Source organism: Spinacia oleracea, chromosome 2, assembly GCF_020520425.1.
Source record: "Spinacia oleracea cultivar Varoflay chromosome 2, BTI_SOV_V1, whole genome shotgun sequence".
In the NCBI taxonomy this organism is placed as follows: Eukaryota; Viridiplantae; Streptophyta; class Magnoliopsida; order Caryophyllales; family Amaranthaceae; genus Spinacia; species Spinacia oleracea.
In genome coordinates, this window is record NC_079488.1 from 45,544,746 (window position 1) to 45,616,834 (window position 72,089).

The window sequence follows — 72,089 nt, forward strand, 5'->3', positions numbered from 1 at the left end:
GATATAATCCTGGGTGGGATTGGGATTTCCAGGAGAAAGACTGTTGCAGACAAGCGATGTCTGTAGCAATGGTTCTATTGATAAATCTGGGAAGTCTTTGACATTGGTTTAGAGTGACCGGGTTACCTCCGAGCTTATCTGAAGGTTGTAAAAGTTCGTTGAAATCGCCGACAAGAACCCAAGGGGTGTGGATATTTTCGTAAAACGTAGACATTGACTCCCAGAAAGGGTCTTTGTCTGGGTTTTGAGCGGGAAAGTATGCCCCTGATACTAGAATCTGTTCGTTAGTTGGTTTATATAAAACGTTAAGGTGAGCACACTGATCCACAAGCGTGTAGTTTTGAACCAGGATTGAGTCGTTATTCCAGCAGACCCAAAGTCCACCACTATGCCCCATAGGGTTGATGATTATATGTTTTTGGAAACGAAAACCTCTGATAACATTTCTACTAGTGGAATTAGTCGTCATAGTTTCAAGAATGAATAAAATGTCTGGTTTAAAGGTGGTGATGTAGTGGTTGATATCACCAATTGCTTGGAGTTTTTTACCTCCTTGAATATTCCATGTGAGAATTTTCATAATTATTAATTAGCATAAATAAAAGGCCTTTAGCCCATACGTTTCAAAGCGGAGCAAAGTCCGGTTCCAGTTAGCCCAAGCAATGGAGGCTAAGATCAAACGAATAAAAGCAACAACTTTGTAATGAAAAGGAAAACTTATTACATAACCAAAGTTAAGAGGAACATTATTAACATTCCAGGAGAAGGAGCAAAAGATGTTCGAAGTCCAGGAGTGGAAACGCCATACTTGTGCATTGAAGGTATGAGTAAAATACCAACTGAGAATGCAAAAAACAAAAGTAAGAGTTAGCCAGAAGTTTCTAAACAACATTTGCACAGTTGACCAAGACCCCAAGTAAGGGAGCCAAATTGACATGAGGAGGTGATGGTTATTTAGAACAAAAAGGTCCTCAGGTAGGAAATATGTAATGTTTCTTACAACATCATAGGAGATGAACCAATGGCTATCTTTGGACTCAACCAAAAGGCACCAAGCAAAGAGCTTCCTGAAACTTAGGTTCCTCCATTTGAAAGGGAACCAAGAGGTGGTCCAAAGACTAACCTTGATTCTGATCAAGGCAAAAGAAATGTTCCACAGTTTAAAGTCCAAGATAACATGAAGCCAAGGCAAACAACGAATTAAGGAGAGCCAACACAGAACAAAATCCATTAAAGTCAAATTATCATTAATATTACAATTAAGCACAATACAAGATTGCTGAAGCTGATTAACTACAGTAGAAGTATGCCTAGCTAAGAAGCTACCTACAGGTTTGCAAAAGCAGAAAAAAAAGAACCTGTAGGAGACAATAGACCAGCAGCACAAGCTAAGCATATTACTACTAAACCCTAAAGGCATAACTACCAGTAAGAACTGGTCAAAAAGATGTGTTGAGATAATTGACATCAAAAAAGAAGTAGAAGGAGACACACAAGTCAACCAGCAGAAGGAGAAGGAGAGAGATCACCATCACCTCTCTTCCTTCTCTTAGAGTTCTCAGTTTCCATGGGAGGAGCACAGTCAGAAAATATTGGGTCATTCTCATCAAAACCATCACCATCACAAATCTCCAAGTCCATATCAAGCTCATCATCCCCCTGAACATCCTTGACACCAAGTGGAGCAAGCTCCAGTGGGTCAAAATCCGGCAGAATATCCTCATAGGGTTGAACTGCAGGAGGATTGAGAGTAATGGTGTCTCCAGTAGACACTTGAAAATCCTGCAGACCCTGAAAGCTGTTGGCAAGGGGAATGACAGGCAAACCAGCACCCAACCCTTGAGAAGGGGAGTGTAAAGGTCTAGTCTGGACAGGAGGAGGATGATGATAAGGCTTGGCATGGGACTTCCTTGTATTACTCCTGGGCTTGGCTCTTCTTCTTGGCACCACAGCCAGCCAGTCAGAAGGAGTGGCTTGTCCTCCACTATCCCCAGGCATCCCCATGGACAGTTTTGCCTCATCCAGCTGAGCCACAACCAGCTCAAGACAGGGAGGAGGCCTCTTAGGACAAGCATTCAGAAAGTGGTTTGGATCACCACAGAGAGGGCAAACCTCCCAAACACCTTCATAAGACAGAAAGTACTCCTGGATATCATAACCAAAGTTAAGAGTGATAGACCTAGGCACAGGCTTGGTTATATTAAGGTTGAGACAGACTCTAGCAAACTGACCCTTTTCAGTGTTTTCAGAAGTGAATTTATCAAGTTTGATGGGTTGACCTACACAACTGGCAATCTGGTTTAGGTAGTGCCAAGTCCAGTACTCAGTAGGGAGAAAGGGGATTTTCACCCATTGATCCACATGGGTAATGGAGCTAAACTGAGCTTTGAAGGAGGCTCTCCAAGGCAAAAGAACAAAATTAAGACCCTGCACAAACCAAGGTCTACCCTCCCAAACCTCATCCTTGTCAAGGGGGTTAGAAAATTTGATGAGAAACCAACCATTCCCAATGAACCTAAGAGAAACCTCACCCCTTAAAAAAGACCAGTCTTTCTTCATCCTAGCTATAACAGCAGCCTGAGGCACAAATTCCCCCCATACTTTCCCAAACAGACAGGATGCTTCCATAAGCTTGACTTGCTCATTGTCAAGTTTAGGGGCATCTAAGGTGATGGTGGCACTATTCGAACCAGGAACCTGTGGTGCATTACTGTGTGAACTGTCCTTAGGTGGGGGATTGGAATCATGATTAAGACTGATACCTCCCAAGAGAAAGGAGCTATGGGTGGGGTGGCTGAAGAAGCTGGAAGAACCTGGATCACTAGGTAAGCTGGTAGGTTGAGATTCATTGGAAACTGGAGAAGGGTTCTTCTTAAGAAGTGAGGCATAGCTAGACACTACAGGGTTGTTAGACATTAAAACCCAAAGACGAGGACTGAAACTGGGAATTTTCACTAAAATTTGGAAGTTTAATCTTGCAAACACACAAAGAGAAAATACTGAGCTAAACTGATGAAGACTGGAAAACGTGGAGAAGATGCTACTACTGAGGAAAAAAGACCAGTATTTATAGGCTTGATATAAAGACTTAAGAAAACTAATGGTTGCAAGAAAAAACCACATCAGATTGAAAACAACCACAGAAGGATCTAGAAAGCCAGAAATAAATTGCAGCAACTGAGTAATCATCACACAGCTAAAATCGAAACACAAACCAACAAAAAGCAAGCATTGAAAAAACGCGAACCCAAGTAATAAATGACAGAATTGGAGTGAAAAGGCAAAGAAGAGTATAGAGAAGGACTTCCCTGCGACATTTTTTGAAAAAAGAAGAAATCTTAGTGCTCCTGCAAATGGATAAGCTCCTCCATTGGCCCAAACAGGACGGTAAAAATGCATTAGTGGAGTAAAACCTTTAATTAACCCCATTAAATCATCATTATTGTTGAAAAACCCAAGATCTAGTGACTCAGCATCGATCTCCACCTTTGGATCAATCTTGCCTTGCTGAAGAAGGCAATCTGAAGGTCGGAAAAGAGGAAGAACACCTCGATACAAACGAGGCACCAAACTGCTGCCAAGGAAGCCATAATTACCCCTATTAAAGCTTAGTCTAGAGATTTTTTGGGGAATCTCATTCCGGTAAGAGGACAAGGAGGAAGACGAAGAGTTTTGCAAGGCAAAACTTAGATCTGTGAACAATTTGAGCTTGAGAAGGGGGCTAGACCAACCTAGGGTTTTCACTCTCTCTCTAGAAAACTTAGGCCTCTCATGTTTCTTTTTTTTTCTCTCTCTTTTCATTTTTTAAAAAAATGCTGCTAAGTAGAATATGCAATGCATATACTCAGTATTACTCCGTATTAATTTTGTCAATGCGTATTAATATACAATACATATACTCAGTATTATTTTTTTTAATGTTTTTTTTTGAGGGAACAGTATTATTAATTTTGTCATTGCATATTTACACTTTAATTAGTTGCGCTATATAAATATACTTCTATGTCTTTTTTTTAGGGAAATATAATCTTATACGTAGTAGGTAGGCATCATCTTATGATTTCATTTATTGGCAAGATAATTAGAATTACTATTTTAATTTGTGAGTATGTCGTCATCTTTCATTCCAATGCAACGTAACACCAATAGTACAGGAAGTGATAAATCCAAGGAAATCAATATTTTTCAAAGTTGATTTCCTTGGAAGAAGTGAAATTCTTCCTTGGATTTATCATTTGCCCAATAGTACAGTGTTACTATTTGAGCATCCGTAGATATCAACCAATAGCAGAGCCATAAATTTTAAGTCGGCCTTTTGACATTTAATAAATTAAATACTTATCTACTCCTTATTAATTAACAAATATAAGGTTGTATGACTTTTTTTTATCAATGACTTAATTTGTTTATCAAAAAAAATTAACAAGTACAAGGTATAAAAGTTTTTTTTAATAGAAAAATAATTAGGAGGTCGGTTTCATTGAGTCATAGTAGTTTCACGGTTTCACCACTGATACAACTAACTTAGTTAATAAAGTATTAAAGGTGGTATCTCTATTCTATAAGGGAAGAGCTGAGGGCGTTTACCTAAAGACACTTTTGGTGTCCCCTATCTCAAAGACTAAACTACCCTCCCCACTTTCACAATTTTATTCAACTCAAAATTCGATTATTTAGTGATTTCCAGTCAGTAACAAATCAAAAAGCTTTAATTACTCCGTCGTTTCAAAGCAAAGAAGCAAATCAAAGCTTATATTAGGAAACCCACATATATTACGCATACATATTCTGGAGAAGTCAAACAAAATATATCACAGCTTTAAAAATTACCCAGCAATTCACGCACAAAACAACCTGTCAAATTTACAATCCCAGAAATCTCTCATTTTCTCCAAATAACACAATAAAGTCAGTCAAAACGCCTAAATCAAAGAACAATAAAGGCCTTAACAAAACGCCTAAAATCAAAGAGCAGTAAAGGTCTCCATAATTTCACAAATTAATTCACTTAGAAAACGCCTAAAATCAAAGAGCCTTTAAAAGCCTCCAAAATTTCACAACTTAATTCAACAAAACGCCTAAAATTAAAGAGCTATAAAACCCAATAATTTTCCCCAAACAATTAACGAACTAGACAAACTAATACAAAAAAACACACTATAAATCTTGGAATAATCGCCATCGCCATGCCGAGGGATACCATCTCCGCCATTTTCTTCATCTTCTTAATCCTCTTTTCACTCAACACTTCTATATCGTCACTTTCGATCTGGGGTTCCGATTTCATCGGCAACCTTATCCTCCATTGTTTTCGCAACTGTTAAAACTTGAATCTCCAGAATCTGTAGAAATTCGATTGAATTGATTTGTAGGTGGTTGGTGGTTGTGCCAATTTTGTTGTTGTTGTTAGTACCGACAAAGAGGAGAGACTCGAGGGGGTGAGTTAGCAAAATAGGTGAGAGATAGGAGGGGATTATAATCACCTTGCTTCAGATATGAGGAGAGACTAGAGAGCAACGAAAGGTGAGATAGGTATGATTCTTTGGATTCTCCGTCTTTTAGTGAAACTAGCAACCACAATTATACCCGTCAAAGATACAGTCTCCCAAATAAGAATTCATGGTAAACTTCTTAATATTATATTATGAGGGTAGTTTAGTCAAAATCTAATAAATTTGTTAAAGTTCTCTAAAAAACCTAAAAAGGGAAAATGCGGGGGATTAGGGGCTTTTATTTTGCGCAAAATACCGATGTCACATAAACATAAGGAGTATATGCAATTTGTTTAAAATATAGCCACAGAAAGAAACCTTCATGATATTCTTAAATTACTCCTTACTACGTATTATTTAGTGACTATCATTTTTAAATTTATTAATTAAGTATCTAAATTAATCCTTAAGTTATTGTTTCGACTTTCCATATTTAACAAAAGTGGTAATAACAATACAATATGATCTTGCACAATAATTGTTAGATGATTTAACTACCGAAATAAAATCATTATTTCAACGGGTTTTAATTTACTCTAACTATATAATCTTCTGAATTAATTAGCTCATTATAGTTAAACATTAAAATATACTTTTTTACATTTATGCAGCCTAACTGACGCAATCGGGGCATGGAAAAAGTATTCTCAACCTTCGGAAAGCAAAGTTTTTTTTGTGGGTGCTACATCCACCGATTGGAGATTTTAATCATGATTCTTATAATGTTAGTTATGTGTTGCACATGGATAGGCGGAGGAGTACATTGCGAGGAGAAAAAAGTGAAACACACTATTTTTTATGTTTTTAATTACTTTACTTTGGTACCAAGATTTTTTTTTTGTTATGTAAGGACATGAGTATTACACTTTTACTATTTAGATTGCAAGTTTGACGTTTTATATGCCATCACTGTTTTAAAATATGAAATTTGTGAATTATGTTTTAGTGCCTAATATTTGTTATGATTAGTTATAATTACAAAATTTTAAGTTTTTATAATATTTCGCACACATTACGTGCATATAAGACTAGTTTCATTCGAACCCAACGCATCACCAAAATAATTTTACTATTTGAGCATCTTATTTACGAACTATTATTAGATGCTCAATCTGGTAATGATGGCATAATATATGTTTAATTATGTCAATATCCTATTGGTTAGCTAATCGCTAAAGACGAAATACTTTGATTTTATGCAAATGTACATCTTGTCATCTTCTACCATGTGACACCATTTTTACTGTACGTTTAACTTGTCTTTAACCTTCATTACATTTTTTTTGGGGATATACACATTAATTACGTGTTGACGATGCAATTTGCTAGATTTCGTATGTGACCAAATCAAATATAATACAAGTATATTCTCTGTCTTTTCCAAACATATTGAAAATTATAGATTTTTTTGGAATAAGGTGCACCATCTCACATAACAAACTCACATGCTTATTCATGTGAAGAGCGTATGAGTATGAAAAAGAAAGGGGATATTATAGCCCTGTTTGGTTAGAAGTTGTTATCTGATAGTTGATTTGACTATCTGTTAGAGGTTAGCGGTTTGCATTAGCTGATTTGACTAGCTGGTTGCATTAGCTGTTTGTGTAAAAGTATTTGGTAAATTAGCTGATAGTTGTTAGCTGTTTAATATGTGAAATGACCATTAAGGACATTGACATTGACATACTTTGTTTCTTATTAATATTAGACAAATATTTTATTGTGTTAATTTTTTTCTCTTTATATTTTTCTAATAAACATTGACTAAATAAAATAAATTTATATTAAAAAGAAAATTATTCTTAATTTAAATTTTGTAATAATATATATTTTTAAAATAGAGAAATATTACTAATGATATTTCAAGCATGATTGCAATATACTTCAATTGCTTCAAAGTACTAATATAAAATTTAGGAAATTTTGTGAAACGGTACCTTAATGTTTGGATGTTTGTGAATTACTACCTTATAAAACATTTTTTATATTTTCCTACCTTATAAGTTTTATATGTTTAAGTAACACTACCTTGTAACAGAAAACGTTAAATCTCTCCGTTTGTGAACCATATCCCAACGACTTTATACCATTTCTCTTTCCTCTTTGTCAATCTCTGTTCTTTACTTCTCTTTCTCAATTTTTGTCATCTCATTTCTCAATTTCTACTCTTTCTCAATCTCTGTTATCTTTAAAGAGCTTCATATCTTTACTTTTTTTTTCAGAGAAAACATCTGCTTTTCTGAAGCCGGTGAAACTCGTGAAAGGTTCATTCTTATAAGCTCTGTTTTACAATATGTTATTGGCCCACATATCAATTTCTTTGATTCTGAAGGAGGAGAAGATGCATAAAAATCCAAAAACATATACGAAGTATAAAATTACTCACCTAAATTTAGGGGGTTTTTATTCGACGTCCTCAATCGCTAAAAACGCCCGCGTATTTATGGTGAAAGGACGTTTTTACCCTTTTAAAGAAAATTACCCCCTATCTCCAATCACCCTTCCCCTTCACGTTTTTTTAATTTTTTTTTTGAATCAAAATTAATGTATAAACAAATAAAAATTTTAGGAAAATTTGGTAATATTAATCCAACCTTTGGCCGGTTTTCTTTTATTAATCCCACCTACGACATATTTTTTAATAATCCCACCTTTACTACCCAACGACTTTTATTGGGCTTAAGTGACCGATAACTGGTGAAAAAATCATCGAGATGGTGATGAATTGATGATGATGACTGAATACATCTAGAGAGAGTACTTCCACGTAGGGATATATTACCGGCGATAATAGGTTTATGACGTGTTGGGCCCAATAAAAGACGTTGGGTGGTAAAGGTGGGATTATTAAAAAATATGTCGTAAGTGGGCTTAATAAAAGAAAATCGGCAAAAGGTTGGATTAATATTACCAAATTTTCCAAAATTTTAAACTACAATTTTTAAATAAATACTTCTAACAATTTTATTTTATTTCAATTATATTAATTATGAAATTCAGTAATTATTCAATTCTTTTTTTTTGGCAACACTTTTTAAAATATTCGAAATTAAAAACGAAATAATAAACTATTTTTTTATTCGTTTTTATCTAGCACGAAAAAAAATGAATTAAAAAAAATTAATTCATTTTTTAAAAAACACAAGGGCCGCCCGGAATTGGCGGCCCGGACCATGGTTTGTTCACCCGGAATTGGCGGCACGGACCATGGTTGGTCCACCCAGAATTCGCGGCCCGAACCATGGTTGGTCCACCCGGAATTGGCAGCACTGACCATGGTTGGTCCACCCGAAATTGGTGGCCCGAACCATGGTTGGTCCACCCGGAATTGGCGGCCCAGCCATGGTTCGGGCCGCCAATTCCTGGTGGACCAACCATGGTTCGAGTCGCCAATTCTGGGTGGACCAACCATGGTCCGAGCCGCCAATTCCGGGCGGCTCTTTTTTTTTTTTTTTAAAATGATCTTTTTTCTCGTCAGGTAAAAACGAATGTAATAATAAAAAAAAAAATTAGTTTATTATTTCGTTTTTTATTTCGGATATTTAAAAAAGTGTTGCCAAAAAAGAATTGAATAAATACAGAATTTTTTAATTAAAATAATTAATATAATTGAAAAAAAAAATTGTTAGAATTTCTTGTTTAAAAAATGTATTTGTTTATATATTAATTTCGATTAAAAAAAAGTTTAAAAATGTGAAGGGGAAGGGTGAAGGGGAGGGGATAATTTTCTTTAGAAGGGTAAAATTGTCCTTTCACCATAAATACGAGGGCGTTTTTAGCGATTGAGGACGTCGAATAGCGATACACTAAATTTAAGCATGTTGTATACATATTCCATGCATAAAAATCCAAAAACATATACGAAGTATAAAATTACTCACCTAAATTTAAGCATGTTGTATACATATTCCTAAAATCAGCAAAAATCACGAAAAGGGGGCATGCATGAGAATATCTACCAACGAAATATATGACATGAAAAAAAAATCCGTGAAAAATTCATAGAAAATGTATTGATCCCCGCTGTTACAAATTACACATACATCCAAGAAATTATAAAATCGAAAAAAATGTAACAAACCCAGAATTGAATTTTACGAATTTCACAACAGACAACAAATTTTCTTGATTATTGCAAGAAACCCAGGAAAAAAGAGGAGAGAGAAAGAGGGGGATTGATTAACCTCGCAGATTTCATTAATGAGGTAACCGATACTACATAAACGAGCAAATGTAACGGTTTAATGCAACGGTTAAAGCTAATGCAACGGGTCGTTGCAATGGTTTATGTTATTGCAACGACAAGTGCAACGGTTGTGACTATTGCAATGGTTAGGTGCAACGGTTAGATATATTGCAACGGTTTGGCGCAACGTCAAATTAGAGACCGTTGAATTAGGAGTTCAAATGCAACAACTCTTTTAGCTATTGCAATGGAGGCTAGTTTATTAATTAAAAAATTGCGAGAAAACCCTATCTTAGGCAAGCACCAAAATTGAAGCCTCCCTTTCGGCCTTTCCCACTCACATAACCCCATTGCTCCCACTCGCCACTCCCGTTGTGAAGCTCCAGCACCTCGCCGCTCGCTGCTAACTCGATATGGTCTTTCCTTTTCTCTCCCCTTTGCGATTTCAATTTCTCAGTTTTATTTTTGATTTCCCTAGTGTAATTTTCTTTTCTCTAAGCTGTAGATTAAATCGTTTTGTTTGAAGTTAAGTTGACGAACGTCGATTGCGGCTAACCCTATAAATTTTCAATGAATAAAATTGAATCTCAACCTTCGAATATTACGAGGTAATTTCTTACAATTCTGTTCATCAATTTCTTAATTGTTATAAAAATTGATTTATTGATTAATTTTCTTGGTTTTAGGGTTAACAATTCGATTTGAGTTAGTACATAGATTGTGTTTAAAGAATTTCAGATTTTGTTCAAACAAGTTTATGGGGTTTTAGGTTTTAAGTTTAATGGGTTTTTCAAAATTGGTGAATTCAAACAGCAATTTAATGAAATTTCGAATTTCGATTTGTATTATTGTTCTTTATATCTTTTTCATGACTTTGCCTGATAGTTTTAATCAATTCGATTGTCTTTTAAGGGTGAATTAAGTGTTATCCCAGACTAGGAACAAAACAAAGCTAAAAACTCAAGTGCCCTAACCAGAAAATCAAGTCAATCAATTCAGACCTTCAGAACTTGCAAGGTATTTCTCTTTTTTCGGTCACTCTTTAGTCGGTTTCAGCTTATAATTAACCTCTTTATGAGTGTGTTACTCTGTTGTAGTTATTGAACTAGGACTAAAAAATCACTTGATTTGGAATTTTGGCTATGGTTTATACCCTCCTCTATAAGGTGGTGATGCTATTGACCTATTGTAGACAAGCTACTATAATTTCTTCTCTTTCTTTGCTCGTTCTTTTGTTTCTTAGACTTCATAGATTGTGTAACTTATTCTTTGGCATGGCAATCATGTTTCCATGGGTTAACAAGAAGGGTGACAATATTTAATCAAGAAGGGCGAATTTAATTTCGCCTTTGTACAAATTACCGGAGTCTTTATTTTGTTAATTTGACTATTTCTAGTTCATCATTATTTGCTCGAATTCAATTTAGTTACTTATTTTTGTGTTTTTTTTGCTGGCATTTGGTGAATTGTTTTGACTATTTCTAGTTCATCATTGTTTGCTCGAATTCAATGTAGTTACTTATTTTTGTGTTTTTTTTTGTTGGTATTTGGTTGAATTGTTTTGCATTATTTGTATATTTATGATTTATATTCGTTTATTTTAATATTTAGGAATCATGAAATTAATACGTGTTGAAATGTGTTGATTTAAATTTCATATGTATACTCCAATTAGACAATGATAATTCAAATTTTATTTAGCAAATAACATTTTATTCTGTTAAATACTATAGTATGAAATTATATGTCCTGGAGAAATAGAAGCATTTAATTGTGCTAATATTCAGGCAATATTATCAATGTTTGGAGAGATGTACAACATTCAGCCAATATTGATACAGGTAGTAATTGTTAGACTCGGCTATTATATGATTCTCCTCTTTTTGATCCACATTCTGTTGCCAAGTGTCTGTATCCGATCCTTATACTGGTATTGAGGATCCAAAAATGGTACTTGAGAATGATCATATTGGTTATTAGTCCCAGCATTACATAATATCTAATTCCTCGAACACGAATTAGTACCTAGCAATTACTTAGTGAATGTGTTCCCAAACCCAATCTCTTGTTGGAAATTAGGTAACATTCTTCAGTATCCTTGGGAATGTCAGAATTTATAAATTGGAAAAACGTATCCATAAAGTTGAACCACCAAATATACATCCTTAAAACGTATCCATATAGTTGAACCGCCAAATATACATCGTGGTGGTAGTCTGGTAGACAAGTAATTTATTTGAATACAGAGTATTATCATTTGAGTTTATGATTCTCCTATTTTTTGTTAGTTGAAAGGATCTTTCCTATTTAGTCTGATACTACCCTTTTGCACTACAATTTCACTAATTACCTCTTCAGTCTTGCGTAATCTGGTTCGGGAAGTCGTAACAAACTAACAACCTTACCTAATTTGGATGGTTCCTTCTTCTTTTTTGCAGAGTGTCTCTACAGATTTCTACATATCTAACGAAAACTCAGGTATCCGAAATTTGGTACAAGCTGGATGTGGATGTAGTCATTTAGACTCATGCCCCTTATCGTTGAGAGCAATCTTGTGTACACAAGTAAACACAGAATTCTATCCCCCGACTTGACAAAAAGGCTGGCAGACAGAAACCTCGCAACCAACTCTCGGGTGATACGCCTTGAAAAAGGGTAATTCCTACATTCTCCTCTTCTTTAATTTCCCCTTTTTAGTACTCATGTCTTAACTCAAGTGCTTAAGGAAATCTACCTGGTTGTTATCATCTATATATAAGAAGGTGATTGTGCTACTGTCAAGGCAATTAGGCGTGCTGCATAGAGGTGGTGATTATATTGGCATTACATTTCTGCTGTACATTTGAATCCCAAGAATTTTGAATCCAATTTGCGAGCTCAGAGTTCACATTGCCATTTTCTCTTACGGGTCAGTTTTATCAATTTGGCATTACATTTTTTCTGTACATTTGAATTTGCACATTTCCATTGGTTTTGATGAATGATTTTATTTTAATTTTTTCAGGAGATTGATCGGTAACTATGGATGAATTTATGGTTTGCAAATCTATAACTGCACCATCTACTACTATGCCTGTAAGCTCAATCTTTGAGTTCGTTTTGGTTTTTGGTTTGATCTTTTTATTATTATCGAAAATGAGTTAGGTTTTGTTTTTTCCATTTGGAGTTCTGTAGAATTGGATAGGCTTTGTTCTGAATCGGAAAACTTTGTATTGTGATTAGTTTCCGACTTTTTAACTAGTTAGTGTTTCACATTTCTCAAAGTTGGCGTTCCTTAGTTTTGGTGTTAGTAACTTAAATATATGTTACTTCGTATTTGTTTAGAAATGTGTATTTGATTGTTGTTTTGGTGTAGTCATGGATTTTATGTGTGGAAAACAGGTTTAAAAAATCTTGCATTTAGTGGTATATCAGTTTATAGGGAAATGCTGCTGAAATTTGTTTGGAAATTTGAAAACATGTTTAGAATCTGCCTCATTATTGATAATTGTGTGCGTCCTTGATAATTGACTTAGAGTTTTTGCATCTCCATGTTGTTATGTAGGGGATGGTTTTGAGAAAAGAAGAAGAGGATTTTATGTTAAATATCAACTACTTTGAGAGATTAAGATTTAACATCATTTTCAGAATTGGAATACGTTGGTAATGTTGGAGCGTTGGTCATTGCGTTTTAATGAGATTGGAGAACAAGACTCCTCAAGGTATTGCACTTTTTATTCATCTTTCTTGAACTTCTACTAATTTGATAAACTTGTTAGCTTACTGTTGTATTGTACTATCTTTAAAGACTCCGGTTGACATATTTTCAGTGTTGTTGATTAAGATAGAAAGAAAACATGCGTCATTTTTCAGAAACTACAGTTTCACTACGTGTTCATTGGAAATTTCTTTTGCAAGACCGATCACTGGTTTACTTAAGATTATATACAGAAGAGAGTTGAGATTACTACATTTTAAAGAATATGCTTTTCTCTTTAATTCTATTTATTTTATGTTTACTTTGCTGCTGATAATTATTTGTTTCATTTGCAACTTTTGGTTTTCTTGTTGTCTTGTAAATTGAAACTTTGATCGACTAAGTTAAAAATTCTTGTTGAGTTAGAGAATTTTTTATAAGGTCTGTTCTTTTTATTTGGGTTATGTGTCTCATATTTGTATTTAATGTTCTATTCTAGTGTCATTATAAAGTTCTGGGTGTTATGTCAAAAAAAAAAAAAAAAAAGTTCTGGGTGTTGGATAATTTAGCAGTGAATGAAGTCATTTTTTCTGGTGCATGTGTGTACGGAGGTAATATTAGTAAGTGTATTATTTTCTAATAATGTTTATTTAATTGTTTGTTTGTATAGGTACATGATGAACTACATGGTGTAGCCGTGTAGAGGAGGAAGAATGTTATGATTATTGAAATGCCATTTTTAGTGGAGGATCAGACTCAAAAGTTGGTGTTTAAATTATGTAGTGATCTTTATTTTATAGGTTGAATATTTAGGTGATTACTTAGGTTCTATATATCATAGGTTAGGCTTATTTTGGCGAAGCTTTGTTTGCAAGATCGTACAACAATGTAAATTAACTATAGATATTTTATATAATGAGAATATTTTTTTTATTTTTACTTAGTTTTGTTAATGTTGTTTGTCATTGTGTGTTATCGATTGTTTTATTTGTTGAGACATTTAAATTAAATATTTTTACCTCGATAATAATAATGCAACGGTTAAAGTAATAAAATGTGTGTTGCATTAAACTTGATGGGCGTTGCATTAGCAGTAAAATAGCATTGCATTAGATCAAATGCAACGGTCTATGGCTGATAGCAAGGATCGTTGCATTAGGTACAATCAACTGTTACAATAGGTCCTACTGCAACGGTTGATTGGAGATGATAGCTTACTGTTGCGTTTGGTGAAAATAATCGTGGCAATAAACCTAATGCAACGGCAGCAACAGCAACGATTGGAAAACCGTTGCAGTCTATTGCAACAGTTTTTGGACATATTGTAACGGTTTTTAGGGGTTGCATTTGCTCGTTTATGTAGTAGTGCGAAGAAAAACCCAGAAGAGCAAATGAGGAATTGGTGCCATTTTGGTCTGCTTGTCAATCTGATTCCAAAAAGAGACCTTACTTGTTCTTCATTGTTGTTCTTCATCTTTTCCTACTTCCCAAAAACCCAGAAATTAACGAAAATTTTTGATTGGGTATGAAATATTGAAATGATTATACTCGAATTTTTTATTATTATTGCTATTTTACAATGGATATATTCAACGAACAAAAAATTGGGATGAATTATGAATTTCCCCGGTCTCTCTGACATGGGGTTTGGTTCTCTGTTTTATAGAGAAAGAGAGTAAAAGTAGTTATGAGTTGAGGAGTTTCTGAAGGGGAAGTTTCCATCAGTTCCTCCTCAGAATCAGTGTCTTTTATCTTTCTCGTCCCCTGCATTTTGAGAAATGAGAGGACAAACATGGAGAAATTAGTAGAGAACAGGGATTGAGAAAGAGTAAAGAGAAATGGAATAGAGTCGTTGGGATGGGGCCCACAAACGGAGAGATTTAACGTTTTCTGTTACAAGGTAGTGTTACTAAAACATATCAAACTTATAAGGTAGAAAAATATAAAAATGTTTTTTTAAGGTAGTAATTCACAAAACGTCCAAACATTAAGGTAGTGTTTCACAAAATTTCCTAAAATTTATTACAACAAAAAACGAATCTAGTAAATAAGGTGAAATGAAAAAAAAGTGTGAGTAATGTTTTTAGGAGAAAAATATGTAGGGTACCACGGTTGATAGTCGTTGTAATTATAAGCAATAGTAGGACAAAATAGTACTTTTCAACCACTTTCTCAAACCTCTAATTGTAAAAAGCTCTTATATTGAGCTTTTTCAAAATGAGCTTTTTCACCCCAAAACTATCTTCCAATCCTCTCCTAACCAAACACTCCCTATTAGCTTTTTCTAAAAGTCAAACCTCTAATTCACCCCAAAAAAGCTATTTTTCCCTCAAACCTCTTCTAACCAAACACCCCCATATGTCTTTCATTTTTACGTTATGCATTTATGCAATGTTAGCTATTGATATTTCTTGATGTGGCCTATTTGGGGAATTCCACCATGAACCTACCAAAGAACGACACATAACCCTTACATGTTAGGCATGCACACATCCATGTAACGAACTTTTCCAGAAAAGTAACAATAGAGGCCCAAAGACTATCTACATCAGGCCCACAATGAAAAGGCACACTAAGCCCTTACATCCACTAAGGACACATGTCCCCATCTCTGAGGTCAGCCAATCATATAGCTAGGGTTTGGGACCAACTCCCAAAAACTCTAGTCCTATAAATAGTTCAGATCGCAAAGTGAAAGGGGCATTCAATTCATTCCCACCTACCTTAAACTATTCTTTCTCTACCTTCTTTCTACAAATTGCTTCTCTCTCTAGCGTATACTTACTTAGGCATCGGAGGGAATATTCCTATGGGAATAATCTTGTTTTGCAGGTTGCAGGAAGATTGTGCCAGCGCATACTTGATACCTCCGAGGAAAGGGTGACACATCAACACCAACAAAGTTCCCAAAACATTTGGCGCCATCTGTGGGGAGGTATAGTATCATGGTGGAACTGCAATCTGACGGCGAGGGGTATAACGACAACTCGGGAGAAAGGCGTCCACGTGAAAGGAGCCAACACCATATGGAAGAAGCAAATTGAATTTCCAACGTCGGGAACACACCTCGTCGAGTCCAGGAAGCTGAAGTGATCGTTGAAGAGGAGCAGGACGTCGAGGCACCCCCTCCTGGTGGTCATCTCAGCCCCAGTAGAAAGGATACCGTACTGGATGAAAATTTGGACCTGCCGGTTTCAGTTGGAACGCTGCGAGAAATCCTAGCGGGATTCCAACAACAGATGAATCAAACCTTTCAACAGCATATGAGCACCGCGTTGCAGGACGAAATACGAAGGAGCATGCTAATCTATAATACTGAAAGGACAGCCCTCACAAAGGCCTCTCAGCCTTGGCATCAACCGGATAAGCAGAATGCCGCTCAGATCTAATGTCTGGAGAGCAGGGGAAAGTTCTCGTCCAATAGCTAGCCGTGGAGCCAGTCCTTTGGCAGAACGTCCGGGCATGGACCGTGGCAATCGAGCCACTCCACTCGGCGAGAACAAATAGCACGGCCAGTCTCCCGAGTGAATCCATCCGCCGCCTTGCGCCAATTAACAAGGCGGCAAGAGCACTATGAGGCCGAGTCTGAATTATCTGACACTGGATCCACCCCCGTCAAGGAGGACCATCCTTTCTATCCCTCCACTCGAGGGCAAACTCAGATGACCCCTCCTAGAGTGAGTACGCGTCACCGAATGGTTCCCAGCCGTCGTGAACCCACTTACCACATCCAGCAAGGATTGAATAACCTGATTCTAAGGCACATGAGCACTCCTTTCTGCGAGGCTATAATAAACACTCCCGAAGAGCCTAAAATTAAGACTCCTACCATTGAGGCCTATGACGGCACCTCTGACCCGGATATGCACTTAGTTGCATACCATCACCATATGTACGTACAAGGGACCAATGAGGCTACATGGTGCAATCACTTTCCGGCCACCCTCAGAGGTGTCGCATCCAAATGGTTCGAACGGTTGCATGCAGGATCAATTGCCTCCTTTAGTGAGCTAGAGACACTATTTTCCAATAGGTTTATGGCATACAACGAAGAAAGGAAAACAAGTATGCACCTAGGCCGCATTCAGCAGGGAAAGGATGATCAAATCTTTGCAAAGCTATGTCAAATGCATCAACTTAGAAGCAGGACAAATTCCAGATTTTCCCGATGGCGTCTCCTTCGATAACTTCATCAGGGGTTTAAAGAAAGGATCATTCAAATTTAATCTAGTCAAAAAGAGTTTACGAACAATGGCAGAAGTTCTGGACGAGGCCGAGTCATTCATACATGCCACAGAAATATGTAGTGTGTCCAAAGACGGGAAGGCCGGGGAAGCAACGGACTCGTCCGGGAAAAAGGAAAGGACTGATCGAAAAGTCACACGTGTCAATGGCACCAGAGCACTCTCTAAAGAACAAGACTCCACCTCTCCTAGATAAAAGTGAGGACGGCCGCAAGAGAAGGAATTTTTTGAGTATAAAACGGACCTCCTTACCATTCTGGTAGACGTATGGACAAGGTTCGACCTAGAACGACCTTTCCCAATGAAATGTCCTGCTGAGAATCGAGATCCCAAGATGTACTGCCAGTTCCATGAAGATATAGGTTATGATACCAAAGATTGTAGGAGTCTGAAAAGAGCCCTGGGCGGACTGGCTTCCAAAGGGAACTTAAAAAACTATCTTCAAAGGAACACTCACGGCGCAGGAAAAAGCTATTACAAGAAGAACAAGTCGCCCGTTTCAGCTGGAGAGGGAAATCACACTGAAGGGGGATTCGTAGCTGTCATATCAGGAGGCCCTGCCTCTGGAGGACCCACCATGAGGGGACAAAAAGACTATGCCCGTCGATTAGGACATGTAATGATATCGGGGAAGTCACCAATGGACCCATTCCCCATGATAGAAATACGTGAGTCTGATGGAGGACGCTTAGCCACCCCACATGATGATCCTCTAGTCATCGAAATCAAGATCTCCAACATGTCCAACATGAGAGTAAAGCGTATATCACTACGACAGAAAATGCTTTTAATAGCGCTTAATAATGCTTTTAACAGCGCTTCTTGAAGCGCTCTTGATGGCTCCGCTATTAAAAGTAAAAGGTACCTTTAATAGCGCTTCTCAAAAGCGCTATCATATGTAACATTAGGATAATTCAAATGTTTATTTCATAGCACATTATAAGCGCTATTAAAGAAACGCCGTTAAATATTTACCGCCATCTTTTAAATTATTTTCTAATAGCGGATGTATATGAAGCGCTATAAAAGGTTATATACATATATATATATATATATATATATATATATATATATATATATATATATATATATATATATATATATATATATATATATATATATATATATATATATATATATATATATATATATATATATATATATATATATATATATATATTTGTAATACACCTGAAAAATATTTAATTTTTTGCACAAAACAACACCATATATTGAATAATAGTAATAGTTGAAAATTAATTTCCAAACCTCAATTAAAATAATTTTTGCAATTGTCACCCTAATAAAACCGATTACATAGATCTGAACTAAAATTCTAAACATTAAACTACGTAAAATACATTAATTAATAGAGGCTTATGTTTGTTAGTTCCGTCAACGTAACCTAGCTATTATACAGTTGTTGAACAACGTGGTGCACCCATTGAGTCCTTACTTTGTCAATATGCTCTGTCATAACTTGGAAACTGGCAATCTGAAAAAAGTACTGTGAAAGTGTATAAGATATTCATACATATAGAAGGGGGAAAATATTAAATACGAAAGAAAGCAAAGTTCCATTTAAATTTACAGTTTCAAATATATACATGAGTATCTAAATACGTGTCATATATGAAAGAAAAAATCCATTTAGAGGCTTCTCTATTTCTTCCTACTAACTCGAAAAATACTTGCACGACTTCATTTACCCAAGTACTAAAATTTTCTCTTAAGTCATTCTCAATCTGGCAATCAAACTTAAACTTGTTCTTATCATTCTTTAACTTATTAAATACATGGTAAATATTTTCATCCCTAATAAATCCATTGCCACCATATTTGGCCCCGAAGTAATCAACATCTCATTCAAATAACTAACATCATACACCTTCAAAGGAAGTAATCAACATCTCATTCAAATAACTAACAACATACACCTTCAAAGGCAATGTATTTGTTATTGAAGCCACTTGCAAGATGACAAAGAATCAGACAAGTTGTGCCAAATGAAGCTCAGTTAGGGACCCACAAGCCAAACAGGTTCATGGAAAGATTCAGAGTTTGGAGACTAGTATAGGATTTAGCAGTTATGGCCTCAAAAAAAAAAGAAAAAAAAAGAGGCCCAGATTGTTTGTTAGCTGACAGGTCAAGGATCTGTAGTTTACTTAATAATAGTATTTCTGGATGAACTGAGAAAATCTTTTCACAACAATCCATTCAAGTTGTTAATAGAATGATCAATAGTGTTAAAATTTGCGTATAGAGTGAGTAGATTGACATGAAGAACTCCCTGCAGGCAAGTCGACAAGAGTAAGATGCAATTTCCAGAAGGTATTCCAAATGCTAACTGTGATAAAGAAAGCAACAAAAAAAAATCTTCCCTCCTTTAAATACAAGCTTCACTGTCATGCACAGTTTGTCAGTTTCAAAAGGCATCGAATCTCCTGAAGTCTAAAAATAATTCATCTAGAAAGCAGCATAAGAGGTTCAAACTTCACAGACTTGTTATTCTAATTTTACAAACAATTCTCTAGTCAAAACCCTTCAAAGAAGCGCAGCATAAGAGGTTCAAACTTCACAGACTTGTTATTCTAATTTTACAAACAATTCTCTAGTCAAAACCCTTCAAAGAAACTGTGATAAAGAAAGCAACAAAACAAATTCTTCCCTCCTTTAAATACAAGCTTCACTGTCATGCACAGTTTGTCAGTTTCAAAAGGCATCGAATCTCCTGAAGTCTAAAAATAATTCATCTAGAAAGCAGCATAAGAGGTTCAAACTTCACATACTTGTTATTCTAATTTTACAAACAATTCTCTAGTCAAAACCCTTCAAAGAAACGCAGTCACAAATAACAAAACTTCTTCGGGAATAAGAGTGAAGGGAATCAAAAACAAAAACACAATGCAGGGAGATACTGGGAAAATACTCTGGAAAACAAAGAGCATAAAGAGCACAATGTAGACAACTAAAAAGTATTATAATGACTTGGAACTGTAAAATGCAAGTTAGGGAAGTGAATAATCAATATCAGAGAGTATATTATATTTCTGCTTGGGGCACTCAGAGTTTAAGTAGTATGTAAGAGAACTTAACTAGTTGTAATACAAATGTAAAAGCACTTAGAATTTAAAGAGTATGTAAGCAAGCATAACTCATTTGCAACACAAATACCTAGGTAGAGTTTAAAGAGTATGTGACCCAACATACCTCATTCCATCCCAATCTCTGACTGTTTATGAGATATTCATTGTCATTTAGTAGCTTCTGACCACGATAAGACAAGCGAAATTATGTCAATACATGTCGCCTATCAATAGGAAAAGATAAAACGAAATCAATTAATCATAACAAGTTGAAAAGAAAATAACAAAACCAAAATCAAAACCTGAGTATTGACCCTCTGGTACTCTCAAGGCGCCTCCAAAATAGAGATATCTCAGTCAAAGAAAATAACATAGAATCACAGAATCAGATAAGATTGAAACCAAATCACAAACCATTAAGTTTAACTAAAATTATAATCAGATCAAATTAATAATAAACAAATTAAATCTCAGAACATAGTAGAAACCTTTTAACTAACCTGAAAAGTGTTATGTAGTAGTGTATATACGCTATTAAAGAAACGCTATAAAATGTCATATCAGTAGTAGTGTATATACCCTTGATCGTGCAAATATAGAATTTCACAACAGAGGTTTTAAAAACCTGCTAACAACGTGACACTACTTAGATTTCATCTTCTCTTTCTCTTTTATATCTCACATTCAAATGTAGTCAATAATACGAGTACATCGTAAGGTACCACAGACATACATACTGATAGTTCCTTTCATACAAGAAATGCAGGAGGTCAAAGACTGTCTTGAGTGTGCTGAACAATGAGCACAAATTCTATGTTTTTACCAAAATTCCATAAATTAATTATTGGGCCTCTTCTCCTCTACACTCTGAAGTTATGGTTATGTTATTAGGTCTATAGCAGGCAAGGCAATTTGGGAACCATGTGGTAATTGCAGTAACCACCTTACGGCTCTTCAAACTCTAGAATCTAGATAACGCCCCCAAAGAAATTGTTAATATTGTAATTTATTAGGTCTTTGGTTTTAGATTTTAGTCACATCAAATGTATTAAAGGTAGATCCCTGGTGTCTGAAGCCCACATGTTAGCTACAGAAGTTAGGAGCTAGTTTTTGTTTCTAGTTTGTTTCGTTGCCAGAAAAAATAACTTTTCGAGTTTGTCATTTCAGCTTATTATCGTGGAGCCATTGGTATTCTGCAGGTGTACGATGTTACTGATGAGTCATCATTTAATAGTAATATTCTCTACATACATTGGGACTTTTAGGAGTAGACCTTGGTTCTCTTTAATGACTAATTTCTGAATTCTATAAGGCCTCTTATGTTATGGATATCTGTGGCTTTTGAAAACAAACATGAATCAAATCCAAAAGCTCCAAGATCTTTAGCGATTACAGGAACAAATGTAGTTAACTGGGACAGTAGGCGGCTTACACGTCCCACTGTGCCGAGATGTGAGGTGCAGATGGGAAGGACCGAAAGAGAAAAGCCTAACTTACTAAGAACAAAAGAAAAGGTCCCTAAGCAGTGTAGTCTTTCCTGGATAAATTAAGGATTTGGGGCTTCTCTTGCTACCCTACTATAATCAGCAAATATCAGGTGATAAATCTTCTTGTACTACTGCTATTGCCCCTCCCTAAGCACTCACTAGAGTGAGAACAACCGTTTCCGTGGAAATGTATATTTCGGACAGAGAAGCTTTATCAGGAGGCCAAAACTTTCCTCTTTAACCATAATTGATTGTCTCTATACACAACCCTGAATTTTCTTAATAGCATTCAGTTTTAAGTAGTCTAAGATTTCCTTCTGGACAAAAAGTTGTTGAAATTGCAATAGGTAGAAAAGGAAATTGCATGAAAAAAAGACTTCTTATCTCCCCCATTATCATCCGCGAACCTTCATTATATCAAATTTCACCCAATAAACATCCCCCAAAATGATAATAAAACATAAATTTCAAATTTAAATTAAACCCCCAATTATGTCAGACTACAAAACTAGGGCATAATCAATCAATACTGAACACAGAAAAATAAACCTTGACAAATTAGAACTCAATCCACACTTCGCAGGAGGCTCTTCCTTCAAATTCGTCCCATTGTTAGATTCTCCGCATTCTTTATCTCAAGAGTTGTCAGCTCCCTTAGTTAGGTCTGTACATTACAAGTGCACAGAATGACTTTTCTTGAAGTAGCATTTGCTGATTTAGCCATTATTGAACATAGGATACTTATTGAGCGACGAGAGATACGCGGCTGAGAGCTCCACCTTTTGGCCCAACCAACTTCGCTTAACTGATCAAGATCATCCTTCACAGCATCACTGTCTTTCTGCATCACAATGTGTTTTTACACCGTCGCAATTTGCAAATACTAATCATCATTCTAACAGGTATAACAACTTGATCATACAAACATGAGAATATTTGATTTGTTGATATTATACTAGAAATCACCAAACAAGCTGACAAATTGTGATCTAAGGATGACATTTTATGAAAGATAATCCCACATAAACAGTGTTCTCATACCCAATTAATATCAGTTCTTAAGGAGTTTAAGACCTCAATTCCAGCCAACTCCATAACCCAAATACAAAAATTTGAAACCCTCGAACCAAACCCAGCTAGACAATGTGACTTTGTGAGTAGTAAATCAGTTAAATCACAACAAATTTATACAGACCCAGAAAAATCAGAGAACAATTTCCGATACTAGGTGATTCTGGAATTCATTCAATTCAATTCCCCGACGAAATCCTCTTCGATCCCTAATATGCTTTGTAATTTGCATCAGCCACAATTCATAGTAAAACTTTTAAAAAATTGAAGAAGAACATACGAAAATGAGAGGAAGATAAAGAAACCTCGCGTTGTCGGCATTGTATAGCATTGAAATCGTTGCTTTGATTGTCAGTCTTGAGAAGTTGAGAGTAGAGAAAAGGCGCAATCGAAAGGGTTTTGGGGGAGCAGAAGAAAACGGAAGAAAGAGAACCAATTTCTTTATTTTAATTTTTCTAAGTTATAATTTATTTTGTTTTATTTTTTAATGGATTTAATAGCGGTGTATTATGACGCGCTATAGTAAGTAGAGATATAACAGTGCTTATTTTATAAGCGCTATAATATGTAGTATTTAATATCTTTCACAGCGGAAAGGGCAAAAGCGCTATTAAAAAAACGCTATTAAATTACATTTCCGAATCAATATATTGATAGATACAGGGAGTTCATTTGACATAATGAGCATGGAGTGCTTAAGTCTTCTAGCTCATGATCTTAAAACAATTGAAAACACTCACTATCCCATCATCGGCTTTGGAGGAAGCATCATACATCCTGTAGGCGTCATAACCCTACCCGTACGAATAGGAGGAAGTAATGACGGAAGAAAGATGGATGTGGACTTCCTAATTGTCAAAGACTTAACAGCGTACAATGTCATTTTGGGACGCCCTACTTGTTAGGTTATGATACATATGAATAAACATAAATCATGCGGAAAAACCATAATGCCAAGAAACATATTATTTACACATAATCATATAGCATAATTTAGATGCATACACTTTGTAGCGTGCCCTCCCTAGCTGCGCCCGAACCGAACAAGAACAAGTCTTTTAGGACTCCAAGTGTCTTCCCTCCGTAGATAGTCCACAGCACGTCCGGATCCGCCTTAAGATTGACCAACTAGAATCGCCCCTAAGGTTCTTAGATTTTCGGCTATTTGGGTGCAAGTGTTTGGCTGATTTTTGCTTAAAATCTTACCTTGAATACTTCAATAATCGTCTGTTAAATATGTGACCCTAGGCCTATATTTATAGAGTTTATGGAAAGGAATTGGAATCCTACTAGGATACTAATTAGCTTAATTAGAATTATATTAAAACTCTTATTAACTATTTTATCCTATTAGGATTAGGAATTTAATCTTTGAACAAACCCCTTTAGATTTAGGATTTGTATCGGACACAAACACCCACGAGCACGACCCTTGCGAGCGCTCAGCCCACGCAAGCCTTGCGGCCCACGCGAGCAGCGCAGCTCGCAGCCCACTCGTGCGCGCGCCTTGGCCTGCTGGGCCTGGCCTTGCGCTGGGCCTGGCGTGGCCTTGGCTGCCTTGTGTGGCGCGCAGGCTTGCTGGACGCGGGCCAGTCTTCGTGCTGGGCCTTCGTCTAGCAAGTCTCGTCCGATGCTAATTCGTACGACGCGCTTCCGATTAATTTCCCGATTCCGGAATTCATTTCCGACACGAACAATATTTAACATTTCCGATTCGGAAATTAATTTCCGTTTTGAACAAATATTTAATATTTCCGTTTCCGGAATTATTTTCCGATTCCGATAATATTTCCGATTCAGACAATATTTCCGTTTCCGGCAATATTTCTGATTCCGGCAATATTTCCATTTCCATTAATATTTTCCGATACGTACCATGTTTCCGTTTCCGGCAACATCTACGACTTGGATAATATTCATATTTCCGACACGATCCATATTTTCGTTTTCGGCAATATCATCGTTTCCGGAGTATTCATTTCTTGCTTACGACGATCTCAGCTCCCACTGAAACCAAGATCCGTCGATTCCGAATATCCATAGATGGAGTATTTAATGCCATTAAATACTTGATCCGTTTACGTACTATTTGTGTGACCCTACGGGTTCAGTCAAGAGTAAGCTGTGGATTAATATAATTAATTCCACTTAAACTGAAGCGGCCTCTAGGTAGGCATTCAGCTCACTTGATCTCACTGAATTATTAACTTGTTAATTAATACTGAACCGCATTTATTAGACTTAATATTATATGCATACTTGGACCAAGGGCACTATTTCCTTCAGTCTCACACTTGTCCTTAGGGACAAGTGTGCATTTCCTAATTCATTTGTCGCTCGATGCTTGCTCTTGAACATAAGGTAAGAATTGTCATCCTTATTATGTCCAGAGGTGTTTCTCGGTTTCAGAGTTCAACTGATCAAATAAACAGATAATCATAGCCTATGATTCATCCGAGCACGGCCATGCATTTTACAGTTTCTAGTTCTCCGAGTGGCCTTGTACAACTTTTAAGCATTTCATCCCGATTTATGGGAGGACAATCCCAATCTTGCAATCTTGAGATTAGACTTCGTTTAATAGGTGATTACCCGAGCGTTGCCTTTATAGCCTCCTTTTACGGTGCGACGGTTGGTCAACATCAAAGTAACCAGTTCTCAAACAAGTAATCTCAAATCACTCAGGTATTGAGGATTTAGTGTCTAATAACTTTAATGAAATTTACTTATGACAGATTTTCATCTCTTACAGTAAAGTTTCATAGGTCTGTCCGATACTAGTCTTCCCAAAGTAAGTATCTACGCAAATGATTATGAAATTTCCATGTCCACATAGTTCAAGAAACATAACTACTAGTCATCTTGCATTCTAGTCGTCTAATGTTTTCTATGCGTCCAATTTTATAGAAAACTCCGACCAGGGACCATTTTCAACTTTTGACATTCAAGTTCACTTGATAGACATTTCTTAGTCACAGGACTGGTCCTGACAGTCTATCTTGAATATTTCGTCAAATTGAAGGGACTCATCATTTAATAAACCACAAATTAAATGGAAAAATGAATTCTATTCATTTATTGTGAATGATTAACCAATAATGTTTTACAAAGTATTAAACTCTAAAAATTTAAAACATCAAATAAGGACATCAAAGCCATTCTCCAATATGCTTGATTCCCATAGCTGCAGTGTGCGAGTTGTGCTTCGCCTGCGGCAGAGGTTTAGTCAATGGATCTGATATCTTGTCATCAGTTTCAATCTTGCTTATCTCGAATTCTTTTCTTTCAACGAACTCTCGTAGAAGGTGAAATCTACGAAGTACATGCTTGACTCTTTGGTGGTGTCTAGGCTCCTTTGCCTGTGCAATAGCTCCGTTATTATCACAATACAGGGCTATTGGTCCTTTAATGGAGGGGACTACACCAAGTTCACCTATGAACTTCCTTAGCCATATAGCTTCCTTTGCTGCTTCATGTGCAGCAATGTACTCCGCTTCAGTTGTAGAATCCGCAATGGTGCTTTGCTTAGCACTTTTCCAGCTTACTGCTCCTCCGTTGAGGCAGAAGACAAACCCAGACTGTGATCTAAAATCATCTTTGTCGGTTTGGAAACTTGAGTTTGTATAGCCTTTAACAATTAATTCATCATCTCCACCATAGACCAGGAAGTCATCTTTGCGCCTTTTCAAGTACTTCCACTAGTAGAAAAAACCCCTGTTGCAACCCCCTTGTTGCAGCGTACATGGATAAATACCCTGCAACAAGGAATCGGTCAAACCATTTAAAAGGTTGTTGCAGCGTAGAATTATAATGTTCGCTGCGATACCTGTTTTTGCTAGGGGCTTTTTCGTGTTCGCTGCGGTAGCCTATTACGTGTTGCAGCGTACATGTATTTGTTCGGTGCAACAGGTCTGGATAATTTTTTTGTTTGCTTATAATTCATTAACACCAAGCCAGTCGCGTTTCACTTTGAAAAAATTTAGCAAGCTTTCACCTTCTTCCTCCCTTCTTCGATCTTTAATGGGATGCCAAAGAAAAATTTCGATCTTCGATCTTCTTCGATGGACTACCAGTAATCTTGTCCCGCTCCTCAGCTCTCTTCTTTATTCACCTTCCCCCTTCTTCTTCCCCTCTGCGTTTTGGAACCTGGTCCGACTACCAGCCTGCCGTAATTTTTGCAGACCTAGCTTGCCGGGATTTTACAAGCAGACCTAGCACGACGGCGCCGTTCCCTTCTCTTGTCGAGATTTTTAGAATTAAGTTTAGGAAATTAGGGTTTGTGAATTTGAATTTGGGGATTTTGGAGTTAGGGCTTTTCGTATTGGCGGCAGAGCACCACTCGGAACCACTCCACAACAGCGGCATGAGTGACTGACGACAGCCCGCAGTGGTGGTCGACGGAGCAAGCTAGGTCTATTACAGGTACGCCTTTCACGTTGATTAGATGTTATTTACTCTGCAGCTCTATTGTTGACTTGGTGATGAGGGACTATATTAAAATTGATTGCATTTACTAAATAAATAATACACCGTCTGATTTAAAGTAGCACATCCTAATTAGAAGTTTTCTTAAATTTCTCATAGCTTGTACGTTTCAGAGTGTAGGGTATACTAATTAATAAATTGTTGGTCAGTTTTTAGATTCCTAAACCTTTCATTTAACTTTGAGAATCATTTGAGTAATACAATTGTTTGTGCAAATTGCATTTCAATATGATTTGAAGCAATGTAAAAACTATCATGGGTCCTATGCCTGATGTTTCGTATCTGTGTTAAGTTGAAAACTAGCGGTATACGATTGATACCCAGTGTTGGATGCCTTTAAGGAAAGACTTATGTTAAGAAGTGAAGCGAGCTCTAGACGAGGAGCTCTCATTCCTCTTTAATTTTGTTTTCCTAAAGAGGACTTATCAAGTTGTACTGTGCTGAGTGCAAAACAATATTTTCCTATTTCTAATCTTCCCTGGTCTAAAAGTATATCATCAGGATTAGACATTAGAATAGCATGTATCTAATGTCAATGAAAAATTAAATCTATGTGGACTGTTTAGTTTAATCCTATCTCCATAGCTGCTTGAATATCTCTAGCAAGGACTTACTCCACCCACTTTGCAGCGATTACATCCTCAATTCGAAAACAAAAGCAAAATTAGTATTTAGCTGTTCTTGTCGTTAAAGATAAATTTGAGGATATGGTAGTATTCGGAGATAGATCAATCTCATACACATAAATAGTAAAATTGTTAGAGTTTGTGTTTTTAGTGTTATTTTTACAAAACGTTTTGTTGTTAGTTTTCAATATTAACATGATTATTATGCGTTTATGTACATTATACAAACTACATTATGTAAAAGAACGGAAAATTGGCAAATGGGCTGTGTGTGATTGAGTTATTCCATTTCCTATATGTGGTCTTACATTTCACGCATGTGAGATTGATCAATCTTAGATATTAACATAGACTTTCACTGGAAATAATAGTCATATAAACTAATTGGGGTGTTTAGAAAAAGCTGTCAATTTTTCGTAAGATGGTTTTGGTTTATGATTGATTTCCTGTAACACATTACCCGTTCTGATTCTGAGCATGAAGCAAAGTGGTTGTGCGTCAAAGAGACCAGCTTTAGTTTTCCTGCACAGCACGCACAAGTGCAAAGAATGGTTACGGCCTTTGCTTGAGGTGGCTATGACTATTAAATGGTGTATTTTACTTGAATTAATCTTGCATTGTTGAGCGCAAGCGTTATAACTGTTCTCATATATTCCAGGCATACGCCTCACGCGGATATATTGCTGTGTCTATTGATTCACGTTATCATGGTGAACGCACATATAGTCTAACTATATATTTCCCCCCCCCCCTCCAGGTTGCATTGCACGTTGAGTACCACCACAATATGTTGACATCACACCAGAAAGGGAACCCAAAGGAAGTAATTGTTGGATGGTATGCTCTAACTCAACTCCTGTATTATCTCGGATCCTTCCATTAGGTTGTCATGTCATGTCATATATCTGAAGTAGGGTGGCTATCTATCTGAATATTGCTACAATGTACAGTTTCTAGTTTGCACACAGTGTAAAAGCTGCTTCTGCTGTTAAAGCATTCGATTACGCATATGCTTCTTATGTGGTTTTGACTGTTGGATAGATTTGGAGGATAAGCCTTGCACTTTAATTACTTTGCTGGATAGATTTGGAGGATATGCTTCTTAATCCTTTTGCGTTGGAACTTATACAATCTAAATATATCTTGTTACTTCATGAGTTCTGTTAAATTTTGAATCATAAAAACCTTCAAATTTTGGAATAAATAGTGCTGCCAAGGTTGTGATATTCACAAGCTGGTACATAGCTAATACACGCTTGCCTACCAATTTACTTTGATCTTGGTGTCTCATCTCCCCAATTTTTGTGTTGCAGGTATTCAACCGGATTTGGTGTTACGAGAGGTTCTGCTTTGATCCATGAATTCTACTTTAGAGAGGTTGCAAATCTTTTCCATGTACCAGTGGACACTACATTCAGAAATGGAGAGGCAACCATAAAAGCCTTTGTCTCTGTTAATTTATCTCTTGGAGACCAGTCACTTGCTGCTCAATTTCAGAAAATTCCTGCAGAACTTCCAATGTCAGAAGTAGAGAGGGTTGAATGTAGGCACTTAACCCTAGTTCTCTTGATTAATTAACCCTGCTAAATTTGAAAAATACTCCAGTAGTCTTGTGGGTCCTATATTTTAAGCTCTTAATTGCTTCTTGCCGGTTAGATTGTTGCATCTACATGGGTCTTATCAACTTGATCAACTCATCATGTGTGAGGTAGGACTTTGTTCTGTTGCTCTTCTCTAATATCAGGCCCACTGATCTTATTGATGTTCTCTTATGCTGCTGTAGTGCTTTCCTCAGTTAATTCTTTGGCTCAATGTCTCTATAGTCTTCCTTAATTGTGTTCACTTGATTCAAACTCTTTTTTTTTACTATTGTTGTTATGGCAATAACTATTATTTGAGATTCATGGCTTGCTGGAAGGACTGATTCATATGATTAGTTTTAAGTTTCCAAGACTCAATCCAATCTATTTATGCACATTTGAGACTTGTTTGGTCGTTATAGGTCATGTATGAACTAAAGAACCTAAGGACTCATTTGATTCTTATAAAATGATTAATATGCATTATTTAACTTTCTAAAAATCATTCTAATCTGTGTATGTACATTTAAGGCTCATTGGGTCGTTATAGGTCATATTTAGAGCAAAAATGATATTTACGCTCCCAACTTTGAACTAAAGAACCTATGGACTCGTTTTATTCTTATTACATGATTAATATGCATAGTTTGAACTTTATTAAACTCATTCCAATATATTTATGCACATTTAAGGGTCATTGGATCGTTATAGGCCATATTTAGGCTAAAATGACATTTTCCTTACTCTTGACTCGTATTCTAGACTATTAGGACATTGTCATTAGTTCCTTGAATGTTAAAATGTGATATTTAATTTGCATTTAATCTGATGCTTAATTGAGATTTTTGTTTTTGTAAAGGTCTATACTCTGAGGAATGCGCCTTATGCTAGTGAGGAAATTGATGTGGTTCGTGAGCAATGGGCTAGTTTTTTACCAGCAAATATTTATTATTGGCCTGAGCGCGCTTGATCGAGTTGGTTTAGATGTTATAGAACAATGTTTTATATTAAAATGTATGCGTACGTTGAAATTGGAGCATATATTTAAATGTACGTGCACTTTGGTTTCATGTATACAAAACAACAATTATTGTTTTTATATTTGTTATACAGGTTGCGATATTCTATTATTGTTGTGACAGGTTTCTATATTTGGTGCAAGGCACTCTAGGTATCCCTAAACAAAATTAAAATTTTCCCGCCAAAGTGCTTTATTGCAGCGTACATATATATGTGTACGCTGCAACAAGGGTGTAAAATTTGTAAAATTTCAGACTTGTTGCAGCGTACAAATAAATGTACCCTGCAAAATGTGGAGTTTTTGCAGCGTACACGACTATGTACGCGGCAACAAGTCAAAAATTTTGCCAATTTTTTGACACTTGCTGCAGCGTACATATATATGTACGCTGTAAAAAACCACTTTTTGCAGCGAACATTGTACGCTGCAGCAAGTTCAGACTTGTTGCAGGCCCCCCAGTTGCAGCATACGATGTACGCTGCAACAGGGGTCTAAAAGCCCGCTGCAAAAAGGGTTTTTTCTACTAGTGTTCAGAATATTTTTGGCAGCAGTCTAATGTGCCTCTCCTGGGTCTGACTGGTATCTGCTCGTAGCACTGAGTGCATACGCAACATCCGGGCGTCTACATATCATAGCATACATTATTGAACCAATCAATGATGCATACGGAATCCCATTCATTCGTCTACGCTCATCAAGTGTTTTTGGGCACTGAGTCTTGCTTAGAGTCATTCCATGAGACATGGGTAGGTAGCCTCGCTTGGAGTCTGCCATCTTGAACCTATCAAGTACTTTATTGATATAAGTGCTTTGACTAAGTCCAATCATCTTTTTAGATCTATCTCTGTAAATCTTGATGCCCAATATGTACTGTGCTTCTCCTAGATCCTTCATCGAAAAACATTTCCTAAGCCAAATCTTGACAGAATTCAACATAGGAATGTCATTTCCGATAAGTAATATGTCGTCGACATATAATACTAGAAAAGAAATTTTGCTCCCACTGACCTTCTTGTATACACAAGATTCGTCTGCGTTCCTGATGAAACCAAAGTCACTGACTGCTTCATCAAAACGTATATTCCAGCTACTGGATGCTTGCTTCAATTCGTAGATTGATTTCTTTAGCTTGCATACCTTTTTAGCATTCCTTGGATCCTCAAAACCCTCAGGCTGTGTCATAAACACAGTTTCTGTTAAAACGCCGTTTAAGAAAGCGGTTTTTACATCCATCTGCCATATTTCGTAATCGTAATATGCAACGATTGCTAACATTATCCGAATAGACTTTAGCATTGCAACTGGTGAAAAGGTTTCATCATAATCCACATCGTGGGCTTGCCTGTAACCTTTTGCAACCAATCTAGCTTTGAAAACTTCAAGTTTTCCATCCTTGTCCTTTTTCAGTTTGAAAACCCATTTACTTCCAATGGCTTGGTAGCCATCTTGCAAATCGACCAGATCCCATACTTGGTTTTCAAACATGGAGTCTAATTCAGATTGCATGGCTTCATGCCATTGCTTGGAGCTAGGGCTCGTCATAGCTTGTTTGTAAGTCGCAGGTTCATCACTTTCAAGTAATAGAACATCATAGCTCTCGTTCGTCAAAATACCTAAGTACCTTTCCGGCTGAGATCTATATCTCTGCGATCTACGCGGGGTTACATCTCTAGATTGTCCATGATTCTCACCAGAAACTTCTAAAGATCTCTGAGTTTCATCCTGAATGTCATCTTGAGCATTCTCTAGAGTTTGTTGTTCGACTCGAATTTCTTCGAGGTCTACTTTTCTCCCACTTGTCATTTTGGAAATGTGATCCTTTTCCAAAAATATACCATCTCCAGCAACAAACACCTTGTTCTCAGATGTATTGTAGAAGTAATACCCCTTTGTTTCCTTTGGATAGCCCACAAGGATACATTTGTCAAATTTTGGATGAAGTTTGTCTAAAATTAATCGTTTGACGTATACTTCACATCCCCAAAGACACTTTTAGAGGCTTTCCAAACCATAACTCATATGGAGTCTTTTCAACAGCTTTAGACGGAGCTCTATTTATAGTGAGTGCGGCTGTATTCAGTGCATGTCCCCAAAATTCTATCGGAAGTTCGGCCTCACCCATCATTGATCTAACCATGTCTAGCAAGGTTCTGTTCTTCCGTTCCGAAACACCGTTCCATTGTGGTGTTCCAGGAGGAGTCAATTCTGATAGAATTCCACATTCTTTCAGATGGTCATCAAAATTTATAGCTCAGATATTCACCGCCTCTATCAGACCGCAGCGCCTTAATCTTCTTGCCTAATTGATTCTCTACTTCACTCTGAAATTCCTTGAATTTGTCAAAGGATTCAGACTTATGCTTCATTAGGTAGACATAACCATATCTACTGAAGTAATCAGTGAAAGTGATAAAGTAGCTGAAACCACCCCTAGCATATGTACTCATTGGTCCACATACATCTGTATGGATTAAACCCAATAGTTCAGTTGCTCTTTCTCCAACTTTAGAGAAAGGTTGTTGTGTCATTTTGCCAAGTAAACATGATTCGCACTTACCACAATCCTCTAAGTCAAACGGTTCTAGAATTCCTTCCTTTTGAAGTCTTTCCATGTGTTTCAAGTTAATATGGCCTAATCGACAATGCCACAGATAGGTGAGATATGAATCATCCTTTTTGGCCTTTTTGGTATTTATGTTATAAAATTGTTTGTCGTGATCTAATAAATAAAGTCCATTGACTAATCTAGCAGATTCATAAAACATCTCTTTAAAATAAAACGAACAACTATTGTCTTTTATTAAAAAGGAAAATCCCTTAGCATCTAAGCAAGAAACAAAAATGATGTTTTTAGTAAGACTTGGAACATGGAAACATTCTTCCAGTTCCAAAACTAGCCCAGATGGCAACGAAAAATAATAAGTTCCTACAGCTAATGCAGCAATCCGTGCTCCATTTCTCACTCATAGGTCGACTTCACCCTTGCTTAACTTTCTACTTCTTCTTAGTCTCTGTGAATTGGAACATAAGTGTGAGCCACAACCTGTATCTAATACCCAATAAGTTGAATTAACAAGTGTACAGTCTATAACGAAAATACCTGAAGATGGAACGACTGTTCCTTTCTTCTGATCTTCCTTTAGCTTCAAGCAATCTCTCTTCCAATGCCCCTTCTTCTTGCAGTAGAAGCATTCGGATTCTGAAGTGGGTTGACTGACCTTCCTCTTTTCAGATTTGGCGCCAGTTTGCTTAGTTGGGCTGGCCTTGTTGCCACCTTTCTTAGCATTCCTCTTCTTTCCAGATTTCTTGAACTTGCCCCCACGCACCATAAGCACATCTTGCTTATCACTTTTGAGCGTCTTTTCAGCGGTCTTCAGCATACCGTGAAGCTCAGTGAGCGTTTTGTCCAGACTATTCATACTGTAGTTCAGTTTGAACTGATTATACCCGTTATGAAGAGAATGGAGGATAGTGTCTACAGCCATTTCCTGAGAGAATTGCTGATCCAGCCGACTCATATTCTCAATGAGTCCAATCATTTTGAGAACATGTGGACTTACGGGCTCGCCTTTCTTAAGCTTGGTCTTAAGAATTTGCCTATGAGTCTCGAATCTTTCGACTCGAGCCAGATCTTGGAACATGTTCTTTAACTCACTAATGATCGAGAAAGCATCTAAGTTGATGAACATTTTCTGTAGATCTGCACTCATGGTTGCAAGCATTAGACATTTCACATCCTTGTTGGCATCAATCCAACGATTGAGGGCTGCCTGAGTGACCCCTTCGCCTGCGGCTTCGGGCATCGCCTGCGGCTTCGGGCATCGCCTCTTCCAGGACATACTCCTTTTCTTCCTGCATAAGAACTATTTGCAAGTTCCTTTTCCAGTCAAGGAAGTTTTTCCCGCTCAACTTCTCCTTTTCGAGAATTGATCGAATGTTGAATGAATTGTTGTTTGCCATAATTAAAACTACAATTGAAAAGAATAAACAAATAAATAATCATTCACAGTTTCTCTTAATAAACTTAAATTCTAGCATACATGCATAATTCAATGTTCATTAAGCATTTTATTCAAGTTATGTGTTCCGGCAGGTGTGAATAAAATGATTCCAAGATCCTAAAAACCATTGAAGAATTAAGCACATTATGTATTTAGACTCAATTCTAAAATCTTTTAGGTAAGCAAAAGCCTTTTGCTAATAGTCTAGAAACTACTCTTGGTTGATAGGTACGTCTAAGAACTTATTAGGTAAACCTATCGATTTTGCCACGACATAAAAGGACTCCTTACTTATATCGTTGAGTTTCACCAAAACTAACATGTACTCACAATTATTTGTGTACCTTACCCCTTTAGTATCGATAAGTAACACCACGCTATGGCGGAAAACTATTACTAAGATCGATGAAAAAAGGATATCCAAGTAAGTGTTATTTTGGCATGGCACCTTTTAACTCAATTTTTAAGTTTGGAACTTAAGGCTCTTACTATGTTGGTTAGATTTTAAGTGAACTAAAATCCTTAATCATGCAACATAATCAAGCTTCGATCTCATGTATATTTAAGACATATTTAAAAGCAATAAATAACTTAAAGCATGCATAAGATAAATGTGATCTAGTATGGCCCGACTTCATCTTGAAGCTTCAACTTCAAAGTCCGTCTTGAAAATCTCCGTGGGAGGCGCCATTTTCTTCAAATAGGATAAACTATAATTAAACTAATTACAACTATTTGATGGTACGCAGACCATATTTTAATTGAAAAACAAATTTGGTGCTTTAGACCAATTACATTCAAATTAATGGTACGCAGACCATTTTTTCTATCCTATTTGGGCCATACTAGTCACTTCATAACCTGCAAAACAGTACATATACAATATATACCATTCACCCATTCATTATCATGAATGGCCCACATAGCTGGTTAGTAAAACACGTTATGCATCACATAAATATTTGCAACAATTAATCAAGGGTACCAATAATCTACCAATTATTCAGTCCTTATTAATTCTAATCAAGTTGTTTAACCTTAAAGGATTTGTAGACCTAATCAAGAGTTTATGACTAAAATTGCTCCCACTTAAACCAATAAATTCATATGCTTTACTAATTTTAAACATAAAAATGTATTTCTAGTCTAACCGGAAACATACAAATTTAATTAAAATTTAAAGCTCATATAAATTTATAAATACACTTATTTAATTTATTTTCAGTCGAATTTAAATTAATTCAAGGTTTTTAACTTTAGTAAAATAATTAGAATCAATTATAATTTATAATAATTATAATATTCAAAATCAAAATCCAAGAAAACAATTTAAATTATTAATTTTAAAATTAATTAAAATTAGGAACTTAAAAACTCGAATTAAAATTTAAAACGCGACAATTGTAACACGACGAGCACTTGGGCTTGCGCCCAAGCCCCGTCGAGTGCACGAGGCTTAGCGCCCCTCGACTGTTCGTGTAGCAATACGCAAGCAGGCCACACGCAACGCAGCAGTGCAGGCCACGCTGCGCGCGCCCGCTCGCTCGTCGCGCCTGCTTGCCTCGCGTCTGCTTGCTTGCTGGGCGTGGCAGCGCGCGTTGTGGCGCAGCACGCTTGCTGCCCACACGCGTCTGCCCGATGGCTTGCGCCTTGGCCCTTCGCCCTTGCCCACTCGCCCATATGCGCACAGCACTCGACACAGGGCAGCGTGCTGCCTTGTGCTCGTGTGCCATGGCTCTTGCTCGTTGCATCGTACCGCATGGGCGACGAGCTCCCTTGCTCGTCGTCGCATGCCCGCACTATACAACACCCCTTAAGGGTAACACGTAGCATCCATTGCTTTGTGCGTGCAAGTTTTATGAGCGAATTGCATAAAAATTAAAACTTTTATTCCAAAATTAATGACAAATTAATAAATCATATTAATTTCATAATTTTAAGGCGAAAAATCGAAAATTTATTAATCAATTAATTTCCGATTAACATGGATTCAAATCTAGGTCATAAAAATTAAAAATTTAACATAAATTAACAATTTTTATGGTGGATTTTAATAATCGGTGCCTAATTAAATTATTAATTTATCATGAAAATCAAATCAATTCTAAATTATTCGAACTTCAACAAATTAATCATAATTACAAATTAGGTTGTATAATTAACAAGTCTAGGCATTCATAATTGTTAAACATATACAGTAGGTCAATCAAAAACTCAAGATTTATCAACAAGAATCGCAAATACTTAATTAAACATCTTAAATTTACAGCCTTTTGCGTTCGAAAAACTAAAACCTCCGAAAAATTTTAGAATGCCTTTTACATGCGGAATTGACACAAAAATCACTCGATTTGGATGAGTAACGAAGAAACTGCCGAAAAACTGCTTACATATAATTAAATAAACGCAATTTGCAATTAATTACGAAAATTAATCACCCCTTTAATTCTTTGCAAATTTGTAAAATTTAACCATGTTCATGCAATTTAGATTATGAAAATAATAAGAGGCTCGTGATACCACTGTTAGGTTATGATACATATGAATAAACATAAATCATGCGGAAAAACCATAATGCCAAGAAACATATTATTTACACATAATCATATAGCATAATTTAGATGCATACACTTTGTAGCGTGCCCTCCCTAGCTGCGCCCGAACCGAACAAGAACAAGTCTTTTAGAACTCCAAGTGTCGTCCCTCCGTAGATAGTCCACAGCACGTCCGGATCCGCCTTAAGATTGACCAACTAGAATCGCCCCTAAGGCTCTTAGATTTTCGGCTATTTGGGTGCAAGTGTTTGGCTGATTTTTGCTTAAAATCTTACCTTGAATACTTCAATAATCGTCTGTTAAATATGTGACCCTAGGCCTATATTTATAGAGTTTATGGAAAGGAATTGGAATCCTACTAGGATACTAATTAGCTTAATTATAATTATATTAAAACTCTTATTAACTATTTTATCCTATTAGGATTAGGAATTTAATCTTTGAACAAACCCCTTTAGATTTAGGATTTGTATCGGACACAAACACCCACGAGCACGACCCTTGCGAGCTCTCAGCCCACGCGAGCAGCGCAGCTCGCAGCTCACTCGTGCGCGCGCCTTGGCCTGCTGGGCCTGGCCTCGCGCTGGGCCTGGCGTGGCCTTGGCTGCCTTGTGTGGCGCGCAGGCTTGCTGGACGCGGGTCTGGCTTCGTAATGGGCCTTCGTCTAGCAAGTCTCGTCCGATGCTAATTCGTACGACGCGCTTCCGATTAATTTTCCGATTCCGGAATTCATTTCCGACACGAACAATATTTAACATTTCCGTTTCGAACAAAGATTTAATATTTCCGTTTCCGGAATTATTTTCCGATTCCGATAATATTTCCGATTCAGACAATATTTCCGTTTCCGGCAATATTTCCGATTCCGGCAATATTTCCATTTCCATTAATATTTTCCGATACGTACCATGTTTCCGTTTCCGGCAACATCTACGACTTGGATAATATTTATATTTCCGATACGATCCATATTTTCGTTTTCGGCAATATCATCGATTCCGGAGTATTCATATCTTGCTTATGACGATCTCAGCTCCCACTGAAACCAAGATCCGTCGATTCCGAATATCCATAGATGGAGTATTTAATGCCATTAAATACTTGAACCGTTTACGTACTATTTGTGTCACCCTACGGGTTCAGTCAAGAGTAAGTTGTGGATTAATATAATTAATTCCACTTGAACTGAAGCGGCCTCTAGGTAGGCATTCAGCTCACTTGATCTCACCGAATTATTAACTTGTTAATTAATACTGAACCGCATTTATTAGACTTAATATTATATGCATACTTGGACCAAGGGCACTATTTCCTTCAGTCTCCCACTTGTCCTTAGGGACAAGTGTGCATTTCCTAATACCTTTGTTGCTCGATGCTTGCTCTTGAACATAAGGTAAGAATTGTCATCCTTATTATGTCCAGAGGTGTTTCTCGGTTTCAGAGTTCAACTGATCAAATAAACAGATAATCATAGCCTATGATTCATCCGAACACGGCCATGCATTTTACAGTTTCTAGCTCTCCGAGTGGCCTTGTACAACTTTTAAGCATTTCATCCCGATTTATGGGAGGACAATCCCAATCTTGCAATCTTGAAATTAGACTTCATTTAATAGGTGATTACCTGAGCGTTGCCTTTATAGCCTCCTTTTACGGTGCGACGGTTGGTCAACATCAAAATAACCAGTTCTCAAACAAGTAATCTCAAATCACTCAGGTATTGAGGATTTAGTGTCTAATAACTTTAATGAAATTTACTTACGACAGATTTTCATCTCTTACAGTAAAGTTTCATAGGTCTGTCCGATACTAGTGTTCCCAAAGTAAGTATCTATGCAAATGATTATGACATTGCCATGTCCACATAGTTTAAGAAACAGAACTACTAGTCATCTTGCATTCTAGTCGTCTAATGTTTTCTATGCGTCCAATTTTATAGAAAACTCCGACCAGGGACCATTTTCAACTTTTGACATTCAAGTTCACTTGATAGACATTTCTTAGTCACAGGACTGGTCCTGACAGTCTATCTTGAATATTTCGTCAAATTGAAGGGACTCATCATTTAATAAACCACAAATTAAATGGAAAAATGAATTCTATTCATTTATTGTGAATGATTAACCAATAATGTTTTACAAAGTATTAAACTCTAAAACTTTAAAACATTAAATAAGGACATCAAAGCCATTCTCCAATATGCTTGATTCCCATAGCTGCAGTGTGCGAGTTGTGCTTCGCCTGCGGCAGAGGTTTAGTCAATGGATCTGATATTGTCATCAGTTCCAATCTTGCTTATCTCGACTTCTTTTCTTTCAACGAACTCTCGTAGAAGGTGAAATCTACGAAGTACATGCTTGACTCTTTGGTGGTGTCTAGGCTCCTTTGCCTGTGCAATAGCTCCGTTATTATCACAATACAGGGCTATTGGTCCTTTAATGGAGGGGACTACACCAATTTCACCTATGAACTTCCTTAGCCATATAGCTTCCTTTGCTGCTTCATGTGCAACAATGTACTCCGCTTCAGTTGTAGAATCCGCAATGGTGCTTTGCTTAGCACTTTTCCAGCTTACTGCTCCTCCATTGAGGCAGAAGACAAACCCAGAGTGTGATCTAAAATCATCTTTGTCGGTTTGGAAACTTGCGTCCGTATAGACTTTAACAATTAATTCATCATCTCCACCATAGACCAGGAAGTCATCTTTGTGCCTTTTCAGGTACTTCCACTAGTAGAAAAAATCCTTGTTGCAACCCCCTTGTTGCAGCGTACATGGATAAATACCCTGCAACAAGGAATCGGTCAAACCATTTAAAAGGTTGTTGCAGCGTACAATTATAATGTTCGCTGCGATACCTGTTTTTGCAAGGGGCTTTTTCGTGTTCGCTGCGATAGCCTATTACGTGTTGCAGCGTACATGTATTTGTTCGGTGCAACAGGTCTGGATAAATTTTTTGTTTGCTTATAATTCATTAACACCAAGCCAGTCGCGTTTCACTTTGAAAAATTTTAGCAAGCTTTCACCTTCTTCCTCCCTTCTTCGATCTTCAATGGGATGCCAAAGAAAAATTTCGATCTTCGATCTTCTTCGATGGACTACCAGTAATCTTGTCCCGCTCCTCAGCTCTCTTCTTTATTCACCTTCCCCCTTCTTCTTCCCCTCTGCGTTTTGGAACCTGGTCCGACTACCAGCCTGCCGTAATTTTTGCAGACCTAGCTTGCCGGGATTTTACAAGCAGACCTAGCACGACGGCGCCTTTCCCTTCTCTTGTCGAGATTTTTAGAATTAAGTTTAGGAAATTAGGGTTTGTGAATTTGAATTTGGGGATTTTGGAGTTAGGGCTTTTCGTATTGGCGGCAGGGCACCACTCGGAACCACTCCACAACAGCGGCATGAGTGACTGACGACAGCCCGCAGTGGTGGTCAACGGAGCAAGCTAGGTCTATTACAGGTACGCCTTTCACGTTGATTAGATGTTATTTACTCTGCAGCTCTATTGTTGACTTGGTGATGAGGGACTATATTAAAATTGATTGCATTTACTAAATAAGTAATACACCGTCTAATTTAAAGTAGCACAGCCTAATTAGAAGTTTTCTTAAATTTCTCATAGCTTGTACGTTTCAGAGTGTAGGGTATACTAATTAAGTAATTGTTGGTCAGTTTTTAGATTCCTAAACCTTTCATTTAACTTTGAGAATCATTTGAGTAATACAATTGTTTGTGCAAATTGCATTTCAATATGATTTAAAGCAATGTAAAAACTATCATGGGTCCTATGCCTGATGTTTCGTATCAATGTTAACTTGAAAACTAGCGGTATACGATTGATACCCAGTGTTGGATGCCTTTAAGGAAAGACTTATATTAAGAAGTGAAGCGAGCTCTAGACGAGGAGCTCTCATTCCTCTTTAATTTTGTTTTCCTAAAGAGGACTTATCAAGTTGTACTGTGCTGAGTGCAAAACAATATTTTCCTATTTCTAATCTTTCCTGGTCTAAAAGTATATCAGCAGGATTAGACATTAGAATAGCATGTATCTAATGTCAATGAAAAATGAAATCTATGTGGACTGTTTAGTTTAATCCTATCTCCATAGCTGCTTGAATATCTCTAGCAAGGACTTACTCCACCCACTTTGCAGCGATTACATCCTCAATTCGAAAACAAAAGCAAAATTAGTATTTAGCTGTTCTTGTCGTTAAAGATAAATTTGAGAATATGGTAGTATTCGGAGATAGATCAATCTCATACACATAAATAGTAAAATTGTTAGAGTTTGTGTTTTTAGTGTTTTTTTTACAAAACGTTTTGTTGTTAGTTTTCAATATTAACATGATTAGTATGCGTTTATGTACATTATACAAACTACATTATGTAAAAGAACGAAAATTGGCAAATGGGCTGTGTGTGATTGAGTTATTCCATTTCCTATCTGTGGTCTTACATTTCACGCATGTGAGATTGATCAATCTTGGATATTAACATAGACTTTCACTGGAAATAATAGTCATATAAACTAATTGGGGTGTTTAGAAAAAGCTGTCAATTTTTCTTAAGATGGTTTTGGTTTATGATTGATTTCCTGTAACACATTACCCGTTCTGATTCTGAGCATGAAGCAAAGTGGTTGTGCGTCAAAGAGACCAGCTATAGTTTTCCTGCATAGCACGCACAAGTGCAAAGAATGGTTACGACCTTTGCTTGAGGTGGCTATGACTATTAAATGGTGTATTTTACTTGAATTAATCTTGCATTGTTGAGCGCAAGCGTTATAACTGTTCTCATATATTCCAGGCATACGCCTCACGCGGATATATTGCTGTTGCTATTGATTCACGTTATCATGGTGAACGCACATATAGTCTAACTATATATTTCCCCCCCTCCAGGTTGCATTGCACATTGAGTACCACCACAATATGTTGACATCACACCAGAAAGGGAACCCAAAGGAAGTAATTGTTGGATGGTATGCTCTAACTCAACTCCTGTATTATCTCGGATCCTTCCATTAGGTTGTCATGTCATGTCATATATCTGAAGTAGGGTGGCTATCTATCTGAATATTGCTACAATGTACAGTTTCTTGTTTGCGCACAGTGTAAAAGTTGCTTCTGCTGTTAAAGCATCCGATTACGCATATGCTTCTTATGTGGTTTTGACTGTTGGATAGATTTGGAGGATAAGCCTTGCACTTTAATTACTTTGCTGGATAGATTTGGAGGATATGCTTCTTAATCCTTTTGCGTTGGAACTTATACAATCTAAATATATCTTGTTACTTCATGAGTTCTGTTAAATTTTGAATCATAAAAACCTTCAAATTTTGGAATAAATAGTGCTGCCAAGGTCGTGATATTCACAATCTGGTACATAGCTAATACACGCTTGCCTACCAATTTACTTTGATCTTGGTGTCTCATCTCCCCAATTTTTGTGCTGCAGGTATTCAACCGGATTTGGTGTTACGAGAGGTTCTGCTTTGATCCATGAATTCTACTCTAGAGAGGTTGCAAATCTTTTCCATGTACCAGTGGACACTACATTCAGAAATGGAGAGGCAACCATAAAAGCCTTTGTCTCTGTTAATTTATCTCTTGCAGACCAGTCACTTGCTGCTCAATTTCAGAAAATTCCTGCAGAACTTCGAATGTCAGAAGTAGAGAGGGTTGAATGTAGGCACTTAACCCTAGTTCTCTTGATTAATTAACCCTGCTAAATTTGAAAAATACTCCAGTAGTCTTGTGGGTCCTATATTTTAAGCTCTTAATTGCTTCTTGCAGGTTAGATTGTTGCATCTACATGGGTCTTATCAACTTGATCAACTCATCATGTGTGAGGTAGGACTTTGGTCTGTTGCTCTTCTCTAATATCAGGCCCACTGATCTTATTGATGTTCTCTTATGCTGCTGTAGTGCTTTCCTCAGTTAATTCTTTGGCTCAATGTCTCTATAGTCTTCCTTAATTGTGTTCACTCGATTCAAACTCTTTTTTTTTTCCTATTGTTGTTATGGCAATAGCTATTATTTGAGATTCATGGCTTGCTGGAAGGACTGATTCATATGATTAGTTTTAAGTTTCCAAGACTCAATCCAATCTATTTATGCACATTTGAGACTTGTTTGGTCGTTATGGGTCATGTTTGAACTAAAGAACCTAAGGACTCATTTGATTCTTATAAAATGATTAATATGGATTATTTAACTTTCTAAAAATCATTCTAATCTGTGTATGTACATTTAAGGCTCATTGGGTCGTTATAGGTCATATTTAGAGCAAAAATGATATTTACGCTCCCAACTTTGAACTAAAGAACCTATGGACTCATTTTATTCTTATTACATGATTAATATGCATAGTTTGAACTTTATTAAACTCATTCCAATATATTTATGCACATTTAAGGGTCATTGGATCGTTATAGGCCATATTTAGGCTAAAATGACATTTTCCTTACTCTTGACTCGTATTCTAGACTATTAGGACATTGTCATTAGTTCCTTGAATGTTAAAATGTGATATTTAATTTGCATTTAATCTGATGCTTAATTGAAATTTTTGTTTTTGTAAAGGTCTATACTCTGAGGAATGCGCCTTATGCTAGTGAGGAAATTGATGTGGTTAGTGAGCAATGGGCTAGTTTTTTACCAGCAAATATTTATTATTGGCCTGAGCACGCTTGATCGAGTTGGTTTAGATGTTATAGAACAATGTTTTATATTAAAATGTATGCGTACGTGTGAGGGGGTCGAAAAAGCACGAGGCTAATGCGTGACCTTGCCCCTCGTGGGTGTGACGATTCTTTTTATTCAATCAAGTGTAATTGGATTTCCTGTGAGTATACACTCAATTGACTAGTAATATAGGAGTCGCCATTCAGTTTTTAACGACAATGAGAAAAACTGACAAAACCCGGTTATCGTGACATAAAGGGAGTGCAATTATGTTTGACCACGACGGCCGTAGGTTCCCTTGTGATCCATGGTGTGGGGATCTCTCAACATACACCCACAAGGTAGAGATTGAGGGTTCGGGGTACTGTAACTACTGAGAGGACTACTTCGCTCGTCGATAACTCTAGAGGCAGGATATCCTTACTAGCTCAGCATAAATAATTACAAGGACATGCGTTGACTATTAAACTAATCTGAGTTGATTTTAGCAATATGCAACATATAACACTAATTCGATCGTGATTATCTGATTTAAATAGCATTAAGGGACCTAGCATGATAATCCGATTTCCCAAAAATATTATATTTGTTAGGCGTGATAGAACAATCAGATTAGGTTAGTTTAACAGTTCATAAAAAGGGCGAGGAAAGCAGTTAAATCATCGAAAAGGGACACATTACGACGCACCCTTGAGAGGTGCGTCACGGTTCTCAGAAAACTAACCACTTTGACTTTGCTATTTCTCCTTTTTATTTAACGAATCTCAATTATGGGACAGGATACGTTCTGTTCGATTTATGGATCGATTGCGACAGAACGCGTGAACAGTTTCGCAGCGAGAGGCTTAGGCTAAGGGTTGGTGTCAATACTCATAATATAATTGTGTGTTGTTGTGTGTTCTTTCACGTCGAATTTAGGGGGCTATTTATAGGGAAGAGTTCGTGGAAAGATAGAATTGCAGAGTTCTAATCCACAAAGAATTAGGAAAAAACACGTACCCAGGTACTTTCAGCGCCCAGGCCTGGGCGCCGAAGATTTCGGCGCCCAGAGCCAGGCGTTGAAAATAGGGTCTGGGCTGTTTTCTTTAGTCAGATTCGGATTCCTGAAATCCGTAGAGTTTGAGATTAATTCGAGTCTTTTAGCGCGTATCAATTTTGTGACGGAATGCATCCGGGCCCGTTACGAACTCTGGGCTCGTTAGGATTTCAATTAATACGTAACTCTTATTTCCGAATCATATTAGGAATAGGATTCTCGCAGTTTTCTATCTCATTTAGGATTTATGTTGGAATGCAACACCTAATTCTGACAGGTTTCTATCTTTTATGATTTGCCACTTTTAGAAGCTACCTTTTACGACCGTTACTATTTTTAGCAGGTTTCCATAAATAGCAGGTTTCGGGTGAAATGAAATGGGGAATCGAGATTCGTTTATTTTATAGGAGACCCGTTGTCAAGTGGAGTTTTTATGCTTTCATCATCGAACCTTTCCCTTGCGGGAATGGGGACAAAAGTAGGTGTCTACAGTACGTTGAAATTGGAACATATATTTAAATGTACGTGCACTTTGGTTTCATGTGTACAAAACAACAATTATTGTTTTTATATTTGTTATACAGGTTGCGATATTCTATTATTGTTGTGACAGGTTTCTATATTTGGTGCAAGGCAATCTAGGTATCCCTAAAAAAAATTAAATTTTTTCCGCCAAAAGCGCTTTATTGCAGCTTACATATATATGTGTACGCTGCAACAAGGGTGTAAAATTTGGCAAAATTTCTGACTTGTTACAGCGTACAAATAAATGTACCCTGCAAAAAGTGGAGTTTTCGCAGCGTACACGACTATGTACGCTGCAACAAGTCAAAAATTTTGCCAATTTTTTGACACTTGCTGCAGCGTACATAGCGTACATATATATGTACGCTGCAAAAAACCACTTTTTGCAGCGAACATTGTACACTGCAACAAGTTCAGACTTGTTGCAGGCCCCCCAGTTGCAGCATACAACGTACGCTGCAACAGGGGTCTAAAATCCCGCTGCAAAAAGGGTTTTTTCTACTAGTGTTCAGAATATTTTTTGCAGCAGTCCAATGTGCCTCTCCTGGGTCTGACCGGTATCTGCTCGTAGCACTGAGTGCATACGCAACATCCGGGCGTCTACATATCATAGCATACATTATTGAACCAATCAATGATGCATACGGAATCCCATTCATTCGTCTACGCTCATCAAGTGTTTTTGGGAACTGAGTCTTGCTTAGAGTCATTCCATGAGACATGGGTAGGTAGCCTCGCTTGGAGTCTGCCATCTTGAACCTATCAAGTACTTTATTGATATAAGTGCTTTGACTAAGTCCAATCATCTTTTTAGATCTATCTCTGTAAATCTTGATGCCCAATATGTACTGTGCTTCTCCTAGATCCTTCATCGAAAAACATTTCCCAAGCCAAATCTTGACAGAATTCAACATAGGAATGTCATTTCCGATAAGTAATATGTCGTCGACATATAATACTAGAAAAGAAATTTTGCTCCCACTGACCTTCTTGTATACACAAGATTCGTCTGCGTTCCTGATGAAACCAAAGTCACTGACTGCTTCATCAAAACGTATATTCCAGCTCCTGGATGCTTGCTTCAATTCGTAGATTGATTTCTTTAGCTTGCATACCTTTTTAGCATTCTTTGGATCCTCAAAACCCTCAGGCTGTGTCATAAACACAGTTTCTGTTAAAACGCCGTTTAAGAAAGCGGTTTTTACATCCATCTGCCATATTTCGTAATCGTAATATGCAACGATTGCTAACATTATCCGAATAGACTTTAGCATTGCAACTGGTGAAAAGGTTTCATCATAATCCACACCGTGGGCTTTCCTGTAACCTTTTGCAACCAATCTAGCTTTGAAATCTTCAAGTTTTCCATCCTTGTCCTTTTTCAGTTTGAAAACCCATTTACTTCCAATGGCTTGGTAGCCATCTGGCAAATCGACCAGATCCCATACTTGGTTTTCAGACATGGAGTCTAATTCAGATTGCATGGCTTCATGCCATTGCTTGGAGCTAGGGCTCGTCATAGCTTGTTTGTAAGTCGCAGGTTCATCACTTTCAAGTAATAGAACATCATAGCTCTCGTTCGTCAAAATACCTAAGTACCTTTCCGGCTGAGATCTATATCTCTGCGATCTACGCGGGGTTACATCTCTAGATTGTCCATGATTCTCACCAGAAAATTCTAAAGATCTCTGAGTTTCATCCTGAATGTCATCTTGAGCATTCTCTAGAGTTTGTTGTTCAACTCGAATTTCTTCGAGGTCTACTTTTCTCCCACTTGTGATTTTGGAAATGTGATCCTTTTCCAAAAAGATACCATATCCAGCAACAAACACCTTGTTCTCAGATGTATTGTAGAAGTAATACCCCTTTGTTTCCTTTGGATTGCCCACAAGGATACATTTGTCAGATTTTGGATGAAGTTTGTCTAAAATTAATCGTTTGACGTATACTTCACATCCCCAAATCTTAAGAAAATACACTTTTGGAGGCTTTCCAAACCATAACTTATATGGAGTCTTTTCAACAGCTTTAGACGGAGCTCTGTTTATAGTGAGTGCGGCTGTACTTAGTGCATGTCCCCAAAATTCTATCGGAAGTTCGGCCTGACCCATCATTGATCTAACCATGTCTAGCAAGGTTCTGTTCCTCCGTTCCGACACACCGTTCCATTGTGGTGTTCCAGGAGGTGTCAATTCTGATAGAATTCCACATTCTTTCAGATGGTCATCAAATTCATAGCTCAGATATTCACCGCCTCTATCAACTGAAGTCATCAGTGAAAGTGATAAAGTAGCTGAAACAACCCCTAGCATATGTACTCATTGGTCCACAAACATCTGTATGGATTAAACCCAATAGTTCAGTTGCTCTTTCTCCAACTTTAGAGAAAGGTTGCTGTGTCATTTTGCCAAGTAAACATGATTCACACTTACCACAATCCTCTAAGTCAAATGGTTCTAGAATTCCTTCCTTTTGAAGTCTTTCCATGCGTTTAAAGTTAATATGGCCTAATCGACAATGCCACAGATAGGTGAGATCTGAATCATCCTTTTTGGCCTTTTTGGTATTTATGTTATGAACTTGTTTGTCGTGATCTAATAAATAAAGTCCATTGACTAATCTAGCAGATCCATAAAACATCTCTTTAAAATAAAACGAACAACTATTGTCTTTTATTAAAAAGGAAAATCCCTTAGCATCTAAGCAAGAAACAAAAATGATGTTTTTAGTAAGACTTGGAACATGGAAACATTCTTCCAGTTCCAAAACTAGCCCAGAGGGCAACGACAAATAATAAGTTCCTACAGCTAATGCAGCAATCCGTGCTCCATTTCCCACTCGTAGGTCGACTTCACCCTTGCTTAACTTTCTACTTCTTCTTAGTCCCTGTGAATTGGAACATAAGTGTGAGCCACAACCTGTATCTAATACCCAATAAGTTGAATTAACAAGTGTACAGTCTATAACGAAAATACCTGAAGATGGAACGACTGTTCCTTTCTTCTGATCTTCCTTTAGCTTCAAGCAATCTCTCTTCCAATGCCCCTTCTTCTTGCAGTAGAAGCATTCGGATTCTGAAGTGGGTTGACTGACCTTCCTCTTTTCAGATTTGGCGCCAGTTTGCTTAGTTGGGCTGGCCTTGTTGCCACCTTTCTTAGCATTCCTCTTCTTTCCAGATTTCTTGAACTTGCCCCCACACACCATAAGCACATCTTGCTTATCACTTTTGAGCGTCTTTTCAGCGGTCTTCAGCATACCGTGAAGCTCAGTGAGCGTTTTGTCCAGACTATTCATACTGTAGTTCAGTTTGAACTGATCATACCCGTTGTGAAGAGAATGGAGGATGGTGTCTACAGCCATTTCCTGAGAGAATTGTTGATCCAGCCGACTCATATTCTCAATGAGTCCAATCATTTTGAGAACATGTGGACTTACGGGCTCGCCTTTCTTAAGCTTGGTCTTAAGAATTTGCCTATGAGTCTCGAATCTTTCGACTCGAGCCAGATCTTGGAACATGTTCTTTAACTCACTGATGATCGTGAAAGCATCTGAGTTGATGAACGTTTTCTGTAGATCTGCACTCATGGTTGCAAGCATTAGACATTTCATATCCTTGTTGGCATCAATCCAACGATTGAGGGTTGCCTGAGTGACCCCTTCGCCTGCGGCTTCGGGCATCGCCTCTTCCAGGACATACTCCTTTTCTTCCTGCATAAGAACTATTTGCAAGTTCCTTTGCCAGTCAAGGCAGTTTTTCCCGCTCAACTTCTCCTTTTCGAGAATTGATCGAATGTTGAATGAATTGTTGTTTGCCATAATTAAAACTACAATTGAAAAGAATAAACAAATAAATAATCATTCACAGTTTCTCTTAATAAACTTAAATTCTAGCATACATGCATAATTCAATGTTCATCAAGCATTTTATTAAAGTTATGTGTTCCGGCAGGTGTGAATAAAATGATTCCAAGATCCTAAAAACCATTGAAGAATTAAGCACATTATGTATTTAGACTCAATTCTAAAATCTTTTAGGTAAGCAAAAGCCTTTTGCTAATAGTCTAGAAACTACTCTTGGTTGATAGGTACGTCTAAGAACTTATTAGGTAAACCTATCGAATTTGCCACGACATAAAAGGACTCCGTACTTATATCGTTGAGTTTCACCCAAACTAACATGTACTCACAATTATTTATGTACCTTACCCCTTTAGTATCGATAAGTAACACCTCGCTATGGCGGAAAACTATTACTAAGATCGATGAAAAAAGGATATCCAAGTAAGTGTTATTTTGGCATGGCACCTTTTAACTCAATTTTTAAGTTTGGAACTTAAGGCTCTTACTATGTTGGTTAGATTTTAAGTGAACTAAAATCCTTAATCATGCAACATAATCAAGCTTCGATCTCATGCATATTTAAGACATATTTAAAAGCAATAAATAACTTAAAGCATGCATAAGATAAATGTGATCTAGTATGGCCCGACTTCATCTTGAAGCTTCAACTTCAAAGTCCGTCTTGAAAATCTCTGTGGGAGGCGCCATTTTCTTCAAATAGGATAAGCTATAATTAAACTAATTACAACTATTTGATGGTACGCAGACCATATTTTAATTGAAAAACAAATTTGGTGCTTTAGACCAATTACATTCAAATTAATGGTACGCAGACCATTTTTTCTATCCTATTTGGGCCATACTAGTCACTTCATAACCTGCAAAACAGTACATATACAATATATACCATTCACCCATTCATTATCATGAATGGCTGTGATGGGGTCGAAAAAGCACGAGCCTAATGCGTGACCTCGTCCCTCGTGGGTGTGACGATTCTTTTATTCAATCAAGTGTAATTGGATTTCCTGTGAGTATACACCCAATTGACTAGTAATATAGGAGTCGCCATTCAGTTTTTAACGACAATGAGAAAAACTGACAAAACCCGGTTATCGTGACATAAAGGGAGTGCAATTATGTTTGACCACGACGGCCGTAGGTTCCCTTGTGATCCCTGGTGTGGGGATCTCTCAACATACACCCGCAAGGTAGAGATTGAGGGTTCGGGGGACTGTAACTACCGAGAGGAGTACTTCGCTCGTCGATAACTCCAGAGGCAGGATATCCTTACTAGCTTAGCATAAATAATTGAAGGGACATGCGTTGACTATTAAACTAATCTGAGTTGATTTTAGCAATATGCAACATATAATACTAATTCGATCGTGATTATCTGATTTAAATATCATTAAGGGACCTAGCATGATAATCCGATTTCCCAAAAATATTATATTTGTTAGGCGTGATAGAACAATCAGATTTAGTTAGTTAAAAGTTCATAAAAAGGGCGAGGAAAGCAGTTAAATCATCGAAAAGGGACACATTACGACGCACCCTTGAGAGGTGTGTCACGGTTCTCAGAAAACTAACCACTTTGACTTTGCTATTTCTCCTTTTTATTTAACGAATCTCAATTATGGGACAGGATACGTTCTGTTCGATTTATGGATCGATTGCGACAGAACGCGTGAACAGTTTCGCAGCGTGAGTCTTAGGCTAAGGGTTGGAGTCAATACTCAGAATATGAATTGTGTGTGTGTGTGTGTCCCCCTTTTCACCTCGAACTTAGCGGTCTATTTATAGGAAAAAGTGGCGTAGAAAGATAGTTTTTTAGGAATTTGAATACGAAACGGATTAGGAAAAGAATCCGTCCCAAGTATTTTCGGCGTCCAGCTCTGGGCGTCAAAGATTTCGGCGCCAAGCTCTGGGCGTTGAAAATAGGACCCATGCAATTTCAGCGCCCAGGGCTGGGCGTTGAAATTGATGTTTGGGCTGTTTTCTTAGTCAGATTCGGATTCCTGAAATCCGTAGTGTTTGAGACTTAATCGAGTCTTTTAGTGCGTATCAATTTCATGACGGAATGCGTCTGGGCCCGTTACGAACTCTAGGATTGTTAGGATTTTAATTAATACGTAACTCTTATTTTCGAACCATATTAGGAATAAGATTCTCGCAGTTTTCTATCTCATTTAGGATTTATGTTGGAGTGCAACACCTAATTCTGACAGGTTTCTATCTTTTATGACTTCCCACTTTTAACAGCTGCCCATTACGGCAGTTACTATTTTTAGCAGGTTTCCATAAATAGCAGGTTTCTATAAATAGCAGGTTTCGGGTGAAATGAAAAGGGGAATAGAGATTCGTTATTTTATAGGAGATGAGTTGTCAAGTGGAGATTTATGTTTTCATCATCGAACCTTTCCCTTTCGGGAATGGGGACAAAAGTAGGTGTCTACAGTTAGCCCCCACTTTGACTGAGTCTTGGAGTAAAACGATGGTCAAAGTACTAGACAGAGTGCGTCACACAAGCCATGGTGTATGTGACCTGTTTTGCGAGAGTCTCACGAGCCCCCGAGTGATAACATTTGACTTAAGGGTCATCACTTGAAATGTCGACATATCCCTCACGTGTCATTGGGATTTGTCAACGGATAGTATAGAATACTCCCTCACCTTGTCATTGGAAGTATCTAAAGAGGCGTAGAAACTCCCTCACTTTGTCATTGGGAGTAGCTACAGATGTTTTCGAAATCAAAGCTATAAAGTGTAATTGGGCCTGGCCAAGCCCAACCACGAGGTAAAAATGTTTTTAAAGATTCTCATTTTCAGGGCTAGCTAAACGAGAAAACCCCTTTGTTTTTATGGGACGTAAAACGAAGGAAAATCCAGCACATCGCTCTTTTTTGGAAAAAACGGAAAACCAATCCTTTTAATTTTTGGAAAAGGGAAAACCAGAAAGAGTCATCGCTGCAGCGACTAAGGACCTGCACGGTTACTGATGCAGACCCCGCCGGCTAAAGATGGCGAGCCTGTCCGCTAAGGGTGGACACCCCGTCCGATAGAAGTGGACGAATCTGTTTTTGAAATTTGAAAATAAGGACCTACGCGGTTTGTGACGTAGACCCCGCCGGCTGAAGATGGCGAACCTGTCCGCTAAGGGTGGACACCCCGTCCGATAGAAGTGGACGAATCTGTTTTGAAATTTGTTTGTGCTTTTTGAAAATAAGGACCTACGTGGTTTGTGACGTAGACCCCGCCGACTGAAGATGGCGAGCCTATTTTGAATTTGTTTTTTGAAGATTCTATTTTTCGAAAACTGAGGACCTGCGCGGCTAGTGACGCGGGCCCCGCCTGCTGAAGGTGGGCGAGCCCTGTCCGCTGAGGGTGGACATCCCTGAATTCGTTTTTTCAATTTGGAACTCGCGTGGTTCGTGACGCGATCTTGCCCGCTGAAGATGGGCAAGTTCCTATTTCTTTTGTTCATCGTGATTTCTTTTGAGAATTTCTTTTCTTATTCATTCTCACAGGAGCGAATTCTTTCGAGGGGTGCTCGGATTTAGTTACAACCTGAATGTGGGCTGACAACGTGCTTAGACGGACCATTGTCTTGTGGTCATCATCTTTCATGGTTTTGAGCTAGTTTTTACGGCTCAATTTTGCCACTACTTGGGTCCTTGATTAGGGGACTATGTATAAGTATCAACGGCGACCTTCGTCTCGAGGTCGTAATCCTGATTTATTTTTTTAGACATCCAAACACGGGACTTCGTACAGCGTAGTCTGGGAATATTGTTTTAATTTTTCATACTCTCTTTTGAAATATATATTTTCTTTCGAGCCACCAAGCACTCGTGCTTGGCGGTCAGTCCTTGTCAAAGAGGTTCCTTGGGGATACGCATTCTGTAATGTCCTTGATCGTGTTTGGGATTGTGCTCGTAAGTGCGAGCGATCTTTGTAGTGGTGTGCTACTCTTGACAAAGCCGTGAGGTGCGACTTCCAGTAAAGAAACCGGCAATTTTCGAGTCGAATGGATGCGGCTGGGCCCAATAGAAGTCAGGGCCTTTTTTGAGCCTGGGTTCATTTTCGGCGCCCAGGCCTGGGCGTTGAAATAATTCACGCCCAGGTGGGGCGTTGAAAGTTTTGTTTGGGCTGGTCTTTTGATGACACAGTTGGCCTCTTGTTCATTCGTTTATTTCACTTGGAAGTTCTATGTATTCTTTCTCTTTTGTTTTTTCCTTTATTTTTAGAACGTGATGATTTTCTCGAGAAGCCGTAGCCGATTGGTGGACTACGGTGTTTATCTCTTTGGGGCGATTATTTAAAGGAACTGTTGCTCCTAAGGTGTACAGTTATTGCAATAGTCGGGCGAGTCTATATGGCCCGAGGAACATACCATGAGGTGTAAGACTTTGATCGCTCTTATATTTTTTTGAACGTGTTCGTGAATGATGATATGTATGTGCGAACGAGCGTTCATAGAATGGCCGTTGTGTGCGGTCCATTAATCAGTTCTCTTGAATCAATTTTTTTTTTGAGCAATGACTGATTTTGAATAGTTTGCTTAGAAGCTTGATAGGGGTCAGGCCCATTCATGAAGTGGGCTCAAGCATCGTGCCCTTTCGATTGTTCAAACATTTTCTTCGAGATTTTTTATTTTGCTATGGTCGTTTCGTAGCTTGGAGCCCCCAAGTATGCACATTGGGATGCTTCCTTTTGGCGTACGATTTTTGTAGGTTCTTTTGAGAAAGATGCCTTGGGGTTTTGCTCGTGTAGGTGCGAGCTATCCCTTCCGTGGTAGGTAATGTTTTGCTACTTTTAATCCTTAATGTAGAAGTAGTGTGGCTTGCATTTTAAATTTGGGCGATAAGTAGTTTTTTGCCTCTTTTATGCATGCTCTTGGTTGTGCCTACATTAGTGCAATATGCCTTACTCTCCTTTTTTAAACTTGTACCGAGGGATGGTTGAACTTATGGTGCGACGTAGGCTTTTGTGGCCTAACACCGTGTCTTAGAACACTCTTCCAGGCGTTGGGATATCATTATTATTTTTTGCATTGGAGTACTTCATCATGCCTTGTTCAGGTCCTCGAACAAGTGTAGCACCTTCTGCGTGGGTGTGCACGGCCTATTACTTCGTTCGATGCAAGGATTCATAGGTGTTTCTTTCTTATTTTTATATCTGGGCAAAACTTTGACTAGCAGAAAGATTCAGCGCCCAGGCTGGGGCGTCAAAGATATAGGCGCCCAGCTCTGGGCGTTGAAATTGATTTCTGGGTATATTTTGACAGTTCTTATCCTTGATTTTTTCTCTCTCTTTTGCTTTGGAACGAGGTAGACTGTGTAACGGGCGCTTGTAGGGCGAGCGTTATGTGCAGTAGTTTGATCGGAGTTTTGGTGACTCGCGATTTTCAGTTACCCTTGTCAGTGGGGTGACTTTATATATTCTAAGTAGTGCTTAGAATTTGGGAGGGGTTGTAGCCATTCTAAGGTTCGTTTTACACGATTAAAGCTTAGGATTGTGCCCCTATGACATATGTATAGCATTAGCGTCGAGAATTTGCGATGAAATTATCATTTCGAGCATTTTTAGAGTGTTTTTCTCAAGCCTCCAACTGTAGCTACGGGATTGGCTTGGTGCTATAATGCTTGGCATACGTTTTTATGCATTCATGGTGACAGGGATCATGAATAGTTTGAACCAGACTCGTTTAGTGCGAGGTATGTTCGAGTAGTGATTTTGCTACTTCTCTTGTAAATGTCGTATTGTGCGACATTGCCATGGTCAAGGTAATCACATGTTGAAGTGTATCTTGACCAAAAATCTAGGTGCCTTTCTTTACCCATAATCATATTTAGAAATATCTTTGACTCACTTGCAAAACGCATACTTAGATTAAACCAATGACACTTTATTATGTTCGAAGAAGTCTTTGAAAATTATTTGAAATCCGAGTCCTACTGTGTACAATCCGAGGTGTCCTAAGTAGGTTGACTTATAGAAGGGTTCGTACAGGATTACATGAGTGAATCAAAATACTGTTACGATTTTGGAATGCTGTCTAAGGATGTGCTGGAAGCCAGGGTGCAGGTGTCAAGATATTACTTGTGCCCGTTTGGCATATGCTTTTAGGACCATCTTTTCCAGAATTGCGGGAATATAAACCGTTTTCAAATTGACTTAGATTTACTTGGTGTATGTCTGCACAAAAGGTCAAGGTATACTTAGTTCTTTCCCTAGCTCTTTCATTTCAATTTTTAGCCCCCAGTTGCTGTTATGTCTTCCCATTAATGATGTTTCAGATTTCGATTTTAGATGCCCGTGTCATATGTCTGAGTAGGGTGAGCCTTGGTTAAGTGCCAAGTCCTATTGACAATGTCTGTTTTTTTTTTTAAAAAAAAAAGGATTCGCAAGCATTCGAATTACCATGAACGGGTGCCCTGAGTTCGAATGAACGATGGGGTGATGCCGTAGAATAATCCTCTTTATTGCAAGCTTACTGCCTTTACTACTTGTTGGCGATCATGACTGTGTCTAGTGGTGAAAGAAGGTCTTTAAGCGAACGACTATGTCTAGTGGTGAAAGAAAGTCTTTAAGTGAGTCAGTTCGCTTTTAGGGAGGGTCAAGTCGAGTACTTTAGAGGTCATGGCCGCTTGCGCTAGCCCCCATTCAATTGAGGCAAAGCGATCTTTTGAGTCTTGGCTAAATTCCTAGGAGTGTGAGTGCTCCTTCTGGCAAGGGTACGTGCCCTTATTATTTTTCGATGTTTGCTCATTAATTTTGGCATTTTGATGACTTGGATTCTTCTTCGTGCTTTCAATTTTTCTTTCGACTTGGATTGCAAGTAATTTAATTTCAATAAGGGACTTCTATTTTTATTTTTGTTTTTCTATAAGCTTTAATATTTTTGCAAATTGGTTGGACCGAATCATGGATTGCCTACGTATCCGCTTTAAATAGATTTAATTTTGAATCCGGTCTTGCGTAGTTCTTAGCCTAGAAAATGGTTTCTTAGAATGCCGAATTCGATAAGTATGTTCTGAGGTGGAAACATATTATTTGAAATGGTAGAATAAGTAAAGTCTATTATTATTTTTTTAATCTGCTGCCTTGCCCGTAAGCCAAAAATTTGTTTTATATTTTTTTTGAGTACATGTATTTTTCGGTGGTACGTATATATGAATTCGTGTTGTACCCCTCCAAGTGTTCGTTATTTTTCCGTGTATGTGCGGATAAAATGACGAACACTTCTGGACAAATTTTAGCAAGCAGAGAGATTCACGCCCAGGCTGGGGCGCTAAAGATTTCGGCGCCCAGCTGTGGGCGCTAAAAATGATTTCTGGGCGGATCTTTTTTTTTTGGTGCGTTAAATGCTTCTTTTTCTTTTTAGACTAACTTTAGAGGCGCTTTGCAAAGTTCCTTTTTTTATTATTCACATTTTTTATATATTTTTTATGTTAAGCGTAAAATGTACTTCTCATTTGTTTTCCTTTTTTATTCGTGACTCAAGACGGTTTGAAAGATGGGTTGAATGAGATAGGATAATTCGTATAGGTATTGGTCAAGCATGAGGGTTATATTTGCTAGGACTCACAATTTGCAGCCTCGAGCTAGTGTCATGAGTTTACATCAACCAAGGCCAATGAGTAGCATGGGGACGGCTCAAGGGTATATCAACAGGATGTATTCAAACAAGTTATATGGTCATTATGCTAATGGTGGTGTAAGAGCAGGTTTGGTCTTTGGAAATGATGGGCATGACGCACGCGTCAATGGCCGTGCCTGGTTTGCGATTGACAACAAGTTCAAGAACAAGAGTCGAGGTAATGGTTTCTTGGGTTATGGCAATGAGAACATGAACGGGTTAAACGAGCTGAACAGGGGCCCCAGAGCGAAAGCGTCTAAGAACATAAGGATTGGAAAGGGTAGACATCGTAGAATTTTATGATTTGGATTGGTTGACTCAATTCTTTTCCTTCGTTTACTTGGGTAGATTTCGTACTTTGGGAGGTACGTGCTAAGTATTTCATGGCTCTTTTCGCTCTCCCTTTTCTCTTTCTTTTTTTTTTCTTTTTGCTTGGGATTTCTCCCCAACATAAATCCTTCAAAGTTTTTTTTATTTGGGCTAAGAGGTAGATGGTTGTGGTCTTTGAGTCACGAGGCGAGACAGAGTGAGCCTCGTTTGGTAGGCCTATAGTGGACCTTTAAATTGTCTTACTTTGCAAGCGTATTTAGTCGTTTCTTAAAATGTGCAAATAGCGTAGATTCAAAATGTTATTTTTACCTTATTGAAATTTAACGAAAGAATGACATCGAAAATAATTTTTTTGTTTCTTTTCAGACTCCAGTTTCTGGGATTTAATTGGAAGTTGTGATTTAGACTCGAACTTTCATTAATCTTTCTGATTATAACCCGTGTATGAATACAAGGAGGTGGCCTAGACTCAAAATAATGACGTGGCGTAAGCCTATAACACTTGACCAAGCGACTCTCAGACTTAGGCTAATCGGACCATAACTTTTGTTAGTAGACACTTTAGATTTTAACCCTTGGGTGTTCATTTGTCATGTGCCATTTTTCTTAATGTTGGAAAGGTAGTTAATTGGGGAGATCGAATTTTATTTTTGCAAGACTAGAATCATTAGTGCGGCTTCTCTCTTAGTGTGTATTGCTTTTACCCCAATGGTAGTCTTATGGCATGCCGATTTGGGTATTTTCATGGTTGGTCATGTTGCATTCATGGAAAATCTTTTAGTCGGTACTTAGTAGTATTTCAAGGAGCGAGTGACTCGAGAGGACTATGATAGTCGTGACCCAATGTGATTATAAGCCTTGGGGCCATTAATTTTTTCTTTGCCAATGGTATTAACACCTTAGGTTCACTTTGGGGGTTGTGCGACTATGGGGGAATGATTTCCAGAATGTGACCGTTTCCATTTTGCAAATACTATAATATATTCTTTTTATTGGTGAGAGAGAGTATTGAGGCCGTGGATTCCTAGCAAGGGATGACAATTACATATGGGTGCTCATTGATTTAAATGTTAGGAAGGGAGACTCAATATGGTTTAACCTTTTAGTTTACAGAACGACACCAAGTATTAGGACCGATTCTATGGATAAGACAACTAAGACTTAGGATTTAGATTGTACTTTGGCATAGCCTAGTCTAGACTCGGATTTATTTTTTTATTTGAACATTATTTTTCTTGAAAACTTCATTTGAACATTATTTTTTTTGAATACTTTGCCCATGTGACATTCAAGGTTATTTCAATTAGCTGGCTCGGTTTTGGTGCCGAGCATTGTCGTCGTAGGAGGTCTAACAACGACACAAAGAGTTATTTATTTTAATTTTTTAGTCGCTTTTAGAATCGAGTGCCTTTTCATATGCCCTCGCAGCAATTTTTTTCGAAAAGTTTTTTTTTTGCTACGTATATTTTTTGCGCGGGCACCGAGGCTGCTGTGCCTGACCAAAAGGCCAGGCAGCAACTTCAGCCCCCAGCAGTGGGCGTGAGAAATTTTAGCGCCCAGCCAGGGGCGTTGAAAATGCGTCTCTGGCTGGTTCTCGTTTTCAGTTTTCGTCTACTTTTGTTTTTGCGACTTTAATTTTTTGCGTGCTTGCCTAATAACGTCCTTTACGCGTTGTGCAGCGTTTGTGGGATTCGTTACGGCCATCCCGAGCGTCGCTTATTTTTGTGGCGATCATTCGGGCTTGCGGAACACGTATTTTGGTATAACTTTTTGGCCAATTGGTTCATGAATGTTTGGGCAATTTTTAAGGTCGTTGGTTTTCTAGCATTATTTTTCTAGCATTATTCGTACGCACAATCATAACATGGTCACATAGTTCGCTACACATAACTACATTACAAACATGGATTTGAAAATTAAATATGTCACGTAGTTTATGATAGGCTTCTATGGGTAGTATTTGCGCCTGGCTTGGTACCGCTTCTATCGTAGATCCAACACATGCCCCGGTCGAGGTAGTGTCTTCAACAGACGAATTTCGCTCAAGAGGCCAACCCGCAAGTGCAAGCCAAGGGGGCATGCAGGCGAGAGGGACCTAATGAGCGAGCGATTGGGTTCGGGATAGGTGTACTACCTTCACAAGTACCGAGTGGGAAACATGCGCGGCGTATGCACCCCCTATTGGCGGAAAAAGGTATCCTTAGTCCCAACTCCCGAGGGAGCCGAGATTCGTTATGCGGTTCTGCCCGTTCACATTAATATGCTGATTTTCAGGTCGTCCCAACTTGATGGGGAAATAAACGCGGGGTAGGATTGTTTCACCCTTCGGCTATTTTGATTACCTACAAGCACGAGTATTTCCTTCACTTCCCCAGTGGAGTCGCCACTGTGAGGGGGTCGAAAAAGCACGAGGCTAATGCGTGACCTTCTCCCTCGTGGGTGTGACGATTCTTTTATTCAATCAAGTATAATTGGATTTCCTGTGAGTATACACCCAATTGACTAGTAATATAGGAGTCGCCATTCAGTTTTTAACGACAATGAGAAAAACTGACAAAACCCGGTTATCGTGACATAAAGGGAGTGCAATTATGTTTGACCACGAAGGCCGTAGGTTCCCTTGTGATCCCTGGTGTGGGGATCTCTCAACATACACCCGCAAGGTAGAGATTGAGGGTTCGGGGGACTGTAACTACCAGGGGAGTACTTCGTTCGTCGATAACTCCAGAGGCAGGATATCCTTTCAAGCTCAGCATAAATAATTGAAGGGACATGCGTTGACTATTAAACTAATTTGAGTTTATTTTAGCAATATGCAACATATAATACTAATTCCATCGTGATTATTTGATTTAAATAGCATTAAGGGACCTAGTGTTAGGTTATGATACATATGACAATTCATAAATCATGCGGAAAAACTATAAAGCCAGGAAAGCATATTATTTACACATAATCATTTAGCATAGTTTAGATGCATACTCTTTGTTGCGTGCCTTCCCTAGCTGCGCCCGAACCGAACAAGAACAAATCTTTAGGACTCCAAGTGTCGTCCCTCCGTAGATAGTCCACAGCACGTCCGGATCCGCCTTAAGCTTGACCAACTAGGATCGCCCTTAAGGTACTTAGAATTTTCGGCACTTATAGGCAATTGTATGACTGAATTTTTGCTCTCAAAAATCACTTTGAATACTTGAATACTCGATATAAATTGTGAGCATTGATCACCTATTTATAGGGCATGGGTATCGGATATTAGAATCCTACTAAGAAACGATTTAGTGGATCTGAATTAATCTAAAATTCAATCACTTAATTTATCTAGTAGACTTAGGAAATCAATCTTATACGAATCCTAATCGATCAAGGTTTCGTACGCAAGCACAAACACACACGCAGGCGCAGCAGCCCACGAGGGGCGCCATGCGCGCGCGCGCGCTGAGCCCAGGCCCAGCAAGTGCTCGCAGCCCACGAGGGGCGCGCGCCTGCTGGCCTTGCTCTCGCGTTTGGGCTTTGCTTGCTTTGGTCGCGCGCGGGCTTTGCTAGGCGTTGGGCCTAGCTTCGTGCTAGGCCTTGCGTCTAGCAAGCTCGTCCGATGCTTATTCGTACGATGCGCTTCCGATTAAATTCCCGGTTCCGGAATTCATTTCCGATACGATCAATATTTAATATTTCCGATTCCGGAATCAATTTCCGTTTCGAACAAATATTTAATATTTCCGTTTCCGGAATTATTTTCCGATTCCGATAATATTTCCGATTCTGACAATACTTCCGTTTCCGGCAATATTTCCGATTCCGGCAATATTTCCATTTCCGATAATATTTTCCGATACGTACCATGTTTCCGTTTCCGGCAACATCTACGACTTGGATAATATTTATATTTCCGATACGATCCATATTTCCGTTTCCGGCAATATCATCGTTTCCGGAGTATTCATTTCTTGCCTGTGACGATCTCAGCTCCCACTGAAACCAAGATCCGTCGATTCCGAATATCCATAGATGGAGTATTTAATGCCATTAAATACTTGATCCGTTTACGTACTATTTGTGTGACCCTACGGGTTCAGTCAAGAGTAAGCTGTGGATTAATATAATTAATTCCACTTGAACTGAAGCGGCCTCTAGTCAGGCATTCAGCTCACTTGATCTCACTGAATTATTAACTTGTTAATTAATACTGAACCTCATTTATTAGACTTAACATAGAATGCATACTTGGACCAAGGGCATTATTTCCTTCAGTCTCCCACTTGTCCTTTAGGGACAAGTGTGCATTTCCTAATTCCTTTGTCGCTCGATGCTTGCTCTTGAACATAAGGTAAGAGTTGTCATCCTTATTATGTCCAGAGGTGTTCCTCGGTTTCAGAGTTCAACTGATCAAATAAACAGATAATCATAGCCTATGATTCATCCGAGCACAGCCATGCATTTCACAGTTTCTAGCTCTCCGAGTGGCCTTGTACAACTTTTAAGCATCTCATCCCGATTTATGGGAGGACAATCCCAATCTTGCGATCTTGAGATTAGACTTCGTTTGATAGGTGATTACCTGAGCATTGCCTTTATAGCCTCCTTTTACGGTGCGACGGTTGGTCAACGTCAAAGCAACCAGTTCTCAAACAAGTAATCTCAAATCACTCAGGTATTGAGGATTTAGTGTCTAATAATTTTAATGAAATTTACTTATGACAGATTTTCATCTTTTACAGTAAAGTTTCATAGGTCTTGTCCGATACTAGTCTTCCCAAAGTAAGTAATGATTATGACATTGCCATGTCCACATAGTTCAAGAAACAGAACTACTAGTCATCTTGCATTCTAGTCTTCTAACGTTTTCTATGCGTCCAATTTTATAGAAAACTCCGACTAGGGACCATTTTCAACCTTTGACATTCAAGTTCACTTGATAGACATTTCTTAGTCACAGGACTGGTCCTGACAGTCTATCTTGAATATTTCGTCAAATTGAAGGGACTCATCATTTAATAAACCACAAATTAAATGGATCTGATATGTTGTCATCAGTTCCAATCTTGTTTATCTCGACTTCTTTTCTTTCAACGAACTCTCGTAGAAGGTGAAATCTACGAAGTACATGCTTGACTCTCTGGTGGTGTCTAGGCTCCTTTGCCTGTGAAATAGCTCCGTTATTATCACAATACAGGGCTATTGGTCCTTTAATGGAGGGGACTACACCAAGTTCACCTATGAACTTCCTTAGCCATATAGCTTCCTTTGCTGCTTCATGTGCAGTAATGTACTCCGCTTCAGTTGTAGAATCCGCAATGGTGCTTTGCTTAGCACTTTTCCAGCTTACTGCACCCCCGTTGAGGCAGAAGACAAACCTAGACTGTGATCTGAAATCATCTTTGTCGGTTTGGAAACTTGCGTCCGTATAGCCTTTAACAATTAATTCATCATCTCCACCATAGACCAGGAAGTCATGTTTGTGCCTTTTCAGGTACTTCAGAATATTCTTGGCAGCAGTCCAATGCGCCTCTCCTGGGTCTGACTGGTATCTGCTCGTAGCACTGAGTGCGTACGCAACATCCGGGCGTTTACATATCATAGCATACATTATTGAACTAATCAATGATGCATATGGAATCCCATTCATTCGTCTACGCTCATCAAGTGTTTTTGGGCACTGAGTCTTGCTTAGAGTTATTCCATGAGACATGGGTAGGTAGCCTCGCTTGGAGTCCGCCATCTTGAACCTATCAAGCACCTTATTGATATAAGTGCTTTGACTAAGTCCAATCATCCTTTTAGATCTATCTCTGTAAATCTTGATGCCCAATATGTACTGTGCTTCTCCTAGATCTTTCATCGAAAAACATTTCCCAAGCCAAATCTTGACAGAGTTCAACATAGGAATGTCATTTCCGATAAGTAATATGTCGTCGACATATAATACTAGGAAAGCAATTTTGCTCCCACTGACCTTCTTATATACACAAGATTCGTCTGCGTTCTTGATGAAACCAAAGTCACTTACTGCTTCATCAAAACGTATATTCCAGCTCCTGGATGCCTGCTTCAATCCGTAGATTGACTTCTTTAGCTTGCATACCTTTTTAGCATTCTTTGGATCCTCAAAACCTTCAGGCTGTGTCATAAACATAGTTTCTGTTAAAACGCCGTTTAAGAAAGCAGTTTTGACATCCATCTGCCATATTTCGTAATCGTAATATGCAGCGATTGCTAACATTATCCGAATAGACTTTAGCATTGCAACTGGTGAAAAGGTTTCATCGTAATCCACACCGTGGACTTGCCTGTAACCTTTTGCAACCAATCTAGATTTGAAAACTTCAAGTTTCCCATCCTTGTCTTTTTTCAGTTTGAAAACCCATTTGCTTCCAATGGCTTGGTAGCCATCTGGCAAATCGACCAAATCCCATACTTGGTTTTCAGACATGGAGTCTAATTCAGATTGCATGGCTTCTTGCAATTGCTTGGAGCTAGGGCTCGTCATAGCTTGTTTGTAAGTCGCAGGTTCATCACTTTCAAGTAATAGAACGTCATAGCTCTCATTCGTCAAAATACCTAAGTACCTTTCCGGTTGAGATCTATATCTTTGCGATCTACGCGGGGTAACATTTCTAGATTGACCATGATTCTCACCAGATTCTTCTAAAGATCTCTGAGTTTCATCCTGAATGTCATCTTGAGCATTCTCTAGAGTTTGTTGTTCGACTCGAATTTCTTCGAGGTCTACTTTTCTCCCACTTGTCATTTTGGGAATGTGATCTTTCTCCAAAAAGACACCATCTCGAGCAACAAACACCTTGTTCTCAGATGTATTGTAGAAGTAATACCCCTTTGTTTCCTTTGGATAGCCCACAAGGATACATTTGTCAGATTTTGGATGAAGTTTGTCTGAAATTAATCGTTTGACGTATACTTCACATCCCCAAATCTTAAGAAAAGACACATTTGGAGGCTTTCCAAACCATAACTCATATGGAGTCTTTTCGACAGCTTTAGACGTAGCTCTATTTATAGTGAGTGCAGCTGTATTTAGTGCATGTCCCCAAAATTCTAATGGAAGCTTGGCCTGACCCATCATTGACCTGACCATGTCTAGCAAGGTTCTGTTCCTCCGTTCCGACACACCGTTCCATTGTGGTGTTCCAGGAGGAGTCAATTCTGATAGAATTCCACGTTCTTTCAGATGGTCATCAAATTCATAGCTCAGATATTCACCGCCTCTATCAGACCGCAGTGCCTTAATCTTCTTGCCTAATTGATTCTCTACTTCACTCTGAAATTCCTTGAATTTGTCAAAGGATTCAGACTTATGCTTCATTAGGTAGACATAACCATATCTACTGAAGTCATCAGTGAAAGTGATAAAGTAGCTGAAACCACCTCTAGCATTTGTACTCATTGGTCCACATACATCTGTATGGATTAAACCCAATAGTTCATTTGCTCTTTCTCCAACTTTAGAGAAAGGTTGCTTTGTCATTTGGCCAAGTAAACATGATTCGCATTTACCATAATCCTCTAAGTCAAATGGTTCTAGAATTCCTTCCTTTTGAAGTCTTTCTAAGCGTTTCAAGTTTATATGGCCTAATCGACAATGCCACAGATAGGTGAGATCTGAATCATCCTTTTTGGCCTTTTTGGTATTTATGTTATATACTTGTTTGTCGTGATCTAATAAATAAAGTCCATTGACTAATCTAGCAGATCCATAAAACATCTCTTTAAAATAAAACGAACAACTATTGTCTTTTATTAAAAAGGAAAATCCCTTAGCATCTAAGCAAGAAACTGAAATGATGTTTTTAGTAAGACTTGGAACATGGAAACATTCTTCCAGTTCCAAAACTAGCCCGGAGGGCAACGACAAATAATAAGTTCCTACAGCTAATGCAGCAATCCGTGCTCCATTTCCCACTCGTAGGTCGACTTCACCCTTGCTTAACTTTCTACTTCTTCTTAGTTCCTGTGGATTGGAACATAAGTGTGAGCCACAACCTGTATCTAATACCCAAGAAGTTGAATTAGCAAGTATACAGTCTATAACGAAAATACCTGAAGATGGAACGACTGTTCCGTTCTTCAGATCTTCCTTTAGCTTCAAGCAATCTCTCTTCCAATGCCCCTTCTTCTTGCAGTAGAAGCATTCGGATTCAGAAGTGGGTTGACTGACCTTCCTCTTTACAGATTTGGCGCCAGTTTGCTTAGTTGGGCTGGCCTTGTTGCCACCTTTCTTAGCATTCCTCTTCTTTCCAGATTTCTTGAACTTGCCCCCACGCACCATAAGCACATCCTGCTTATCACTTTTGAGCGTCTTTTCAGCGGTTTTCAGCATACCGTGAAGCTCAGTGAGCGTTTTGTCCAGACTATTCATACTGTAGTTCAGTTTGAACTGATCATACCCGCTATGAAGAGAATGGAGGATGGTGTCTATAGCCATTTCCTGAGAAAATTGCTGATCCAGCCGACTCATATTCTCAATGAGTCCAATCATTTTGAGAACATGTGGACTTACGGGCTCGCCTTTCTTAAGCTTGGTCTCAAGAATTTGCCTATGAGTCTCGAATCTTTCGACTTGAGCCAGATCTTGGAACATGTTCTTCAACTCACTGATGATTGTGAAAGCATCTGAGTTGATGAACGTTTTCTACAGATCTGCACTCATGGTGGCGAGCATTAGACATTTCACATCCTTGTTGGCATCAATCCAACGATTGAGGGATGCCTGAGTGACCCCGTCGCCTGCGGCTTCGGGCATCGCCTCTTCTAGGACATACTCTTTTTCTTCCTGCATAAGAACTATTTGCAAGTTCCTTTGCCAGTCAAGGAAGTTTTTCCCGCTCAACTTCTCCTTTTCGAGAATTGATCGAATGTTGAATGAATTGTTGTTTTCCATATTTAAAACTACAATTGAAAAGAATAAACAAATAAATAACCATTCACAGTTTCTCTTAATAAACTTAAATTCTAGAATACATGCATAATTCAATGTTCATTAAGCATTTTATTCAAGTTATGTGTTCCGGCAGGTGTGAATAAAATGATTCCAAGATCCTAAAATCATTGAAGAACTAAGCACAGTTTGTCGACTTAATCCTAAAACATCTTAGGTAAGCAAAAGCCTTTTGCTAATAGTCTAGAAAGTATTCTTGGTTGATAGGTACGTCTAAGAACTTATTAGGTAAACCTATCGATTTTGCCACGACATAAAAGGACTCCTTACTTATATCGTTGAGTTTCACCAAAACTAACATGTACTCACAATTATTTGTGTACCTTGCCCCTTTAGGACCAATAAGTAACACCTCGCTGAGCGAAAACTATTACTAGATTGATGTAAAGGATATCCAAGCAAGTGTATATTTTGGCATGGCACCTTTTAACTCAATTTTTAAGTTTGGAACTTAAGGCTCTTACTATGTTGGTTAGATTTTAAGTGAACTAAAATCCTTAATCATGCAACATAATCAAGCTTTGATCTCATGCATTTTAAGACATATTTAAAGCAATAAATAACTTAAAGCATGCATAAGATAAATGTGATCTAGTATGGCCCGACTTCATCTTGAAGCTTTGACTTCAAAGTCCGTCTTGAAAATCTCCGTGGGAGGCACCATTTTCTTCAAATAGGATAAGCTATAATTAAAAATAATTACAACTATTTGATGGTACGCATACCATATTTGAATTGAAAAACAACTTTGGTACTTTAGACCAATTACATTCAAATTAATGGTACGCAGACCATATTTTCTATCCTATTTGGGCCATACTAGTCACTTCATAACCTGCAAAACAGTACATATACAATATATACCATTCACCCATTCATTATCATGAATGGCCCACATAGCTGGTTAGTAAAACACATTATGCATCACATAAACATTTGCAGCAATTAATCAAGGGCACCAATAATCTACAAATTATTCAGTCCTTATTAATTCTAATCAAGTTGTTTTAACCTTAAGGATTTGTAGACCTAATCAAGAGTATATGACTAAAAGGGCTCCCACTTAAACCAATAAATTCATATGCTTTACTAATTTTAAACATAAAAATGTATTTCTAGTCTAACCGGAAACATACAAATTTAATTAAAATTTAAAGCTCATATAAATTTATAATTGAATCCAAAAAGTTTAATTTAATTTCAGTCGTATTTAAATTAATTCATGATTTTAATTTTAGTAAAATAATTAGAATAAATAAAATTTATTATAATTACAATATTCAAAATTAAAATCCAAGAAAATAATTTAAATTATTAATTTTAAAATTAATTAAAATTACGTAAACTGAAAATTTCAAATTAAAATTTCAAAACGATCTAATCGCAACGCAACAATCCCACACAACGCACGCCCATGGGCCACACGCACACAGCCATCGCTGGCCATGTGCGCGCAGCCCATGCGCTGCGTCGCATCGCTGCTGCTCACCATCGCAAGGCATCACGCGAGCTGGTGCTCGCTGCGCGCGCCAGCGCTCGACGCACGAGCATGCTGCCGCAGCCCATCGCTGGGCGCAGCGCTCGTCGCACGTCGCAACAAGCACTCGCACGCCATCGCTGGGCGCAGCGCTCGTCGCACGCACAACAAGCACTCGCACGCCATCGCTGGGCGCAGCGCTCGTCGCACGCACAACAAGCACTCGCAGCGCGCGAGCGATCGATGCTTGGCGCAGCACTCGTGGCACGCGCGAGGCTCCGCACGCTTGCGCGAGGCAGTGCGCGATGTGGCGCAGCTCGCTTGCTGCCCACACGCGACTGCTCGTGCCTTGCTCTCGCCCTCGCCCATTCGCCCATTGCACACAGCCCACGACACAAGGCAGGGCTGCTGCCTTGTGCTCGTGCACCATGGCCTTGCTCATTGCATTCGTACCGCATGGGCGACGAGCTCCCTTGCTCGTCGTCACATGCCCGCACTATACAACACCCCTTAAGGGTAACACGTAGCGTCCATTGCTTTGTGCGTGCAAGATATATGAGCGAATCGCATAAAAATTTAAAATTTATATTCAAAATTAATGACAAATTAATAAATAATATTAATTTCATAATTTTAGGGCGAAAAATCGAAAATTTATTATTCAATTGATTTCCGATTAACATGGATTCAAGTCTAGGTCATAAAAATTTAAAATTTAACATAAATTTACAATTTGTATGGTGGTTTTTAATCATAGGTATCTAATTAAATTATAACTAATTATGAAAATCAAATTAATTCTAAATTATTCCAATTTTCAACAAATTAATCATAATTACAAATTAGATTGCATAATTAACAAGGCTAGGCATTCAAACTTGTTAAACATATACAGTAGGTCAATCAAAAATTCAAGATTTATCAACATGAATCGCAAATATTTAATTTAACATCTTAAATTTACGAAATTTTGCATTCGAAAAACTAAAACCTCCGAAAAGTCATAGTTAGGCTTCGAATTTGAGAATTCTGGGTTCGGCCGAAAATTATTATTGTTGTCAAAATTTTAGAATGCCTTTTACATGCGGAATTGACACAAAAATCACTCGATTTGGATGAGTAACGAAGAAACTGCCGAAAAACTGCGTACGTATAATTAAATAAACGCAATTTGCAATTAATTAACAATTACGAAAATTAATCACCCCTTTTAATTCTTGCAAATTTGTAATTTTTAACCATGTTCATGCAATTTAGATTATGAAAATAATAAGAGGCTCGAGATACCACTGTTAGGTTATGATACATATGACAATTCATAAATCATGCGGAAAAACCATAAAGCCAGGAAAGCATATTATTTACACATAATCATTTAGCATAGTTTAGATGCATACTCTTTGTTGCGTGCCTTCCCTAGCTGCGCCCGAACCGAACAAGAACAAGTCTTTAGGACTCCAAGTGTCGTCCCTCCGTAGATAGTCCACAGCACGTCCGGATCCGCCTTAAGCTTGACCAACTAGGATCGCCCTTAAGGTACTTAGAATTTTCGGCACTTATAGGCAATTGTATGACTGAATTTTTGCTCTCAAAAATCACTTTGAATACTTGAATACTCGATATAAATTGTGAGCATTGATCACCTATTTATAGGGCATGGGTATCGGATATTAGAATTAATCTGAATTAATCTAAAATTCAATCACTTAATTTATCTAGTAGACTTAGGAAATCAATCTTATACGAAGTCTAACCGATCAAGGTTTCGTACGCAAGCACAAACACACACGCAGGCGCAGTAGCCCACGATGGGCGCCATGCGCGCGCGCGCGCTGAGCCCAGGCCCAGCAAGTGCTCGCGGCCCACGAGGGGCGCGCGCCTGCTGGCCTTGCTCTCGCGTTTGGGCTTTGCTTGCTTTGGTCGCGCGCGGGCTTTGCTAGGCGTTGGGCCTAGCTTCGTGCTAGGCCTTGCGTCTAGCAAGCTCGTCCGATGCTTATTCGTACGATGCGCTTCCGATTAAATTCCCGGTTCCGGAATTCATTTCCGATACGATCAATATTTAATATTTCCGATTCCGGAATCAATTTCCGTTTCGAACAAATATTTAATATTTCCGTTTCCGGAATTATTTTCCGATTCCGATAATATTTCCGATTCTGACAATATTTCCGTTTCCGGCAATATTTCCGATTCCGGCAATATTTCCATTTCCGATAATATTTTCCGATACGTACCATGTTTCCGTTTCCGGCAACATCTACGACTTGGATAATATTTATATTTCCGATACGATCCATATTTCCGTTTCCGGCAATATCATCGTTTCCGGAGTATTCATTTCTTGCCTGTGACGATCTCAGCTCCCACTGAAACCAAGATCCGTCGATTCCGAATATCCATAGATGGAGTATTTAATGCCATTAAATACTTGATCCGTTTACGTACTATTTGTGTGATCCTACGGGTTCAGTCAAGAGTAAGCTGTGGATTAATATAATTAATTCCACTTGAACTGAAGCGGCCTCTAGTCAGGCATTCAGCTCACTTGATCTCACTGAATTATTAACTTGTTAATTAATACTGAACCGCATTTATTAGACTTAACATAGAATGCATACTTGGACCAAGGGCATTATTTCCTTCACCTAGCATGATAATCCGATTTCCCAAAAATATTATATTTGTTAGGCGTGATAGAACAATCAGATTTAGTTAGTTTAACAGTTCATAAAAAGGGTGAGGAAAGCAGTTAAATCATCGAAAAGGGACACATTACGACGCACCCTTGAGAGGTGCGTCACGGTTCTCAGAAAACTAACCACTTTGACTTTGCTATTTCTCCTTTTTATTTAACGAATCTCAATTATGGGACAGGATACGTTCTGTTCGATTTATGGATCGAATGCGACAGAACGCGTGAACAGTTTCGCAGCGTGAGGCTTAGGCTAAGGGTTGGAGTCAATACTCAGAATATGAATTGTGTGTGTGTGTGTCCCCCTTTTCACGTCGAACTTAGGGGTCTATTTATAGGAAAAAGTGGCGTAGAAAGATAGTTTTTCAGGAATTTGAATACGAAACGGATTAGGAAAAGAATACGTCCCAGGTATTTTCGGCGCCCAGCTCTGGGCGTCAAAGATTTCGGCGCCCAGCTCTGGGCGTTGAAAATAGGACCCATGCAATTTCAGCGCCCAGGGCTGGGCGTTGAAATTGATGTTTGGGCTGTTTTCTTAGTCAGATTCGGATTCCTGAAATCCGTAGTGTTTGAGACTTAATCGAGTCTTTTAGTGCGTATCAATTTCATGACGGAATGCGTCTGGGCCCGTTACGAACTCTAGGCTCGTTAGGATTTTAATTAATACGTAACTCTTATTTCCGAACCATATTAGGAATAAGATTCTCGCAGTTTTCTATCTCATTTAGGATTTATGTTGGAGTGCAACACCTAATTCTGACAGGTTTCTATCTTTTATGACTTTCCACTTTTAACAGCTGCCCATTACGGCAGTTACTATTTTTAGCAGGTTTCCATAAATAGCAGGTTTATATAAATAGCAGGTTTCGGGTGAAATGAAAAGGGGAATAGAGATTCGTTATTTTATAGGAGATGCGTTGTCAAGTGGAGATTTATGTTTTCATCATCGAACCTTTCCCTTTCGGGAATGGGGACAAAAGTAGGTGTCTACAATGGCCCACATAGCTGGCTAGTAAAACACGTTATGCATCACATAAATATTTGCAACAATTAATCAAGGTTACCAATAATCTACCAATTATTCAGTCCTTATTAATTCTAATCAAGTTGTTTAACCTTAAAGGATTTGTAGACCTAATCAAGAGTTTATGACTAAAATTGCTCCCACTTAAACCAATAAATTCATATGCTTTACTAATTTTAAACATAAAAATGTATTTCTAGTCTAACCGGAAACATACAAATTTAATTAAAATTTAAAGCTCATATAAATTTATAATTGAATCCACTTATTTAATTTATTTTCAGTCGAATTTAAATTAATTCAAGGTTTTTAACTTTAGTAAAATAATTAGAATAAATTAAAATTTATAATAATTATAATATTCAAAATCAAAATCCAA

At 38.0% G+C, this 72,089-nt stretch overlaps 3 protein-coding genes and 1 long non-coding RNA gene across 12 annotated transcripts; all 4 read left to right on the forward strand.

Moving 5' to 3' along the window:
• Nucleotides 1-9,900: 9,900 nt before the first annotated feature.
• LOC110803386 (uncharacterized) lies at nt 9,901-14,293 on the forward strand. 8 transcript variants are annotated; one of them, XR_008927788.1, is made up of 9 exons: nt 9,901-10,094; nt 10,184-10,286; nt 10,591-10,695; nt 11,466-11,519; nt 12,117-12,333; nt 12,441-12,586; nt 12,683-12,753; nt 13,223-13,379; nt 14,025-14,293. It is a non-coding gene; the product is annotated as an uncharacterized lncRNA (long non-coding RNA). The 8 variants fall into 8 exon arrangements; XR_008927785.1 differs by lacking the exon at nt 11,466-11,519 and having other exon boundaries at nt 9,908-10,094; nt 12,438-12,586; XR_008927789.1 differs by lacking the exon at nt 11,466-11,519 and having other exon boundaries at nt 9,908-10,094; nt 12,438-12,483.
• A 3,606-nt stretch (nt 14,294-17,899) lies between these two features.
• On the forward strand, nt 17,900-20,562 carry LOC130467390 (uncharacterized). Its single transcript, XM_056835891.1, has 2 exons — nt 17,900-18,359; nt 20,420-20,562. The coding sequence occupies exons 1-2, from the start codon at nt 17,900-17,902 to the stop codon at nt 20,560-20,562; spliced, it is 603 nt and encodes a 200-aa protein (XP_056691869.1).
• A 6,513-nt stretch (nt 20,563-27,075) lies between these two features.
• LOC130467842 (eukaryotic translation initiation factor 3 subunit F-like) lies at nt 27,076-31,063 on the forward strand. 2 transcript variants are annotated; one of them, XR_008927790.1, is made up of 4 exons: nt 27,076-27,664; nt 29,111-29,190; nt 29,667-30,061; nt 30,793-31,063. XR_008927790.1 is itself a non-coding variant. In XM_056836757.1 (4 exons), the coding sequence occupies exons 2-4, from the start codon at nt 29,141-29,143 to the stop codon at nt 30,822-30,824; spliced, it is 312 nt and encodes a 103-aa protein (XP_056692735.1). In that variant the 5' UTR covers nt 27,076-27,664; nt 29,111-29,140; the 3' UTR covers nt 30,825-31,063. The 2 variants fall into 2 exon arrangements, 1 of the variants encoding a protein (XP_056692735.1); XM_056836757.1 differs by having other exon boundaries at nt 29,667-29,896.
• An 11,145-nt stretch (nt 31,064-42,208) lies between these two features.
• Nucleotides 42,209-43,512, forward strand: LOC110803380 (eukaryotic translation initiation factor 3 subunit F-like). The gene is made up of 2 exons (XM_056836758.1): nt 42,209-42,483; nt 42,960-43,512. The coding sequence occupies exons 1-2, from the start codon at nt 42,434-42,436 to the stop codon at nt 43,222-43,224; spliced, it is 315 nt and encodes a 104-aa protein (XP_056692736.1). The 5' UTR covers nt 42,209-42,433; the 3' UTR covers nt 43,225-43,512.
• The last annotated feature ends 28,577 nt before the right edge of the window (nt 43,513-72,089 follow it).

Coding starts and splice junctions, on each gene's coding strand:
- LOC130467390 (XM_056835891.1), top strand. CDS start 17,900: ATGAAATGTCCTGCTGAGAATCGAGATCCCAAGATGTACTGCCAGTTC. Junction 18,360..20,419: donor GTCCAACATGAGAGTAAAGC/GTATATCACTAC, acceptor ACAATTCTCTAG/TCAAAACCCTTCAAAGAAAC.
- LOC130467842 (XM_056836757.1), top strand. CDS start 29,141: ATGTTGACATCACACCAGAAAGGGAACCCAAAGGAAGTAATTGTTGGA. Junction 29,191..29,666: donor AAGGAAGTAATTGTTGGATG/GTATGCTCTAAC, acceptor TTTGTGTTGCAG/GTATTCAACCGGATTTGGTG. Junction 29,897..30,792: donor AGAAGTAGAGAGGGTTGAAT/GTAGGCACTTAA, acceptor GTTTTTGTAAAG/GTCTATACTCTGAGGAATGC.
- LOC110803380 (XM_056836758.1), top strand. CDS start 42,434: ATGTTGACATCACACCAGAAAGGGAACCCAAAGGAAGTAATTGTTGGA. Junction 42,484..42,959: donor AAGGAAGTAATTGTTGGATG/GTATGCTCTAAC, acceptor TTTGTGCTGCAG/GTATTCAACCGGATTTGGTG.